Genomic DNA, 72,089 nt, shown 5'->3' on the forward strand with positions numbered 1-72,089 from the left:
CAAACAAGGATATTAAGCTCATCTAGCATATTCAACAACTCTGTCCGTTTGATGATGATAATCATGATGTTGAATCTCTGTTCTCTGAACAAGAAGAGCGCAATGATGAAATAGTCTTTGCATTAGAAAGCCTGGACACAGAAGTTTTAACTTTGGACTCAGACTCAAGTTCTGATGAAAGCCCATACTTTAGCCTCCATTTGGCCCAATAAGCCCAAATAAGACAAAAAAACCCATCAACAAACCATTCTTGTTCCTTTGGTTTCATTATCCATTCTTCTAGAGAAATACTCTCGGCCCATCTCAGTTGTTGGTTTCCTTGACACTGGTGCTCACAAGAGTATGATAAACCCAGCCATTTTACCTCCAGAAGAATGGCTTCCCCACTCAAAATATTTCAAGGTTGCAGATGGCAAAGTTTTTAAAACCAGCCTGATTTCTAGATGGCCCATTGGAATACAGTTTTTCCCCAATTACACAGTATGGACCAAAATCATTGGTTCAGATTTACCTGATAAAGATATTCTCATTGGGTTTGATATATACCAGAAGGCTTAACACTTGAGAATCCTGCTGACAGGCTTGAAATACAAAAGACACTTCAAACCTTTCACCACTATCCTCCAGATTTTCAAGAACAGAAAAAATCTCTCCTTCCTTTATGTGCAGACTCACATACTGACTTCCTCCATCCTCATCCTCTTTGGAAAACCAAGACTTCTTCATCCACCTGCCTTTCAAGTTAAATGAAGATGTTAATCCCATCAAAGCCTCACACCCAGGAATGACTCCCTCTGACCTAGCCTTGGCCCAAGAAGAATGTAAACAATTGCTTCAACAAGGCCTGATTGAGCCCACAAGCTCACCGTGGGCTTGCCAAGCCTTTTATGTTGAAAAAATATTAGAAAGGCTTTGAAACAAAAAGAGGCTAGTCATTGATTATAAACCCCTTAACCACTTCCTTCAAGACGATAAATTTCCATTGCCCAAAAGTGATGTCCTTTTTACCCAACTTCACAAAGCCCACATCTTTTCCAAGTTTGATTTAAAGGCTGAATTCTGGCAACTTGGCATCCACCCCTTAAACAAGCCCAAAACTGCCTTTTGCATCCCAACAGCCCAATACCAATGGATTGTAATGCCTTTTGGCCTCAAAACAACTCCTTCATTATTTCAAAAGGCCATGATCTATATTTTTGAGCCCATCCTACACTCCATGTAACACTCCTATATTTGGTAGTGTGTTCTACTGTTCCGGTGACCAGTGTCTATCCGGACATCTAGAATGCCTGGAACTACACTTAAATTTCAGTGAGGAGACATGAAATAATGAAATACAATAGAGGAAAATACAAGAAAAACAAAGAATAAATAAGAGCAATGAAATGTGACTAAGTTAAACAAGCTAAACCCGTAGCGATAGGTGACCGCACCAGGAAGTTGCGACAAGGACCGTTGACTAGCCATGGATTGCGGGGAACCCTGAGAAATATTTTTGGGACTTAAATAAACATCTATTGAGGTATAAATGACATTAGAAATGTCAAAGAAAAATTAATTAATTAGTACAAATAAAAACAAAAAATCATAAAACCGACAAAAATCGGTGTCACCGAAAAATCGGGAATACAAACTGAATAGGGGCATTTTGGTCAATTGACACCTAGAGTTGACTTTTAACCTAAATGTCCATGAAAAACAAGTGGTATTACATTTTGAAAATTTAATGAAAAACAAGAATTTTGACATATAATATAAATAGTGAAAGATTGAAGGTATAATTGTAATTTAAGGGACTTTGGAATAATTAATCTTTTAATCAACATTAGTGCTCCACTAAGTGTGATTTAGTGGACCTATATAAGCCAAAAGTGGATAGATTTGACTTCATCTTCCTCATACCTTCACATTGCCGAATCCAATTGTTCCCAAAACCTCCATTTTCATCCCAAGCAAAAGCTTCCATTCACCTATGATCAAGCCATGGAATCATCAAGTCTTCTTCATTAAAGTTGGAGTACACATCATGGGCAACATAAAGATAGCAAAAAGGAGAGAAAATTTCATGGATTTGTGAAGCACAAGTTGAGATAAGTGCCCATTTTCTTCCCTTGTTTAACTAAAGTTTGTGTTAGTGTTGAGATAAATTGATTTGTTGAAGAAATTGAAGGATTTGATGAGTTATGGGGATATTCCATTTTGGCAGCCATGATTTTTGAAGAATCTTGATGTATTTTCACTTGTATTTGATGGGTAATGAGGTTAATTAAAGTGCTTAAATGTATAAGAGCTTGATTACCATGTGTATGTGTGAATTGTACATTAAAAGTGAGGTTAGGAAGTCAATATGGGAGATTGAAGTATATGTGTAAATTGGGTAGCCTTGTGATGCATGGTAGAGTGTTTAAATTCATGAAATAGTTTGGTGAATTATGGTACCAAGGATGGCAGAATGTATATGTAAATATTGGTGAGAAATTAGATGTGTTAATGGGAGGTATTCATGTGTAGGTATTATTGAAATTGAACTTTAAAATTCTGAATTGTGATTGATATATTGTGAATTGTTATATTCTGCCCAAGTTGACCTAAATGTGATGTTTTAAGTGGTTATGGTTTAGTACCAATTCAAAATTTGGTAGAGAAGTGGACTTATAACAAGGTTAATGTGTATGTGGATTGGTGTTTGAGAGACATGTAAAAGGGCAGTATGTATTTTAGGCTATAAATGAACTTTTGTGACTTTAATTGGTATAAGGCCAATTGGAGGTGAAACTAGGCACAAAATGTGCCAACTTTCATGTTGGAAGCCTACCTAAATTCTATCCGGAAAGTGACATGAAGATTGACCGAATCCAAATTGATAACATTTCAAACCTGAAAATTGACCATTTGAACAGTAGTCAGCATTTTGACCATAACTCACTCAAAACAAGTCTAAATAACCTGAACTTTATATGGTTGGAAAGCTTAGACATAGGGCTACATCTTTTGTGGAGATCACAAAACCCAAAAATGACCATAACCAAGTCAAAATGATCGCCAAAATTGGGTTACAAAAACTGGCCGAATTGACTTTCACCTAAAAATGACCTAAACTTTGCAATATAAGTGCAACTTGACCAGCATTAGTAAAACGACCATAACTTGGTCCATAGAACTCCAAATGACATGAAATCAATCCCAAAATTTCAATAAAACATAGATCTACAATATTGATAATTTGACCAAAACCCAAAAATCAAGGGAACTATGTCAATTAACTTGATTAAGTTAGCACACTAAATCTGGAATTAGCACATTTGACCCTAAAATCCAGAAAATTCAAATAAGTATATCTCCCACCAGAAGTGTCTAAGGAAAGCTAAGAAAGAGACCTAAAACATTGTTTTAGATAACTTCCTCAAATTATAAATGTATAAGGTCAGAATTTAAGGTCAAATCCATTAACCTAATTGAGGATCATGCCAATATAGGACCTTTGAGTCCAAGTTAACAATTTATCTATAAAGAATTTTATAAGACTTGAAAAATGGTAAGCGAAATTTCTAGTTGTCCCTAAGACATAAGGCAACAATACTTATGAAGAATGCTAGACCTCAATGTGATTACAAACAGTCCAAATAAATTAGTAAATTTAGAACCGAAAATACCTAAAAAGGAAACTAAAACTTAGATTTGACCTAGTTATAGTTAATTGATCATAACTTGAGCTATACAACTCCAAATGGAGTGATTCAATAAGGAAATTAAAGAAAACACAATGAGAAACAATTTAATGAAGAGAAATCTATTAAATTTATACTGTACTTGGTCCAATAGACCGTAAATATTAGCCATGAAATCTGGAAACTGGCAATAAAATGCAATAAACTTTAAAATGAAATTGGTAACATATACCAACACTTAGAGACTATAAAATGTGACAAATTAGGAACATTAAAATTAATTCACCTAGTGTGTATTAATGGTCAATATTATAGGTTGACTAATAAAATGAATTAAAGGAAATAGTACCAAGAAAATTTAGATATTGGATATTATTGTTAGAAACAAGTTAACTGAGTACTAAAACACTTTAAATTGTGTGTTTCAATTGAAAAGGATATTGAGAAGCATAAGAAACATTAAGTCAAGGCCTAGAGGCGACTCAGATCAGGTCTGTGCACAATACTTTTTATATTCACTGCTTTTACTAGAAAATTTATTTGGAGAAATGAGTTGTAAGTTCATGACTTGGGAAAATTTATTTGAGAAAAGTTTATTGCCTATTTTAGAAATGGAAATTTCAAAATGAGATTTGTTTGATTGTTGCCTGAATTACAATTGAACATTATAGTTTTAAATTGTGTTTGTGCACAATAACTTTAAATTATCGTTTTCCCATTGAAAACTTGATTAGTATGCATTGTGTTAATTATAGGTTTCGATAACTACTGTGTTGCCACTTTGTGAATGGAAAATTGACTTTGGAAATTGATTATGTTTTGCATGAAGTATTTGAATAATATTATTGACCCCGTGTAGCTCAAAATGAGCATTGATTTTGATGATAACAAAACTCAAAAGGAATCTATCTAACCCAACTTTAAAGTGATGTGTAGATTATTTGTCTTATTCATAAAGAATTCTTGAAGTTGCATCTAAGGAGAAAGGATACTCAAAGGCATTTCAAGACAAATCCAAAATGAGAAAAGAATAAGACTATGAAAGCCAAGACTCAAAGAAAAGGTACGAAAGTCATAGAGTTAGAGATTGAGTCTTAGGTCTTATGTGAAAAGAATATATGAGAATTTAGTCAAATGGAGCTCAAAAATGAAATTTTATTTTCTGATTACTTCTTCTCATCATGACCTTGGACACTACTATTGGAACATTTTTAATAAGGTCTAAATCATTTTATTCAATATTGCAAGTTGAGACATGCAGCTGTTGACTTAGTTTGCTAACTGGTTTGCTAAAATTTTTAGTTTGCTAATGTGTTTGCTAAAAAAATTAGTTTACTAACCCGTTTACTGACTGCTACCAAAATTTCATTAGTTTGCTAAATGATCAAAGTTGCTCAACTTCGCACAAAAGGACAAAATAATGGCCATTTTGTCTTGGGCAGTGTGTATAACGTTCCAAAAAGGTTTCAAACGGTCTAAAATGATTTGGGACTATAAATACACCTTCTTTACTTCATTTACACTTGATGAAAGCTTACATTTGAACTCCAACTTTGATTTTTCATTTATTGCTTTCATTCAAGAGCTTTAAAGTCTTTGAGCTACATTGGCAAATTAACTCATCTCTTCTTTATAGTTTGATTTGTATTGAGTAAGAGTGAGTGTTACAACATTGAATTGCATTTAAGAGAGGTTGTACAAGCACCTATTGAAGCTTGAGAGAGTAAGTGCTTGAGATAGCACTTGTGAAGGTTTCAAGCTACCTTGGTAAAAGCTTGGTGTTGAAAAGTTGTAAAGGGCTTTTGGTCTCTTGCCTTCAAAAGAGCAAATAGTGGAGAGAAGACTCAAAGAGGGTTCTTTGAGAGAGTGGATGTAGGCTAGTTAAGCCGAACCACTATAAAAATCATTGTGTTTGATCTCTCTAACCTTGACCTCCTTACTTTTGTGCAATTTAAATTTTTCCTTTTATACATGATATTGAATGTTGGTTGAATAGATTGAATTGATAAACTTGAAGACATATTGAGTGAGTTGAGAAATTAGTTGTATTTTGTATGATGCATGTTTTGTTAGATATTGCTATAAATAGTGATTGAGGCTTGAATTGCAACTTAGGAACACATTGTTGAAACACATATTACTTTCATTATATGTAGAGAAGCATCTAGTTGAACAAAGTCACAATTTTTCATTAGGCTACAAGCAAGGGCCAAAAAATTATTGAAGTCTAATTCACCCCCCTCTTGGACTATTTTGGGACAACAAATTGGTATCAGAGCTTGTCTCTCTTGCTTAGGGTGTTACAACCTTAGAGTGATCCATAATGGCTGGTTCATCTAGCAATACTGCCGGTATACCCGCACCACTAGCTGAAGGCTACTCAATTACTAGACCACCACTCGTCAATGGCACTAATTATTCATTTTGGAAAGTAAGAATGAGAAATTTCATACAATCTGTAGATATTGATGCATGGAGAATTATTAAAAATGGCTCATATGTTCCTCAAAAGAATGGTCCAAGAACTACAAAAGTTCCAAAACATGAAGATGAATATGATGACAATGATTGGAAGAAAATTTCTATAAATGCTAAAGCTATTAATATTTTGCGTTGCTCACTTGACCTTAATGAATATAATCGTATTTCAGGATGTCAATCTACTAAGGAAATTTGGGATAAGCTTGAAGTCACTTATGAAGGAACTGATGTCGTCAAAGAGTCCAAAGCAAAACTTCTTATTCGAGATTATGTGCTATTTGAAATGAAGCCAGGAGAATCAATTGCGAATATGAGTACAAGGTTTACCGATCTTGTAAATCTTCTCAAAGCACTTGGTAAAAAATTTGAGGAAGCTGAACTTGTGAAGAAAATTCTTAGATCACTTCCAAAATCTTGGGAAGCAAAGACAACAGTTATCCAAGATACCAAGGATTTCAAAACATTCACTTATGATGAACTCATTGGATCTCTCATTGCACATGAGATGGTATATAAGAAAGATGAAGTTAAGAATGAGCATAAGAAGAAGAAAAACATTGCTCTTAAGTCAAACAAAGATGAAGATAAGAAGAAAGGAGTTGCATTCAAAGCTGACTCTAGTGACAACTCAAGTGCTTCAAGTGATGATGATGATGAAATGGTTATGCTTGCAAGAAAATTTAAAAGAGCTTTCAAAAAGGGAGGAAGCAAATACAAGAAATTCTTGAAAAAGTATACTCCCAAGGATAAACATTTCAGAGATTCAAATGAAGAAGTTGTATGTTATGAGTGTCACAAACCTGGACATATCAAGCCCAAATGTCCATTACTCAAAAAGAAGAAAGGAAAAGAAGATAGAAGCAAGAAAGCTATGAAAGTAGTTTGGAGTAACAATGAAGAATCTTCAAATGATGAATCAAGTGACAAGGAGACTGCTCTTCTTTGTATGATGGCACTTGAAGAGAAAGTTGAGAGTTCACAAAAGGAAGAAGAAAGTGACAATGAGGTAAACTCTTATGAATCTCCTAATGTAGAAGAACTTGAGCTTGTATTTGCTAAAGTATATGATGAGTATAGAAATTACAAGAGAAAGTGCATTAAAATGAATTTAGAAATTGAATCATTGAGATCACAAAATATTGCCATGTCCAATGTGTATAAAGAAAATGAATTTTACAAAGGACAAATTGCTTTGTTTAAAGAACTAGATTTAGAGTTGAAAATCTCAAAAGAAACTTGTGAAATGCTCATTGAGAAAAATAAAGTTCTTGAAGCTAAAGTAGAATCCTTGACAAATGATTTGGCTAAATTTACAAAAGGAAAAGAAACTCTAGATGTACTTCTTGGAAACCAAAGAATTTCAAATGAAAAGTATGGAATTGGTTTTGATGGTTTCATGAACTATGACAAATATAAGAATCATTTACATCTTTCTTGCCTAATGTTAAATGTTATTATTGCAACAAAAGAGGTCATATGATTAGTTCTTATGCACTTAGGAAAGGTCGTCTTAAGGTAAAGAAGGTATGGGTGCCAAAGGAAACCTTACCTAAGGTCACTAACCCCCAAGGACCCAAAGTTGCTTGGGTACCTAAAGTTTAATGATTAAATTTCAGGTATGTTTCAAAGGGATGAAGGAAAGTGAAAAATGGTATATAGATAGTGGTTGTTCAAAGCACATGACTGGTTGTTCAAAGCACATGACTGGTGAAAAGGACAAGTTTTCAAAAATCACAATGAAAGATGGAGGATATGTAAAATTTGGAGATAAAGGAAAAGGAAAAATAATTGGAAATGGCACAATTGGAACCAAACCTTGTATTGAAGATGTGTCGCTTGTTGAAGGATTGAAATACAACTTGCTAAGTGTAAGCCAACTTTATGATAAAGGTTTTGAGGTAAAGTTCACTTCTTCTCTATGTACAATCAATAACTTAGATAATGACATATTGTTCATTGCCAATAGATCCAATAATGTTTACTTGCTTGACATGAATAATTTTGAAACTAATCATGGTACATGTCTAGTATCTTTTGATAATTCTAGTTATTTGTGGCATAGAAGACTAGGTCATGCAAGCATGCATACACTCTCAAAATTGTCTAAGAAAGAACTTGTTAATGGTCTTCCTAAGATTAATTATGAAAATGAATTTCAATGTAGAGCATGTGCACTAGGAAAGCATACTAGAGCATCTTTTAAATCTAAAAATATTGTGTCTACCACTAGGCCATTAGAATTGCTTCATCTTGATTTATTTGGACCCGTATCTCCTACTAGTCTTGGTGGGAAGTCATATGTTTTAGTTATTGTTGATGACTATTCAATATATACCTGGACATTTTTCCTTGCTCACAAAGATGAAACTTTTGAAAAATTCACCTTTTTTAGTAAAATGGTTCAAAATGAAAAAGGCTTTTGCATCTCATCTATAAGAAGTGACCATGGAACTGAATTTGAAAATCATTTATTTGAGAAATATTGTGATAAATATGGAATCAACCATAATTTTTCAACTCCTAGAACACCACAACAAAATAGGGTAGTAGAAAGGAAAAATAGGACTTTGCAAGAAATGACTAGAACTATGTTGAGTGAAAATAATTTGCCAAAGTACTTTTGGGCTGAAGCTGTTAATACATCTTGCTATGAGTTGAATAGAGTTTTGATTAGACCAATTTTGAAAAAAACCCCCTATGAGCTGTGGAAAGGAAGAAAACCAAATATCTCATATTTCAAAGCATTTGGTTGTAAGTGCTATATTTTAAATAACAAGAAAGATAACTTGAAGAAATTTGGTGCTAAATCCGATGAAGGAATCTTTCTTGGGTATTCAACAAAGAGTAAAGCCTATAGAGTGTTCAATAGAAGCACTTTAGTTATTGAGGAAACTATTCATGTTTTGTTTGATGAGACTAACCCTTCTATCAGAAGGAAAAATGTTTGTGATGATAATAATGAGCAGGTTTTTGGAAAAGAAAATATAATATCAAGTCAAGAAATGGAACAAATTGATGACAAAGATGAAAAAACTCAAGGAGAAACCACAATAGATGTCCATAATGCCAATGAAGATCAAATCAATGAAGAAATGCCAAATTTGGAAGAATTACAAGTAATTGAGCCCCAACATGAAGATTTACCTAAAGAATGGAGATTCCATAGAAATCATCCCCAAGAAGACATTATTGATGATCCATCTCAGAGGATGATGACTAGAGCTCAATTGAGAAGATATTTTGGTAATGTTGCCTTTGTTTCACAAATTGAACCTAAATGTTTTGAAGATGCTCAAAATAATGAAAGTTGGATTCTTGCCATGCAAGAAGAACTAAATCAATTTAAGAGAAATAAAGTTTGGAATTTAGTGCCTAAACCAAAAGATCATTCAATTATTGGTACAAAATGGGCTTTTAGAAACAAAATGGATGAAAAAGGCAATGTTGTTAGGAACAAAGCTAGACTAGTGGCTCAAGGCTACAACCAAGAGGAAGGGATTAATTTTGATGAAACCTTTGCTCCGGTTGCTAGAATTGAAGCTATTAGAATGTTGTGTGCCTTTGCATGTTACAAGGATTTTATACTTTATCCAATGGATGGCAAGAGTGCATTTTTAAATGGTTATATTGATGAGTTGTAAGTTCATGACTTGGGAAAATTTATTTGAGAAAAGTTTATTGCCTATTTTAGAAATGGAAATTTCAAAATGAGATTTGTTTGATTGTTGCCTGAATTACAATTGAACATTATAGTTTTAAATTGTGTTTGTGCACAATAACTTTAAATTATCGTTTTCCCATTGAAAACTTGATTAGTATGCATTGTGTTAATTATGGGTTTCGATAACTACTGTGTTGCCACTTTGTGAATGGAAAATTGACTTTGGAAATTGATTATGTTTTGCATGAAATATTTGAATAATATTGTTGACCCGTGTAGCTCAAAATGAGCATTGATTTTGATGATAACAAAACTCAAAAGGAATCTATCTAACCCAACTTTAAAGTGATGTGTAGATTATTTGTCTTATTCATAAAGAATTCTTGAAGTTGCATCTAAGGAGAAAGGATACTCAAAGGCATTTCAAGACAAATCCAAAATGAGAAAAGAACAAGACTATGAAAGCCAAGACTCAAAGAAAAGGTACGAAAGTCATAGAGTTAGAGATTGAGTCTTAAGTCTTATGTGAAAAGAATAGATAAGAATTTAGTCAAATGCAGATCAAAAATGAAATTTTATTTTCTGATTACTTCTTCTCATCATGACCTTGGACACTACTATTGGAACATTTTTAACAAGGTCTAAATCATTTTATTCAATATTGCAAGTTGAGACATGCAGCTGTTAACTTAGTTTGCTAACTGGTTTGCTAAAATTTTTAGTTTGCTAATGTGTTTGCTAAAAAAATTAGTTTACTAACCCGTTTACTGACTGCTACCAAAATTTCATTAGTTTGCTAAATGATCAGAGCTGCTCAACTTCGCACAAAAGGACAAAATAACGGCCATTTTGTCTTGGGCAGTGTGTATAATGTTCCAAAAAGGTTTCAAACGGTCTAAAATGATTTGGGACTATAAATACACCTTCTTTACTTCATTTACACTTGATGAAAGCTTACATTTGAACTCCAACTTTGATTTTTCATTTATTGCTTTCATTTAAGAGCTTTAAAGTCTTTGAGCTACATTGGCAAATTAACTCATCTCTTCTTTATAGTTTGATTTGTATTGAGTAAGAGTGAGTGTTACAACATTGAATTGCATTTAAGAGAGGTTGTACAAGCACCTATTGAAGCTTGAGAGAGTAAGTACTTGAGATAGCACTTGTGAAGGTTTCAAGCTACCTTGGTAAAAGCTTGGTGTTGAAAAGTTGTAAAGGGCTTTTGGTCTCTTACCTTCAAAAGAGCAAATAGTGGAGAGAAGACTCAAAGAGGGTTCTTTGAGAGAGTGGATGTAGGCTAGTTAAGCAGAACCACTGTAAAAATCATTGTGTTTGATCTCTCTAACCTTGACTTCCTTACTTTTGTGCAATTTAAATTTTTCCTTTTATACATGATATTGAATGTTGGTTGAATAGATTGAATTGATAAACTTGAGGACATATTGAGTGAGTTGAGAAATTAGTTGTATATTGTATGATGCATGTTTTGTTAGATATTGCTATAAATAGTGATTGAGGCTTGAATTGCAACTTAGGAACACATTGTTGAAACACATATTACTTTCATTATATGTAGAGAAGCACCTAGTTGAACAAAGCCACAATTTTTCATTAGGCTACAAGCAAGGGCCGAAAAATTATTAAAGTCCAATTTACCCCCCTCTTGGACTATTTTGGGACAGCAAATATGATTTAAAATTGTTTTTTATTCACACTTGGCATGGCAGTCCCTTACTCTGTTCCTCCTCCACTTGTGGGGTTGAGTTTGATATTTGATTATTTTCCTCCCTCTCTGGCTTACCGGTCTGAGGTGAGTTTGGATGAGTACTCATTAGCTAGCTAGCCACCTCCCTCATTGATTTCGATTAGTGGGGTGAGTTTTTCTTGTCGTGGTGTGCAACACGGCATGTTTGGAAAAATTTATGTCATGACCTAAGTTGTATTATTGATTAGCAATACTATGTTATTCAATTGTTTGATCAAATTTGTGTTATATGAGCTTTGAAATTTGTGAATTATTTGAATTATAAATTATCAATAAAAGTTTTATATACCACATTTTAAATTGCTATTGTGCACCACTGAGTAAATTTTACTCAACGGTAGCTTTTTCATTGCTATCGCAGGTAGACAGACAGATAAAGCAGTAGAGTAGGCTGCTTGTGACTTCGCTTTGGGATTTTGCCGGGTATATTGAGTATACCACTTCTTTGTAAATATTATTGTAATGTATGTGAACTGTATATATATATTGTACTTGGTCTTAAACAGTTGTAAAATAAAGTTATAAATTATTTTGGCATGTTAAAATATTGTATTACAATTCTCTTATTTCAGCTTTTGAAATACTCATTTATTTACACTTTATCTTTGGAATTGCTGAAAATGATATTGGATTGAGAGTGAACTGTGTTGAGGACACTGATTTGAGTTAAGCCATATTGGAGTTTGGGATTGAACAAATATATTGAAAGTGCTTTTTACAGGTTTTTGAAAAACTGTTTTGCTCCAAATACAGATGACACTTTGCCGAAATTTTTATAAAAATAATTGATACTTCAGATTTTTTATTTAATTTCACTTCAGTTAAAAAAAAAAATTAACACCTGTCAAAAGTGCTCACCACTGTAAAAAGAAATAAGAAAATGTTTAAAATCCCTTGTAGTGTATTTAATGGGTTATCAGTAGATGAAGTTTGGTAATTTATTAGGTATACTACGAGATCATGTTATGTCTTACGGAGGGGTAAGGTGTGACACTCCACCCTAATTTACATTGATGACATTCTTCTCTTTTCAAAAGTCATCCACAGCCAAACAATTGTTGGCCCAATTTCATTTCATTGTCCAAGCCCATGGAATAATGCTCTCTGAAAAAAAGAGTTATTTAGCCCGCACTAAAATTGAGTTTTTGGGTATGCATTTCAAAAATGGGAAATACTAGCCTGGTCCACACATAGCTGTTGAGCTCCTCAAGTTTTCTAACAAGAATCTGACTCACAAACAGTTACAACAGTTTTTGGGTATAGTCAATTATATCCGTCAGTTCTTGCCACATGTCTCAATCCACACTAGTCAATTTTCAAAGATGTTGAAAAAGAATGCCTCACCATGGGGACTAGAACAAACAACAGCTATCAAAGCACTTAAAGCAAAGGTATAAAACCCTCCACCTCTCCATATCCCTAGTAATGGAGACAGAATCCTGCAGACAGATGCCAGTGACATTCATTGGGATGCCATTCTAATTGAATCACATGATGGTCTCAAAGACATATGTGTTTATGCTAGTGGACAATTCAAACCTGCTGAACAACACTGCCACTCAGTCTATAAAGAAATCCTTGCAGTAAAAAATGGGATCAAAAAATTCGAGCTCCATCTTATTGGCCACCATTTCACTGTCATGATGGACAACTCTTCATTCCAAAGAATATTAGACTTCAAGAATAAGGTGCTTCCTAAACCACAACTTTTATGCCTTAAAGACTGGTTTTCTAAGTATAAATTCAAGGTTCAGCACATTAAAGGAAAAAACAATCTCATCCCTAACCTCCTCTCAAGACCAAGCTAAGTCCATCTTATTAACTCTATCTCTGCCCTTCCACTTATTTTCATGGCCAGTTCATTAAACACATCTAGCTCTCTTACTCCTCCTCCAGATAGCTTTCCACCTGAAAGTTCACCCTCCATGACTCCTGCAGAACTTCAAACTTATGCCAGGAACCACCTATTTCATTTTCAGAATGCAAGAAATGTTCTCAGAAACATCATTCCCCCTATTTCTTATTTCCTGTCAGATTATCCCTTTCTCACCTGCATTAGCCTTCATCCTGAAACGAACATGCTCCTTGAAGAACTCTGGTTTCTCTGGTGCTTAACCACCTTGTACTCTGTAGCCATTGAATTTTCCACCTTGGGTCTTTATTACTATGTCCAAAACCACACAACTAAGACGTTACTCTTAAGATTCCTAGAATGGTTTTAGCCTTTATCAACTTGGGCTTACACACTCAGAAGACTCATAGACTCCCATGGTATTGAAGACAGACCTCCAGCCCAACAAAACACAGTCCGGTCCATTTTCATTGTCCATCGACCTTTTTTCAAAAGATCTGATGGCCTGCTTTGGTCACAGAACCATAATTATGAATGGAGGACTTTTGAAGGAAGTATTATTGATGAGGACCGCTTGGGACCTCTGAGACACCAATTGGCACACCATTTATGTGAAATCAATAATTATATACCAGCCTTGGATACTTCAGTCACATGCACCTCCCTAGGCAATAGCCCCACTGACTGGTCTAATCCTGTCTTTCAAGACTCACAAGACCCAATGGATATTGAGGCCCTTGAAGCTATAGCAAGTGTTGTCCCCTCCTCATCTGAAGAAAGAGAGCCCTGGTATCATTGCTTTTATGGTGATATTTACTCTAACAGCTCAGACTATAGGAACTATAATCTGTCCAGATCTCCATAAGTGCCCGTAAACCTGTGAACTTTATCACTGTTGGCTTGTCCCTACCTTAAGTGTGTCAGTGTATATTATTTAAAGTGTGTTGCTTTATTCAAAGTTTGTAATCAGCTTTCTTTTTGAAAGCTTGTCTGTATAATTATTCTTGTTTGTCGTGTTCTTAAGGTCTCTCCTCTATATAAGAGAGCCTCCTCCAGTTGTAACTCAAGAACTATCTTAGAGAAATAAAACTTGGTGTTTCTCTTTATGGCTTTCTAAAACCCTCTTTTTTCTCTTCTGAAACTCCAAGAATATATGTTATTTCTTGTAACTCAGTTGCACGTATGCTCTACACTCACCTCATATGAGGATCTTATGTACCAAAAATGCATCTATTTTGATCCAGTAAGCTACGGTCCTTATACTGTATGCTGTATATGAGTACAAAAGGGCCCCCAGCCAGAGAGTACCAAAGGTGGGAAGAGGCATTGGGCATGAGTATAAACATACAATATATAGTATAAGGCTCCCGGACCATCATTGGCATCAGAGCCTGATTTACGTTAAATAGTATATACTTCTAGGAATAGTAAGAAGAGAACCTCCATACACCATGAGTTGCCATACACCTACTCCTTCTCCAGAAACTATTCTACAAACACCTACTCCTTCAGATATAGTTAATCTTTCTTCTTCTCTATCTTTATCCTCACCTCTTCGCAGAACCCTTTCTTCCAAAATAGATAATCTTATTGAAATATCTACTCTTCCAGAAGATGCTCAAATAGGAGAATCTCTCCTGCCTCTTATCAGCCCCTATAATATTTACAGAAGATCTAACACCCTCACTAAAGGTATTAGGTCTATCCTAAACTCCAGAAGATCTCTGCCCAAAGAATATGTCCAATCATCTCGCATGGACCAGTGTAGTCTACATGCCACATCTTCATAATAGTATGTAACTTTGGAGATCCCCCCTCCACTTGTGACTAAATGGAAGAATGAAGGATTCTCTCACCTTCACTTTGAAGCAGTAAGGTTGATTCTAACAATACATGGAAGAAGAGGACTCCCAATCACTACTCGAGTCTCTCTTTTAGATACTCGCTTCTTACAGTATGAGTATGCTGTCATAGGCACTTGTCTCACAATACTTCATGCTGGAAGTGTGGTTCTTACCTTTTTTTTCCCAACTACAATATGTCTTTGAGAGATCCAAACCTTTGTACTGCCTTAAAAGTACATGTTCAGATCACTGGTGCAGAACAAGTAACTTCCTCTATGATGGCTACTCTCCATCACCAGATCATCTACAGACTGTAAGATCATGCAATTGATCTCGCTCAGGCCTTAGTCTCTTCAGACACCTTGCTCATCCTTGTTGATACTGAGCAAACTCCTACAATAGTCCAGATTTCATGGCAGATTCCCAGATCAAAACTGGAACAGCTCATTCCAAAAGCTTGGTTTACAAACTATGAGAATATCCACACTACTTCTCAACCTATTCAGCTTACAGAGTCGTCTTTTCGAAAACAACCTGATGGGACTTTCTAGACCACATTTTAGCCAGCCAGACACTCTACAAGTTCTCTTCCTATTTTTCAGTCAATGATAATCACTCCACTCCCTAAAGAAGAAAAATGGTGTCCTATCAGAGCAGTCACTGTAGATAGTCATTATGTCTATCCCATGAGGATCAATTACCACTACCCCTGGGATCTCCCAGGATCAGGATTATGTGATAACAATTGTGACTGTGATGAAGATTATTGGGAGAATGAATATGGACATCCACTATCTAACAAAAACTAGAGAAAATTAACCAAGACAAAGAAGATATCCTGCGATCTTCATCTTGCCATTCATCTCATCACAAAGATGACCCGGATGACAAACCCTGGGTAGGAATCCATGAGAAGACAATACAGAAGAAGCCTTTACCCATTTATGAGCTGGCCTTACAAATTCTAAGGAAAGAAGGTTATCCTCCTCCTTCTCCACTAAAGTTTTCACCTTCTATACCGCCTCCTGCTTTAGCAATGGTTTCTTCTTGCATAATGATCTCACCATCCTCTTATGAAACAGACTTTCCACCTCTCTCTCAACAGACAGACAAAACCTCTGATGTCTTCCTTAGACCCTTTGTTCAACCTACTAAGATTACTCCTGAAGGACACCCCAGTCCTTTAACTCAAGCTGAAGAAGTTCTTAATTGGCACACAAAAAATGCCACTGCCAAAACCAGACACTCCAAAGGCATGATTCTAAGATTGATCGAGTTCTGTCTTACTCACATACCGTTGAAAAGAAGGTTGATTCTTTCTCAATGTACGTTGAAAACATATACAAGGATCTCCAGTCAAAGATCTATCATCTTGATAAGGATCTCCGTACTATGATCCAACAGAGAAGATTCGGACCTAACTTCAATCAAAAGGAAGCAGAGCTCACAGATTGTCTTATCGGTCGCAGCCTCGTCTTTCATTGAAGAAGGAAAAAGGAGAGGAGGGTTTGGTTGTAAATGCATTTTCACTTTTCTATCTATTAATTAATAATTAATAATATAATAAATTGATTATTCAAAAATAATAATATGACTAGAATATTAATAAAATTTTATTAATACTTTAATTCATAAAATTCTTATTTTTAAAAAAAAAGTCATTGCATTTAATCCTTTTTAATTGAATTTATATATGTCACAGATTATACAGTATATATATGTCAATAATTAATTTACGTGATTATTTATTATTTATAATATATGAAATTCGCATTATATAAAATGCTTCAATCTCGCAAGTTATAAGTGACATTAATATTTTTTTTTCTAAATCATGATTTAATAAAAATATATTACTCTATTCAGTTAGCAATGCATAATAATTAAGTATTTATTTTATAATATAAAGAATTAAAGTATGAGTTATGATACATCCTCAGGTTAATAATTTAATAATTAAATATATAAAAAAAATTAAGATCAATTGAAATTTAACAATTATATTTTCTTTAAAAATGTTCCAATATAATAAAAAAATTAAAAACAAGTAGAATTAATTCGACAAAGTTTAGAAAGCAATGCTCACCAGCCACTATAAAGGCTACAAGATAAAGGAACTCATGTTTCTCATTTTCATTTTGGATCCTTGAAAGGATTAATGTCCCACAATAATGGCTTCATGGGACACAATGACCTTTATACCCACGTACATGATTATGAATTTCTCTGCATAATTTCCATTATATACATATTATTTTTTTTAGTAATGAAATTGAAGAAGGGGGCCTTGAACTTGATATGTGATACAATATAAAATAATCACATAACATATATTCCTCTTATTTAGAAATATATCTTAAAGAATATTTTTTAATATATACCGCAAAATATGCTTTCTTCACTTTCTCTTTTTAAAGTATAACTCTTTCTAACTTAAGTATCGGAAGGACCTAATTAGGGACCTCTAACCATTTTTTCTTAATTTTGTAAGTTCTTTTAGTTGAAATAATGAAAATAAGACCAATATTAGTAAAGCAACACAATCATGAATATGTCTTCAATCACTAAACCAATCGGACTCAATTATTTATATATTTAAATCCCCTTTTTGTCCAATTTAAAAGCCACCGCAATTAAAGCTTCATATAATGAAATGTCAATTGCAATAGATTTCCCAAAAAATGGTCCAAAATGGGAGTGATGAGTAAGAAAGAAACCCTAACCCTACCCTACCTTACCTTATTCTGAATCTGGTCCCACTTCTCTTCACACATTGCTTTCCTTCATAGGCTTGTTATTTAGAAGTGCACTATCCAAACTCACAACTCGTATCTTCATAAATAATATCAATCTACATCACTTGTACTACACAATCATTTTATGATATTTTCTTAATTTAATTAATTTTTTTCTTGTTTTTCTTATTTTTAATATATCCTTATAAAAAGTTACAATAATCTTTTTTCAATTTCTAATAAAGAGAATGGAAGAAATTTACTTCTCATTAGCTACCATTTGCTTAATACCATTTTGTTGAACTTTTTTACATGCCTTCATCTCTATAAAATGGATTCTACCATGGGATAAATTCATTATATAATTTTCCTATTTTGCCCCTACCATGAAAATTAAGACCAAGAAAATTATGGCTATTTGTGGAGACATGAAATGAACATGTGGCAACCAAAGGTAAGAGTGTGTTATTCCAATTTTGATTTATCTAAAAATTGAAATTTTCATACAATTCTGATATATAAATTCTTTGATTTTTTTATGATATATTAAATTTTAATATACCTAAAAATCATATATATATATAAAATTCTCGATCAATGGTTTATTTTTTACAATTTTTCGATTTAATTCAGAATTTCAATAACATACACCCTTAACCAGGAAAAATTAACCCATCATAATAAATAATTATAATTAAACATAAAACGGCAAGCAAAAGGAACAAAGGGCAATATCACAGAGGCTTCCCATGCAAGATCACATCATGGCGTAAAAAAAGGCCGCTCCTCCCCTTCTCCCTTTCCTCTCTTTCCACGGATTTAAAAGAAGGAAATAAGGGGAAAGGGAAGGAAACCGACAAAGACAAGAGTTACAGGAACAAGGCTTGTTTACAGGCTGTAAAGCAAGAGTAAATTGAAGAATAGGTCCCCACCTATCCCATAATACAGAAACAGCCATAAAATTCCAAGAAACAATGATTACTACTTATTTTCTTAATTTTAACGCTCCAAACGCTCCCTAACCTGTTGTTGAAAATCAGACAAGCTCCATTTTATAAGGCACTCTCAAAGTTTAAGGCAACATAGAACTCAACCATAGAGAATGATCACCAAAGGTTAAAATCCAATCACAAACCCACAAAACTACAAATGCTCTGCACAGATTTATATTATCATAAATCTCAAAGCTTAAAACAGAAATTCTATTAACTTAAAATGACCTGAAAATCCACAAAATCTACTACCTTCAGAGGAAGGTTACACATCATACCAGAACCAACATCCGCTGGTAAACATAGAAAGCAAACCAGCTCCATTAGTTTCTGCGTCTTGTTCACTGACTTAAACAAGTCAAATAAAAAAGCTAAACAGAATTGCAGACAAATCCCTTTTTGCTTACAACATGCAATCAGTTCTTGCTGGCAACCTTCGGAAGAAATTGAGCGGCACTGAAGGAAGCTTGTGGCGAAACCTGGGATGTCTCAACACATAAAATCCAGTCAGAAGTGCAACAACTTGGAAAGGAGTAACATAAAGAACAATGGCTGCCACCAAACAGAAAATCACAAACAGTGCTGTGGCCCTTGGATCTCGCCAGCTCAGCAAAGACTGCAGTCTCTCCCCTTGAGTGGCTAAATCTCCCACCACAGTCTGAATCCTTCCAGCAATACTTCTCAACCGATCATATCTCATCCTCACAATATCAGAAGGCCGAGAAGTTGGGAATGTATCAAACTCTTCATCCAGTTCATCAGGATGTGCAGACTCTGCATGTGATAGACGAGTGTCCATGTGAGGAGGTTGCTTTGGCCTCCATCTATAATACCAAACACCAATCAGGAAGAGATAAAGGAAGATTGTGGGTAAGATAAGCTCCGGATAAAGTACTAGTATTATAAACAATATGTGAATAAGCACCGTAGTGATGGGGTTCTTCCAATTACATATCTGATCAAACCATTTGCCCACTGCGATTATCCCACTAAAAACCCCCATGATTCTGAAAAAGTTAGCTTTGCTTCTTCTCATGCTCCACATGTGAGACCCCACATCTAGCATGTATTCAACAACCTCCTTCCTTAAGGGTGGCTCTGCACGGCTCAGCCTCATGGACACAATCTGCGTTGCCTGGTGCCTCAAACTATCAAGTTGGCTAACTGTAAGTGGATGAAGATAGTGCATCTTTGGCAGCAAAGGTTGCGAGTACATATGCATCATATTGAGCAAGGACGAGCAAGTGAAACGAACTGCCAAATGAATTTCTCCCATCTTCTTTAGACCATTAGGATGCAGCACAAGGAGAGGATAAGAGTGCGTGTAAACCCGATCAGTTTCAAGTGTGGAAAGACGGATTCGTACCTTACCAATCCTGGAATCTTTGGCCGTTCCAGACTTGTCCCCTCCAGGTAAATGGCCGTTATCAAAAACCCCAATAGTTATGACAGTACAGGGATCAAAAACTTCCCAAGTATATTGCTCATTCCATTTGGGCATGAAACTGTCAATAATTGTTCGAGTTCGAACCCACTTCTGGCCATACTTCGCCACACAGTAAGCATCAGTTGTTCCCCGACTATCCTTTGGCTTCATGGGCATCAATCCCTGAGCATTAAGAATACCTAGTTCGAGAACCCCTATACTCTGCTTCCACAGCTGTTTGGCTGTAGGTCGAAGATCACTACTATAGTGTGTTGATTCATCCAGAACATGATAACCACCCTCCAGACAGATTCTCATATGAATTCTGCTGGCAAACTTAACTTCTTTCTTCTTTTCCCCTTCTATAACAACATGTTTCTCCAGATTAAACCACCTGGTATTAACAGGCCTGTGGTCAAGCCGCCTGTCCACAAACTGCAAAGGAATTGCACATCTCCCCAATACTTCATCCTTGTTAGGTGCAACTCTATCTTCCACACTCAAGATCAAAGGCTCCTCAAACGGTTCTGCCGCCACAAACATAAGGTCCTCATTCCACATGGGATTGATACTCCTGCCGGGCGAAATTCTTGTTCTCAAGGCTTGATTTCCCAGAATAACCTTCACAAAAACTTCTGGATACCGACCTTTATCAGTTGGTTGCAAGTCTTGAGCTTCAATTACATTGACCCTCAAATACCAGAGTTTCGGGGAGAGATATACCTTTGAACGAATATTGGCAAGACTATCTATTCCACTTACAGCCGCTGCATCAGAATGCCATGCTTCTGGAAAAGCTTCATCTGCTTGTGTACCCATCCACACAGCTAACATCAATTCCCCCTTTATTTTATCTCCTTTTTTATCCTCCAATCTATACCACTGGGGTGCTAATGGACTATCTGGCGGTACACGTTTTGGTATCTCATTCAAATCAAACCAAACACGACCAATGAAATCATCCTTAACAACATCTTTATCCTTGACAGTTACCTCAAGCACCGAGGACTGAATACGTTCCTTTGAGAATGCAAACACCTGGTTCCACTCAGGGTTGGTCTTCTTCTCAAAATGCCGGGTGGTACCCCTGTAGTTTCCCAGCTTAACTTCCACATAAGGGTCACAACTACCCGTAACATCTTTCGCCGGCAAGTCCCTGGCCTTCACAACCCGGACATAGAGGTACTGCATCTGCTCAACGAGATCATAGGTGCTGGTGAGCTTGTCACCAGTGATCTTTCCCCCTCCCAAATGGGGATTGGTCTCCTTCAATACAAATTCCTCTGGTGGTGGCCTCTGCATCTTGTAGGGTCAATTGAGAGAAGGGCAAATCTCCAAAAAAATACAATTTTCTTTTTCAAGCTGAACTTAAACAGTATAGTTTTTTGATGATCCACGAACTAAACAAAGTTTGGATTCAAAAGGATTTGAAAAGCCCTGAAAGTAAGGAATTAGAACTTCAAATTAGCCGTTGCAAAATGCCACGCTAGGTAACCTAAACTTGGGGGAACTGAAATATAGGAAAGTGATCCAAACATTCAAAGAAGCAAAACAAACCTCAACGGATAACTAAGAGTCTAAGAGAGAGAGAGAGAGAGAGAGAGAGAGAGAGAGAGAGAAGGGTTTGAAAAAAGATAACAAGAAGTCGAAACTGACGCTGATAAAAGCAAAAGTAAAAACATATCCTTAGATTTCTTAAAAGAGAGGACTTGAACCAAACCTGCTAGCATCAAAGAGAAATCTTCAAATCCTCAGATCTGAATGCTTCAACCCTGCAAAACAGAGAGTGAAAAATCCTAGTCACAAAAGCCCAATAACAACATTTTAGCAAAATGAAAAGAAAAATATAGATCCGATAACAGATAAAAGTGTAACAAGAGTAAAGTGAACTAATTCTTTGTTTGTTTGCAGAGAAAATGCAGTAACGTCTGAAGAGAACATAACTTCACTTCAACCCAACTTTTTTTTTTTTAATTCTTTTACCAACTTTCTCACCAAATAAACAAATAATAACACAAAATCCCCAGCGTAGAGATTTTTTAAAGCTTTCTCCTATTCCTATTTTCCCTCGATTTTCTCGAGAACCAAACAGAAAACTGAAGCTTAAAAATCACGACAAAAGGCACCAACATTACAACTTGGAAAGGAAAAACAACACACGATCATATAAAAAAAAAAGTTAAGAAAACAACATAGAACAAAGACCATAATGTAAAGCTATGGATAAGCTTTAAAAAACGAGGAACACATATACCTCTAGAAGATAAAAGAAGAAGAAGAAGAAGAAGTAGTAGTAGTACAGTGAAGATCCAAAAATGGGTTTTGTAAAAACCCTAGCTCCATTTGCATCAAACAAAACACATACGCAAAGGCAGACGCAGTCACACTCTCTTTCTTCACTTCTAAGAGGAAGATAGAAAGAAAAAGATAAGGCAGAGGAGAATTCTGGAGAGAGAGAGAGATGGGATGTTTGTGCTTTTGCTTTTTCTATGTATTTTCATTTTCACTTTATGGTCTAAAATTAGGATCTCTGGAATCTGCGGGAATTACACACAGAACATACTCTCTCTCTCTCTCTCTCTTTCTCTCTCTCTCTCTCTCTCTTTCTTTTTTTTTTTAATTTTTTAAATTTTGCTGTGTTGGTTTGTTTGTCACTGTGCTGGTTGAGTGGGGACCAGACCAGAGAGATAGAAGCGTGCGACCGACTACGGGAGTGAGTGGCACGTGCAGGGAGCGTTTGCAAATATATTCAGAAACCGGCGTTGGATGTGTTGAAAGGTACAACACGTGGCATTGGATTCCAGCTGAAAATGATATTTCACTGTCGTATTGTGCGCTTTCATTCGAGATAATGGAGTTTAGATACACACGTTGACTGCTCCGGTCCAGCCCCATTTTTTATTACAATTGACGGTTTTATTCCGCATCGAAGCGGTTCAGGTTGGTTTTAACTCCAAGCTATTAAATTTTAATAAATTATAAGTGTCTGTAACTTTAGACGATTAATAATTTAATTTTTATATTTTCAAAATTAAATACATTAATTTTTTTTTATTTTCTATTCTACTAATTATATAGTTGTTGTAGTTAATAATTAATTTTTTACATTTTAATATCCTTAACATTCTTCACACAAAATTTTATTGAAAATGTCAATATGACTGATTTTTAATGATTTTTCTAAATTCCTTTTTTCATCATGATAATAGAGAAAATATAATTTCAGTAATATATTAAATATAATTTTTTATTAAAATGTGTTTTGTGCATCATATTTTAAAATATTACAAATGATTGTGTTAATATATATATATAGACTCATTAAATATATGTAATGTGATAAAATAAATTAAAAAATTATGATGGTTAAAACAAATTTGTATATTTTTTACTAATTTATAGTTATATTTATGAATAAAAAGCATATTAATCAGATTAATAAATATCATAATACTATAGTTTTTTTTATTTAAAAATATATACTGAATAAAATAGACAGTTTCTTTGTTTTAGATAATGAATTTTACATTTCTCTACAGATAATGACAAGCTTTAAAGTTTGTGGAATTGATAAAACTTTATTCTTTTTGTTAAAGAATTTCAAAATTTAGTATTAATTAATAGTTGAAATTTATATTTGAAATGTTGAAAAATGACACATCTAATTATTAGTTTTATTATTTAATGATTAATAATTGAAACTTATAAACTAAACTAACTTCATCTGCAAGCCAACTTTTTTACTCACTCTCTTAGCTGTTTTATCTCTCTAAACAGTACACAACCCAGTGCTTTGTAACTGAATTTTTCTTTAGTGCTTTAATTATAATCATTAATTATGATAGATTTATAGAAAATTTACTATAATTAATAATTAATAATTATAATAAAATTATTATATATATATTGATTTTATTGTATAATTTTTCTTTATAATGAGGAGTAGTGTTTAAAGGTGAACACTATTCGGTTTAAACTGAATAAATTAAACTAAACCATCTTAATTTAGTAATTCAATTTGATTTTTAAGATAATTCGATTCAGTTTAGTTTTATATTTTAAAAATTCGGTTATTTCAGTTTAATTTGTTTTTGGAGAGGAAAAAATCAGTTGAACCGATCCGAATCAAATTACGTTATTAATTTTTAAAATAATTTATTTTTTAGAAAATTTATAAATTATATGTAATTTTATATATATTAATTATTTAATTTCATTGATTAATAGTTATTAAGTTTAAACTAAAATCAAAATTAGACTAAATAACTTAAAAATCAAGTTTAAATTAAAAAATTATCAAAACTTAAAAATTAATTAGTTCAAATCAAACTAAACAAAAATAAAATGGTTCAATTTAATTTAATTTTTTATTCATTTCAATTCAATTCGATTTAATTCAATTCGATTTAAATCGAATGCTTAGCCTAATGGTGTTGACTGCTTTGGCAGGCAATAGCTCTCTCTCTCTCTCTATATATATATTGCATAGCACTACAATAGGAACTTTTCTTAAAAGTTTTTCTCAGTAACTGAATTGATTTTATATTTTATTTAGACTATTATTTTTTTTTAATTTATTAATTACAAAATTGAAGTAAAAGTATATACATAAATATATATATATATATTCGATTCTTACATATATTATATATTAAATTACTAATTATTATCTATTTTAATAATAAAATAAATAATATGTTATATACTCTTATTAGTTATTTTACACATCAACAATAATAATTAGATATAATTCTATTAAATATTTAGAATACATCATTTACAATCAGCTATAAGTTATATTGAATAGTAAAATCAAATAAACACTAAGGACATGTTTGGCATTGTTGTTGAAACTGCTGTTGAAAAAATCACTTTTTTAAATATACTAGTTAGAGAGTGTTAAAAAATAATTAAAAATTAAATTTGATTAATTTTAATTATAAGAATACTAAAATAATAAAACAGCTTTTTATAAATTGTTTTTCTCAACAGTATATAAAATTGTACTTTTATTCAAAAAAACAATTTTAAGCTCTGAAACTCAATGCCAAACAGGGTCTAAATTTCTTTATTTCTTCATAGTTTTTGGTTTGGTCTCTTTAAATCTTGAGTTTAATCTATTCAGTCTATGGGTTCTTTTTGTTGGTTTTAAACTCTTAAAGGAGGGTATTTCACTTTTTAATGTCTATTTGATGGATGGTGGGGAAGTTCATCCAATAATGAAAACTTTCAAATTTGGATTTTATGGATCAAGTTGTAGTTGTTATTTTAGGACACCACTCCTGACATTCTATGTAAAATAAAGAAAAAACAGACATGAAGAACGTAAATTGATTTTTTCTGAGAAATATTTTTCATATTTTTTAATGTTTTGAGACTTTCAGAAAAATAAGTTAATAAAAAATATTTTTTAATTAAATAAAAAGTTAAATAATTAAATAATTAAAGAAAAAATTAAATCAATTTAAAAAAAATAATAAGTTATTTTGTATTTTTTAGATTTTAAAATTTTTACTAAAATGTAAAAATATTTATACATACATGATATAAACGCAAAACATTAGTTTAACATTATAATTAAATAACGAAAAATATTTTTATGGAAGATATATTCTATATACAAGTTATTTTTCATGAAATAATCAGAGTATATGTTACGTTTGGTATAGCGTAATATAATACAATATAATCAATTATATAATACAATTAAAATTGTAATGTAATATAATATAATTGTCAATACATTTTTTTGTTTTGTTATAAAATAAAAATATAAATAATGTAATGTAGTGATACTTTTTATTTTAATATTTAATTTATTTATAATATTAATAATAAGTGGTAATAATTACAGTGATTCATAGTTGAGTGATAGTGGTGGCGGCGTCAACGAAAGTTATATGCTGTTGGTGGTGAAGGCAAAGTGAGGTAGTGGTAGTGATAGTGGCCAGGTGATAGTAGAAGTGACAATAGCTCAACGGTAATAATGGTAGTCAAGTGATGGTGATAGTGATGGTGGTAACAGTATGGTGATAGTGATGGTGATGGTGGTGGTGGTGGTGATTATAGTGGTAGTGATAGTGGTGGCAGAGTAAAAGTAAAAATGGTAATAGCAGTGATAGTAGAGTAGTGGTGGTGGTGATAATATTAATAATAAATAAAAAAATTAAAACATGTAATTGTGATTACATTCACTTTTATATGTAATCACTGTGTTACTTTAAGTATAATTAATTACATTGTGTAATTATTATTCTATTATATTAAATTTTTTTTATTTTACTGAGCAACGTAATTAAATATACAATTTAATTATGATTGCATTACAACTTTGATTATATGTAATTATATATATATAAATTATTTAATTTCATTGATTAATGATTATTACGTTCAAACTAATGTCAAAATTAAATCAAATAACTTGAAAATAAAATCTAAATTAAAAAATCTATCAAAACTAAAAAACTAATCGATTCAAATCAAACCAAATTAAAATAGAGCGGTTCAATTTTTTACTTATTTCGATTTGATTCAATTTATAAAATATAATAATTCAATTAATTCGATTTTGATCAATTCAATTCGATTTAAATCGAATGCTCTGCCACAGTGGTGTTGACTACTTTGATAGGCAATAGCTTTATATATATATATATATATATATATATATATATATATATATATATATATATATATATATATATATATATATATATATATATTATTCAACTAATAGATGTGTAAACTATTTATCAACTATAGTTTGCATAGCACTACTATAGGAACTTTTCTTAAAAGCTTTTCTCAGTAATTGAATTAATTTTATATTTTATTCAGACTATATTATTCTCTTTAAAATTTATTAATTATAAAATTTTAGTGTCCTCAAAGTTCAAATTATTATTTTATATTAATAAATAACGTATTATTATAAGAAATAATAGATAAATATTAAGATATTATATAATAATTAAATTAGTTATATCAATGAGTTTTAACTCAATAATATTAGAGTGATTTCCATGATTATGAGGTGTTGAATTCAAATTTAAGCAGTTTAATCTAATTATAGCAAAAAAAAAAAAGGTTACAATATTCACTTATATGAAAAAAAGTATCTATATAAAAATATACATATTTGATTCTTATATATATTATATAATAAATTAATAATTATTATGTATTTTAATAATAAAATAAATAATATATTATGCATTCTTAGTACTTATTTTGCATATCAACTTTAACAATCAGATATAATTGTATCAAATGTTTAGAATACATAGATTACAATCAACTATTAATTATATTAAACAGCTAAATCAAATAAACACTAAATTTCTATACTTTTTCATAGTTTTTTGTTTGGTCTCTTTAAATCTAGAGTTTTATCTATTCAGTTTATGGGTTTTTTTGTTGGTTTTAAACTCTCAAAGGAGGGTATTTCCCTTTTTAATGTCTATTTGATGGACAGTGGGGAAGTTCATCCAATGATGAAAACTTTCAAATTTGGATTTTATGGATCAAGTTGTAATGGTTATTTTAGGACACCACTCTGTTTGAAAGGTATTAAAAAAATAAAATAAAATAAAATAAAATAAAATAAAAAAACAAAGATGAAGAAGGTAAATTGATTTTTCTGAGAAATGTTTTTTATATTTTTTAATATTTTGAGATATTTAAAAAAAGAATTAATGAAAAATATTTTTTTAATTAAGAAAAAAATTAAGTCAATTTAAAAAAAATAATAAATCATTTTTTATTTTATAGATGTTAAAAATCATATTAAAATGTAAAAACATTTATGCATACATGATAAATATATAACATTAATTTAACATTACAATTAAATAATAAAAAATATTTCATAGAAAATATACTCTACATACAAGTTATTTTTCATGAAATAAATATAGTTATATATTATGTTTGGTGTAGCGTAATATAATGCAATGTAATTAATTATATAATATAATTAAAATTGTAATGTAATATAATATAATGTAATTATTATTACATTCACCTGTTTAGTTGAAATAAAAATAAAAATAGTATAATATAATGATAATTTTTATTTTAATATTTAATTTATTTATAATATTAATAATAAGTAATAATAGTTGTAGCAATTTGTAGTTGAGTGATAGTGATAGGGCGATAACAGTAGTAAGATGATGGTAATGATAGTGACCAGATGATTATAGAAGTGATAATAGCTAAACAATAATAATAATAGTCAAGTGATGGTGGTAACAATATAGTAATAGTGATGGTAATGGTGATTGTAATAGCAGTAATGATAATTATGGTGGTAATGATAGTAGTGACAGAATAAAAGTAGTAGTAACGGTAATAATGATAAATGAGTATAAATAGTGATAATAATATTGATAATAACTAAAAAAATAAAATAAGTAATTATGATTATATGTACTTTTATATATAATCATTAGGTTACTTTAAGTGTAATCAATTATATTACATAATTATCATTTTATTATATTAAATTTTTTTATATTAATTAAACATGTAATGTAATAATGATTACATTACGATTTTAATTACATATTAATTGTTATTATAAACTAATAATTAATTTTTATGTATTTAAATTAATCTAATTATTTGAATATCAAAAACAAAAATATCACCAACACTAAAACTCAAACCTTGAAATTTACATAAAGAAAAAAAATATATAAAACATAAAAAAAGAAAGAAAGAATAGGAGATGGATGGGATAAATAATTCAATTAAAATTGGTATAATATTAAAATTATATCTAAATTGATCAAATTTTGTGTTTAAACTTTAATTAAAAATCAAACAAATAAAATAATTATTTTGTTCTCTATATTTTTCTTTTTCATTTTCTAAAACTAAAAAAAAAATAAGGGAAGTGACCTTACCCTTGCAAAGAGGGTAACTCTTCTTATTTAAATTTTTCCGATGTAAAGAGTGCACCTTTTCTTACTACATACATTGCTTTTTACTTAGATAACGTGTCGTCAGACAGCAGTACTTGATGATAATTTCAATGCTAATTCTATGACTACGTGGCTTCCAAAGAAGGTACGTTCCACGGCAAGACCATGTGACTGCCAATGTTGGGGATACGGATGAGAATTATAACACAATGCAAGGCTTTCTTTTATATAGAAAAAAATTTATATATAAAAATATTTAAAAAAAGTGATTATTTCATATATTTTTAAATATTTTTAATTTTAATGAGATAAAATCTAAAAAATAATATTTCCTTAAAAAGAAAATTATTTTCTTTAAAATATTTATTTACATAAATAAAGTATATATTTGGAGAATATTGAATATTATTTTTTATTATTTTGTATAAAAGCACCGAATAATTCCTTCTTATGCTAGGTGTCCATCATGCTGGATTCTTTAGATATTCCCTCGCTGGCTTTGGCTGGCTGGATACCATATTCCAGCTGCTGCTAGTACTACTACCTCCTTAATTATGCTGCTGCTTCCTCAAATTTTTATTAAAAATCTAGTTAATAGTTTTTTTAAATAAAAAAAAACAAATTAAATATATCTTATAATTTAAGCTTTATTAAATAATTTAACATAAATCTTAAAAATTAATTACATAAATAATGAATAATTCTCTTAATTAAAGATGTAAATTAAATTGATTGAACATTAGAATTGATTAAATAATAAATTATAAAATTTTTAGCTGATAATTTTTTTATTGGATTGTTATGCGTGAAATTTTATTAAATTAAAAAATTAAATTTAAGTTATGATATTTCTTGTTTGATTGTTTGATGGAAAGACATTTTTTTAATATTTTTATTAAAATTAGTGTAGTTAATAAGAATAAAATGATATTTTATTTTTATTGTTTATGATTTAATTTTATTAATAAATTTGATAATTTATATATTTGTTAAATTTTTTTTATCTATATTTAATTTATTATAAATTTAAAATATAAAATATATAGTTAAACTTATTTATTAAATACATAAACTCCATATATATTTATAAAGTGAATTCATTATGGATAATTCAAAATCATTAACCCTCCTTGATGACTGTATTTATACTAATTGTGAACGAAATTCTTCAATTGGAATACTTAGCATCAGTTGCAAACCTGGAAGATAATCATTCCTAATGCTTAAGGGCGAGCCTCTACCAATGGATTTCAAGTCTGTGTGGGTAGCAATCAAAGAGTGCCAATGACTCGACCTAATAAAGACCATGCGAATATGCAATGACATTTTGATTAATTAATTTGAGATTAAGGTTAATTTATTAAAATTAAAAAATTACAAAAATATATAGTTCTTTCTTTTTATATATAAGTAGGCCTACTTTTTTTTAGGGAAATTGTTACCTATTGTAGTGTTTGTATACCCAACCAACAAAAAATCAAGAATATGTATTTATTTGTGGGACCTATCATGATTGTAATTAATATGTCATTTATTAATTAGTACACTTTATTGGGTTTGGATTGAGAACAATGCGATTTATATATATTTTTTTTAATTTTAACATAATTAGAAAGATGATATAACACAAAATGAGTTAATAATTTTTATTTTATTTTATAAGATAATGGTATAGTTTATAAATTTTTTTTGTAAGTATAGATCTGTAAAATAGATAATAAATGAGTTAAACGTCTATTGAGTATTTTCAGAATGAATCCTCTGATGATTAAGTTATAATTGATATGAGAGAATAATATATCAGATTGATTAAAGAAAATAATATATTTTCACATATGATCTGATCTTTTTATATAGAATATAAATAATGATTAATTATGATAGTCAACTATATAATCATATATAATTATATGAATATCATTTGTTAGCGTAATTATAGAATTATATTTTTATTTATACTATATAATTATAGGTATTATTATATTTAATAATTTTATCAAAATTATTTACTTTAATGAATATTCTTTTCTTTTATTGAATAAGTCTTATAATTATTGAATCGACTAAACAAATCTCATAATTGAATTATTAAATATTATTAAATTTATAACTATTCGAAAATTTAAATTATGAGATTTATTATATATTTTAAAAGAATTATATCAAATGGAATGATATGATAAAATAAATATAAAAATTATTAAAATACCATTAACTAAATATGTGATATAAAGAAGAAATTTTAAAAATATATAAAAAAATATAATTAAAATTTTATAAATCGTACAATGATAAAAGTGGAATGCAAAGTTTCTATACCATCTTAACCTATTAAATTAATGGTTTAAAAAGTTATGATAAAATAAATTATTATTTTATAATTTAAAATTATTATTATTATTTAAATATAATTTTTATAAATACAATAAGAAATCGGACCGTACATTATGAAGCCATTCCAAACTATGAGTTAAACCGGATTAAAAGGAATGATGTATGAATTTATACGGTTGACCTCTCATTGGATACCGCAGCAATCATGATAATTTGAATATTAAACAATGGAGCTATTTTGAAAAACAATGATGATGCGAGCCACGTGGTGTTTTGGACCTTTACTAACTGCCTATGATAAAACTAAACAATATACTAAACAATATCATCCCCTAATGTCCATGATAATAATTGAGAATATGATAATTACAATTCCAAATGCTTAATTCTTGTTCTATTTAAATTCTATAATAATTTTATTTTTAAAAAATATATGTTTTAAATATTAAACAAAAATTCATGAAAAATAAACTCATAAATTAAAAATTCTACTCTTAATATACTTGTATCAAATTTGAACCTTATCGATAACTATTAAAATTTATCGTGAATGAGCGATACGTAATCCTTATTGTAAATCTTCAGTAGTCTGTAGATTCTTCGGTAAACATTTTGCAACCTAAAATAAATGAAAAAGTGCATCGTGAGATGGTCTTTCAACCTTTAATGATTCATTCATGGAAGCAACAAGATTGTATTGATGGGTAGCAAACAATGGGGGGGGCCTGCAACGATAGGGATTTGTGAGAAGTGGCTGTTAGGTGGGGTGGGTTCAACAAGCACTTGTTTGAGCTTATGGCTTATTAATAACTTGCTTTTATTTTGCTCCTCATCATCCCTTTTCTTTGTCAATATAATTCAATTTCTGTTGGGCAATCCTTTTCATGCTTCCATTTGACCTCTAATCTTCACTTTCACAAGCAATTGACCTATAAACCTCTTTGTTTTTCTTTTACATGACTGCGATGTTAGCTTGTTTATGTCATCCTTTGAGATTCGTAGTTTCTGTTGGAGAAAAAATATTTTATATTAAGAATACATAGAGAGGGATAGACTCATGTCTAGATCTTTTATTTCATATTATAGTTTTTTTTTTTTGTTATTTCGATGGATTTTTAATTTTTTTTAATTGAAATGTTTGCATTTATTGCTCATTTTATACATATTTTTTAATTTGAAACGATTAAACTAAAATTAGAAAAATTTTATTCAAAATTTAAATTACATCTTCAAATTCTAATAGATAAATTATAATTTAGTGTCTAAAATTTTGATAAAATTTATAACTTAATTCATCGGTCTAACTTTTCATTCAACTAATTATTAATTATAACAAAAATATTAAAATGTTTTTGACTCTATATATTTTTTATGAGATAGAAACAAGAACTTGTTAGTTTTTTTTCCTAAATTTAATTGTCACATACTGCAACCGAGTTAGAACTCAGCTCCATTATTATAATCTGTAAACCCAACTCAATTTAATCTTAATTTTTTGGATGAAATAATTTTTTGTTTTTATTATAAGAAATCAAAATTTAACCGTTTAAAATCTAAAAAAAATAGATATTGAAAAATTTAAGAAAAATTTTAGGAAATATTTTATAAAAAAAAAGAATTATTTTGAGAAAAATAATATATTAATTATACTGTTTGAATAAAAAGTTAGGTTTTACTAAATTTTGAAATTTAAATTGCTTGGTTTTGAATATATAAAAAGTAAGTTATAGATTTTGTTGAATTAAATTGTAATTTATTAAATTTTAATTTAAATGTTAAATATTTTTTTTTAATTTGAAAATATTTAATTTAATTATTTAAAATTAAAAAATTCAAATAAAATAGCATAACGTTTGGATGTTTCATTATCAAACAAAAGTCACTAGTCATCAATTATCATTCGAATCGGACCCTCTGGATATATATGGATTGGAAGGAATCCGACTCAAAGATGACAAGTCCACGTGTTAAGCACACGAGGCAGCTCCATTATTGACCCGAAACAATAGACAAAAATGCATGTTGATTTTTTTTTTTAATTTTTAATTTTTATTTACATTTTCAAATTTTTATTTTATTTTAAGAATTTAAAATTTAGTTTTAAAAATGAATTTCAATGTTAATCAAACGTTGGAGATAAAACGGCGGCGTATGGGAAAGGGGATGGATATCAGTGGGCCGTGCACGTATATCGTAGAATTGTAGCTTTGGGTTAGCCTTAGCCTTCATAGCATTGTTTGGGCTCCGGAGATGGATTGGGCTTTGCTTTGCACTTCTCGCCTAATGTGTCAAAATCATTTAATTTTCTTTCCTTTTTGGAAGTAATTTCTGACTCTTGAAAAGTACTTGTAAACCTTTTTTAATAAAAAAATTAACAGCTTTTCGATCACCTTTAAACACTTTAATAAAATAATTAATTATTTAAAATTTTAAATATTTATAAATTCAAATTAATTCTATAAATATTAATCTAATTTTTATAAATTAAATTAAATTAAATACTTTCTTCATAAAAAAATTTAATAGCCACTTTATTTTGTAATTTTAATCATACAACATGTTTTTATTTGATTTATGATAAATTTTGAAAAATTGAAATAATATTTTATCATTAAAATTATAAAACAAAAATAAAGTAAAATAAAACGAATATAAAACATATTGCACTTGCCCAAATTATATTTATTAGTTTTTTTCTCATTATACTCATCATGCATACTAATAATTTAATTTTTAATTTTGTATGCATAATTTTTATTTAATATAATACTTTTAATAATATTAATTATATATATATAATTACAAGTTATGGCAGTTATCGAAGACCCCAATAGTTATGATAGTACAGAGATCAAAAACTTCCCAAGTACATATTGCTCATTCCATTTGGGCACGAAACTGTCAATAATTGCTCGAGTTCGAACCCACTTCTGGCCATACTTCGCCACGCAGTAAGCATCAGTTGTTCCCCGACAATCCTTAGTCTTCATGGGCATCAATCCTCGAGCACTGAGAATACCTAGTTTGAGAACACTCGGCTTCCACAGCTGTTTGGCTGTAGGTCGAAGATCACTACTATAGTGTATTGATTCATCCAGAACGTGATAACCACCCTCCAGACAGATTCTCATGTGAATTCTGCTCGCAAACTTAATTTCTTTCTTCTTTTCGCCTTCTACAACATGTTTCTCCAGATAAAACCACCTGCTATTAACAGGTCTGTGGTCAAGCCGCCTGTCCACATACTGCAAAGGAATTACACATTTCCCCAATACTTCATCCTTGTTCGGTGCAACTCTATCTTCCACACTCAAGATCAAAGGCTCCTCCGCCACAAACATAAGGTCCTCATTCCACATAGGATTGATACTCCCGCTGGGCGAAATTCTTGTTCTCAAGGCTTGATTTCCCAGGATAACCTTCACAAAAACTTCTGGATACCGACCTTTATCAGTGGTTGTAGGTCTTAAGCTTCAATTACATTGACCCTCAAATACCAGAGTTTCGAGGAGAGATATACCTTTGACCAAATATTGGCAAGACTATCTATTCCACTTCCAGCCAGCTGCATCAGAATGCCATGCTTCTGGAAAAGCTTTATCTGCTTGTGTGCCCATCCATAACGCTAACAGCAATTCCCCCTTAATTTTATCTCCTTTTTTATCCTCCAATCTATACCACTGGGGTGCTAATGGACTATCTGGCGGTACAAGTTTTGGTATTTCATTCAAATCAAACCAAACACGACCAATGAAATCGTCCTTAGCAACATCTTTATCCTTGACAGTTACCTCAAGCACCGAGGACTGAATACGATCCTTTGAGAATGCAAACACCTGGTTCCACTCAGGGTTGGTCTTCTTCTCAAAATGCCGAGTGGCAACCTTGTAGTTCCCCAGCTTAACTTCCACATAAGGGTCACAACTACCTGTAACATCTTTCCCCGGTAAGTCCTTGGCCTTGACAACCCGGACATAGAGGTACAGCATCTGCTCAACGAGATCATAGGTGCTGGTCAGCTTGCCACCAGTGATCTTTCCCTCTCCCAAATGGGGGTTGGTCTCCTTCAATAAAAATTCCTCTGGTGGTGGCCTCTGCATCTTGTATGGCCAATTGAGAGAGAAGGGCAAATCTCCCCAAAAAAAAAAAAAAAAAAATCTTTTTCAAGCTGAACTTAAATGGTATAGGAAAGCCCTGAAAGTAAGGAATTAGAACTTCAAATTAGCCGTTGCAAAATGCCACGCTAGGTAAACTAAACTTGCGGGAACTGAAATATAGGAAAGTAATCCAAACATTCAAAGAAGCAAAACAAACCTTAACCGATAACTAAGAGTCTAAGAGAGAGAAGAAAAGGGTCTGAAAAGAGAGAAACAAGAAGTCGAAACTGATGCTGATAAAAGCCAAAGTAAAAACATATCTTTAAATCTGTTAAAAGAGAGGACTTGAACCAAACCTGATAGCACGAAAGAGAAATCTTCAAATCCTCAGATCTGAATCTTCAACCCTGCAAAAGAGAGAGTGAAAAATCCCAGTCACAAAATCCCAATAACAACGTTTTAGCAAAATAAAAAGAAAAAAAAAAGATCCAATAACAGATAAGAGTGAGTAAAGTGAACTAATTCTTTGTTTGTTTGCAGAGAAAATGCAGTAACTTCTTAAGAAAACATAGCTTTACTTCTACCCAACTTTTTTTTTTTTTAAAATTCTTTTACCAACTTTCTCACCAAATAAACAAATAATAACACAGAATCCCCAGCGTAGAGATTTTTTAAAGCTTTCTCCTATTTTCCCTCGATTCTCTCGAGAACCAAACAGAAAACTGAAGTTTAAAAATCACGACAAAAGGCAGCAACATTACAACTTGGACAGGAAAAACAACACACGATCATATAAAAAAAAGTCAAGAAAACAACATAGAACAAAGACTATAAATGTAAAACCATGGATAAGCTTTAAAAAGCGAGAAACACATATATACCTCTAGAAGATAAAAGAAGAAGAATAAGTACAGTGAAGACCAAAAATGGCTTTTGTAAAAACCCTAGCTCCATTTGCATCAAACAAAACACATACGCAGACGCAGACGCTGTCACACTCTCTTTCTTAACTTCTAAGAGAAAGAGAGAGAAAAAGATCAGGAAGAGGAGAGTTCTGGAGAGAGAGAGAGAGAGAGAGAGAGACCTGATGGTCTAAAATTAGGATCTCAAGAATGTGCCAGAATCACACACAGAACCTTCTCTCTCTCTCTTTATTATTCTTTTTAAAATTTATTGATTATGAAATTTAATTTTAAAAATGAATTTCAATGTTTTTCAAACGTTGTAAATAAAATGGCGGCGCATTGAGAAAGGAATGGGTATCAGTGGGCCGTGGATGGATAGCGTAGAATTGTAGATTTGGGTTAGCCTTAGCCTTCACAGCATTATTTGGGCTCCGCAGATGGATTGGGCTTTGCTTTGCACTTCTCCCCTAATGTCTCAAGATCATTTAATTTTCTTTCTTTTTTTAAAGTAATTTCTGACTCTTGAAAAGCTTATATATATGTATTACAAATTTAAAAAACATATTTATATAAAATTTTTAATTCATATAATAAATATTAAGTTAAACTTGTAAATAGTATTAATCGAATTTGTGATAAGCATAGGTTTTTTCTTTTTTTAATAAGGGATTAAAGAAGTGAAATTCGAACATAAGTATATCAATCGAGTAATATGTCTTCACCTAAATTAGACTAGCAAATAAACATATTTGAAAGATGATTATCTTAATTTAAATTGACTAAATAAAAATAATTTATTTATAATAATTTTTAAATTTAAAAATTAAGTTTATAAATTAAAAATAATAAGTTAGAAATCTATTTTTTTTTTATTTTGATACTTATAAGTTAATTTAATTAATTATTTTATTATATTATCATCACTTAAATTTTTAGATTTCATTATAAATATTATTTAATATCTTTTCTAATCATTTTAATAATAAATGTATTTATAAATTATTTAAAAACAAATAAGCTGTTGACTAATCATTTTTAAATACTTTAATAAAATATATAATTATTTAAAATTTTAAATATTTATAAGCTAAAATTAACTTATAAACACTAAACTGATTTTCATAAATTAAGTCTAATACTTTCTTAATAAGAATTAATTAGAAGTAACAAAAGAGAATTGTTTTTAACTTATTTGAAAGTATAAACAAAATCTCATATGACTATTTTTTCATATGTTTACAATATAGTCAAAACTTTTTTTTTAATTTAATTTATAGATAAAATAAAATATAAAATAATTTTAAGAGATTGATGAAAAACGATAGAAACAAATTTCAATAATTTCCCAAATGCAATGAATTCTAAGGAAGGTTTATTTGTAAATGTCAGTTACAATTTTGTATTTATATTTGCCCTTTAATGGAGAAAAAATTTCTCATTTTTGTTATTTAATAAAAAATTATTAAATAAAATAAGAACATGTTTATGTATCTTCTTTTTGTATAAGACGCATTAGCATATGATTAATGGGAGATTTAGTAGTTACTTTACTTTTATTTTGTAATTTTAATCATAGAATATATTTTTATTTGATTATGATAAATTTTGTTAAAATAAAATCATATTTATCGTTAAAATTATATAAGCACACGTTTTTTTACACTCATTATGCATACTCATAATTTAATTTTGTATGTATAATCTTTATATCTTCTATATATTAATATGTTCATTTTAAGAAACTGAACTAGATGTGAGACCCCACATCCAGCATGTATTCAACAACCTCCTTCCTTAAGGGTGGCTCTGCGCGGCTCAGCCTCATGGACACAATCTGCGTGGCCTGGTGACTCAAACTACCAAGTTGGCTAACCGGAAGTGGATGAAGATAGTGCATCTTTGGCAGCAAAGGTTGCGAGTACATATGCATCATACTGAGAAAGGACGAGCATGTGAAACGGACTCTCAAATGAAGTTCTCCCATCTTCTTGACACCATTAGGATGCAGGACAAGGAGAGGATAAGAGTGCGTGTAAACCCGATTAGTTTCTAGTGTGGAAAGACGGATTCGTACCTTACCAATCCTGGAATCTTTGGCCGCTCCAGACTTGTCCCCTCCATGTAAATGGCAGTTATCAAAGACCCCAATAGTTATGACAGTACAGGGATCAAAAACTTCCCAAGTGTATTGCTCATTCCATTTGGGCATCAAACTGTCAATAATTGTTCGAGTTCGAACCCACTTCTGGCCATACTTCGCCACACAGTAAGCATCAGTTGTTCCCCGACTATTCTTTGTCTTCATGGGCATCAATCCCTGAGCATTGAGAATACCTAGTTCGAGAACCCCTATACTCGGCTTCCACAGCTCTTTGGCTGTAGGTCGAAGATCACTACTATAGTCTGTTGATTCATCCAGAACATGATAACCACCCTCCAGACAGATTCTCATATGAATTCTGCTGGCAAACTTAATTTCTTTCTTCTTTTCCCCTTCTACAACAACATGTTTCTCCAGATTAAACCACCTGCTATTAACAGGTCTGTGGTCAAGCCGCCTGTCCACATACTGCAAAGGAATTGCACATTTCCCCAATACTTCATCATTGTTCGGTGCAACTCTATCTTCCACACTCAAGATCAAAGGCTCCTCAAACGGTTCTGCCGCCACAAACATAAGGTCCTCATTCCACATTGGATTGATACTCCTGCTGGGCGAAATTCTTGATCTCAAGGCTTGATTTCCCAGGATAACCTTCACAAAAACTTCTGGATACCGACCTTTATCAGTTGGTTGCAGGTCTTGAGCTTCAATTACATTGACCCTCAAATACCAGAGTTTCGGGGAGAGATATACCTTTGACCGAATATTGGCAAGACTATCTATTCCACTTACAGCCTCTGCATCAGAATGCCATGCTTCTGGAAAAGCTTCATCTGCTTGTGTACCCATCCAAACTGCTAACAACAATTCCCCCTTAATTTTATCTCCTTTTTTATCCTCCAATCTATACCACTGGGGTGCTAATGAACTATCTGGCGGTACAAGTTTTGGTATCTCATTCAAATCAAACCAAACACGACCAATGAAATCATCCTTAGCAAGGTCTTTATCCTTGACAGTTACCTCAAGCACCGAGGACTGAATATGATCCTTTGAGAATGCAAACACCTGGTTCCACTCAGGGTTGGTCTTCTTCTCAAAATGCCGAGTGGTACCCTTGTAGTTTCCCAGCTTAACTTCCACATAAGGGTCACAACTACCTGTAACATCTTTCCCCGGTAAGTCCTTGGCCTTGACAACCCGGACATAGAGGTACTGCAGCTGCTCAACGAAATCATAGGTGCTGATCAGCTTCTCACCAGTGATCTTTCCCCCTCCCAAATGAGGGTTGGTCTCCTTCAATACAAATCCCTCTGGTGGTGGCCTCCGCATCTTGTAGGGTCAATTGAGAGAGAAGGGCAAATCTCCCAAAAAAAAAAAAAAATTCTTTTTCAAGCTGAACATAAACAGTATAGTGTTTTGATGATCCACGAACTAAACAAAGTTTGGATTCAAATGGATTTGAAAAGCCCTGAAAGTAAGGAATTAGAACTTCAAATTAGCCGTTGCAAAATGCCACGCTAGGTAAACTAAACTTGGGGGAACTGAAATATAGGAAAGTAATCTAAACATTCAAAGAAGCAAAACAGACCTTAACGGATAACTAAGAGAGAGAGAGAGAGAGAGAGAAAAAAGTTTCTGAAAAGAGATAACAAGAAGTCGAAACTGACGCTGATAAAAGCAAAAGTTCAAAAATATACTTAAATCTCTTAAAAGAGAGGACTTGAATCAAACCTGATAGCATGAAAGAGAAATCTTCAAATCCTCAGATCTGATCAAAAGAGAGAGTGAATAATCCTAGTCACTAAAGCCCAAAAACAACATTTTAGCAAAATAAAAAGAAAAACATAGATCCGATAACAGATAAGAGAAAGTAAAGTGAACTAATTCTTTGTTTGTTTGCAGAGAAAATGCAGTAACGTCTTAAGAAAACATAACTTTACTTCTACCCAACTTAATTTTTTTTTTTAAATTCTTTTACCAACTTTCTCACCAAATACACAAATAATAACACAGAAGCCCCAGCGTAGAGATTTTTTAAAGCTTTCTCCTATTTTCCCTCGATTTTCTCCAGAACCTAACAGAAAACTGAAGTTTAAAAATCACGACAAAAGGCAGCAACACTACAACTTGGAAAGAAAAAACAACACACGAAAAAGAAAAAAGTTAAGAAAACAACATAGAACAAAGACTATAAATGTAAAGCCATGGATATGCTTTAAAAAGCGAGATACTCATATATACCTCTAGAAGAAGAAGAAGAAGAAGAAGAAGAAGAAGTACAGTGAAGATCCAAAAATGGGTTTTGTAGAAACCCTGGCTCCATTTGCATCAAACAAAACACATACGCAAACGCAGACGCAAACGCAGTCACAGTCACACTCTCTTTCTTAACTTCTAAGAGAAGGAGAGAAAGAAAAAGGTTAGCAAAAGGAGAATTCTGGAGAGGGAGATATTTTATAAGTTAAATCAAACGCTCAAATTTTCTACATTATTATCTTGACACAAATTAATTAAAGTTAATAAAGAAAGGATTGTTTTTAACTTATTTGAAAGCTTAAATAAAAGCTCATACGACTATTTTTTTTTCATATGTTTACAATATAGTCAAAACTATTTTTTAATTAAATTTATAGATAAAATAAAATATAAAATAATTCCAGGGGATTGATGAAAAACGATAGAAACAAATTTCAAAAATTCCCCAAATGTAATGAATTCTAGGGAAGGTTTATTTGTAAATCTTAGTTAATATTTTGTATTTATATTTGCCCTTTAATAGAGATTAAATTTCTCATTTTTGTTATTTAATAAGAAATTGTTAAATAAAATAAGAATATGTTTATGTATCTTCTTTTCATATAGGATGCATTGGCATATGATTAATGGGAGATTTTATAGTTACTTTATTTTTATTTTGTAATTTTAATCATAAAGTATATTTTTATTTGATTATGATAAATTTTGATAAAATTATATCATATTTTAACATTAAAATTATAAAAAAAAATAAAAAAAATATAAAACATATTGCACTTACCAATTTATGTATATTAGTTTTTTTCTCACTTGTGTTGCATGTTATTTATATTTATTATGCATACTCATTATTTAAATGTATAATCTTTATATAATATAATATTTTAAAAAAATTAATTTTATAAATATATATATTGTTATTGGTGGTGTTTAGTTAAATACAATCACTAGTTATATAATTGCCCATATTTTTTTAATCCCTAGAAGGTAATAAAAATATGGAATCTTATAAGTTCTATTAATAGAAGCTTCTATTATTAATATATTTTCTATATATTAATATGTTCATTTTAAGAAACTAAAAAAAATAATTAATTAGTATTAGCTAGGAGGTATTTTATATGTAATCTTATATTATTAGTCCTTATGGTGTGATTATTCTTTGATTATTCAGTTCCTATTTACTTAAGAAAAATTGGAATAATTTTATAAAAAAAAATATTTTTGTATTTACATATATTAATTTTTCAAATGAAAAATTTGAAAATTAATTTTTTGTTTTTTTTAAATTTAATTTTGATTTGGAAAAATAATTTAAATTATATTCAACTATTAAACTTTATAAAAAAACCATATTTTCTAACTATTTTTCTAAATAAAAATAATTTTTATTCAATTTAAAAATTTATTTGTAATGATAAAAAAGTAATCACATTACTATAAAATTTAGTTTTTGGCAATAATTAGATTACAGATTTTTCATTATTATCATGACCCGATTTCATGGGTCGGATCGGTATTAGGTCTTGGGCCGGCTTAAAGCCCTTAAAGACCTAAGCCTTATTATTCACTAACTCACAACTAGACCCAAAGTCAAGGCTCGACACATAAAAATAAAATAATATAAAATATTATTTCTCAAATTTGGGGAGTTCAATTCAACCCAAACATAGTACAACAATATGAAGAGCCTAGTTCAATCATAATATCCAACACATTCAATTCATTAAATACTATTTCTCATATCCAAATAATACATTATTTATTAGTATCATTGCGGGGTTTTAAGAATAAAATAAAAAAATACATAATTAAATATATAATTAAATATAATAAAACTACTAACATCACTACAACTTGTGAAGAAAAATGCAGGTTAGACTTTGTAAGAAATAATGCTCCTCCTATTACCTAGGAAAAATATATTGAACAAGTGTGAGCGTTCAACTTAGTGAGTTTAGATCTTCATTACAAATGCAATTTCTATAACTAACTATAACTAGTGCAACTCTATCATGAAATGCATATCCAACACATATAACAAATAATCCACTCAATATTTGCACAAGAAGATAATTTGAAACTATTCTTGCACCCAATATATCACATCAATACATAAATATGAGAGCTAATATCCTATACAGCTCTCTCAATCCAAATCTTGCTAATAAGCTTAACTAAAGCTGGACTTTCACTTAAATCTAAGTGCGGAGGCCAGTGAGATCAACTCAAGGTCGTGCCTCACCCAGACTTTCGATATCCATAAGGACTGGATTCCAGTAAGACTAGCTCAAGTAGCAACTACCCTTCCAATTCATATTCATATACACCATATACAAATAATACACCCAACTCTAAATTATTCTTAGGGCGACAATCACAAATAAAATGACAATAATTAAATATGCAATAACCAAAATACCCTTAATATATTAACTATTTATGTGCATAATTAAATATTTATAAAATGCATGAGCATGCCATATTATAATTAATATTTAAATTACAAAAATAATCAATATCTAACTCACAGACTGATCGACTCGACTGCAGCTAGTCCAGCTAGAAGAAAGAAAAATAGTTGACACTGAACACCTATACAGGCACACTGACATTTATCAATTTATTGACAAAATAATTAATTAAATTTAAACTATAGAAGAAAAAATTATTCCTAGGTTCTTGCCAAAATGGTAGAATCTCTTCTATAACTGGACCTTATCCCTTGCAAGAAAACTTATCAAAATACATCACTCAAGGCTTCAGGCCCACAATAGGAAACATTACACCCATCTGGGGCCTACAAGAAACCTAATCTAAGTTGAATTCTCCATATTTAGTTCATGTGCCTATATTTCACTACTTTCCAATTAATTATTAAATACTTTTCAAAAATTCCAAAAATATTCTTGGGGCCCTTCACATCATCTTAAAGTCCATACAGTTTATTTTAATTATTTTTAATATGCCAGAAATATTATACAAATTAATTAGCTAGCTTAATCATAGGTAAAAATCACATAACTTGAGTTTGGGCTTTGTGAATTCTATTATCTGGAACGCATCTGAAACGTCTAAAAATACTAGAAATGACTGTAAACAAGACTACCTTACGAGATGGCCTGTCGGGTGTCCAAACTGGGTCGAAAACTTGGTTTTGAGTGTCAGTGAATTATCGTCGATCTGATTGCACCTAAACAAAGCCTATAAATTGTTAATAATTATCATATAATTATTTTTAATTTGTAGGAATCGAAAAGGCTGAAAAATCTTACCGAACGATATGAACTGTCTGATGATCCCCTTTTTCAAACAGTGTCTAATTGGAGAGGGGTTAGTTCCATCTTGAAGGTTTTGCTGCACTGAGTTCAACGATGCCCTTGGATCACAGATCCGGCGGTTAGATTTGCCCAAATCTTATTGGAAAACTGCTTGATACCCATCTCATTCCTACCTTGATTCATGATTCTAGCTACCACCGATGTTGTTACTAGTTGGGAAATGGAGCTAGAACTGTAAGGAACTCAGCTTTGAAGGTCTCATGGTTAAATGCTGTAGGACATGGCCGGCGGCAGTCGGAGAAGATTCGACCTTCCTTTTGCATGTCAACCTGAAGCCAAGAGCTACCCATCCTTTTTTGCTTCTACCATCGTCGAATTGCAAGCTTCTGGGGCTAACGGCGTCCACTGGTCTTGCTGGAGTGCTCCACCATTAATGGGCCTTGAAGGTTGGCCGGCGTTCACGGAGAAATGGGAGGAAAAAAAGCTCGGCGTGAGGGATGGGAGGAGAAGTTTCATGTAACCTAATTGGTTACTTTCAAAATGAATTTATTTATTTTTAAATAAAATAATGTTAACTTATATAATATCTCAATTAACTAAAATTTAAAATAACAAAATCTACATTTTATACCTTCTAATAAATTTGAAACATAACCACAACTTATAATAATATAATTATTAAAATTTCATTCTTTACTTGATGATCATTAGACATGTAATAATAATAATAATAATAATAATAATAATAATAATAATAATAATAATAATAATAATAATAATACAAAGTATAAAATCTAATAGTAAAATAATCTTTACACAATATAATTAGTTCTATCCAATATTTAAACCAAGATTTAATATTTAAGTTAAGAATGGAAAAAAAAATGATATTTATAAATGAGATATTTAAATTATAACACCAATGAAATAATATTAGAAAAATAGTAAAATTATTTAAAAAAATTTAAGTCGTTATACTTTTCTCCCCTTAAGAAAATTCGTCATTGAATTTTATTATTATTATTTTTTAATCTTTTTTTCAGTATTCTCTAACACCCACTATGCTTCCGTTGCTTCCTGATGTGATTTCTCGTAACTCTAATCAACTTGGTGCCTACTTTTCTTTAATGTGCACTGCCGTGAGTTTTTGTGACTTCATTTTTTTATTTCTCTGTCTCTTTAATATTTGTTGTCTACCGACGTAACTTCTTTTTCTTGCCAATCTCCATGCTTTGTCCCACACATCCCTTAGTGTGTCCTTCTCATAACATTTCTTCTTCTTCCTATCCTCGTAACCAACTCTTCCAAGGCTTTCTCCTATCCTTCAAGTCGTAATTGTTTTCTCTTTCCTATTTCTGCTACTGATCATATCTTATCCTCCTATTATGCATTTCATTTTTAACATCTGTCTCGAGTCTTGAACTTGTAGTACTAGTAATGCTTTTGTGCATCTTGTCTGTCCTTAATCTTGTCCTCTCTCACCCTTGAGCCTCTTCTTTCGAAGATATCCATGCCAGCAACATTAACTTTAACCTATTTTTGTTACTAGCTCTATTGCTTCTAGAATTCCAGCTCTATGATTGACTCCTATTAGCACATCCTTCATATCATGGAACACTACATTACTAACCTGCATTCACATTATGCAACACCTGTAATTTATCATGAAAGATTCTTTCTGTACTTCCTTTTCCAACTTAACCATCAAATCACTATCATTCCTTACCTTTTGTAGGAAATTGGTCATCATGGTTAGTTAGGGCCCCTTGAACCTATAAGTTACACTTGAACTAATAAGGAAGTGGTGAACATGTTTTCTGCCATAATCCTTAACAAGATGCTTCATGTGTTCATTCTCCTTGATATGGCCGCATCTACTACCTATAACTTTCCCAACTTTAGCCTTAAATTTACCCATCAACAAATGTTCCATCTTTCGAATCTTATCGGTAGATAACATTTCCTCCAGTTTATAGCTACCCATATGACTCAACATAAGAAAAGCCTTTCTATAATTTGAGTTCACCCAAAACCTACAGCTGTAGATTAAGCCTAACTCATGTCACTACCATGTTCATTTCTTAATCCTTGACATAGATATGCACTTACCATTATTTCCACCTTCGGAGATTACGTACGAACTGGTGCCTGCCAAAATCCAAAATAACTAGGTTAACTCAAAATAATCTCCCTTCCTAATATAGTTTTTTGGAGCTGAAAGCATGATCTAATCTTAAAGACAAGGAGAAAGCTTTTTCTACAGTCAACAATATCTATTGTCCAATGAGCAATGTTTATCTCATTTCTCTTGGTCTTCCTCTTCCAAATTTTCAACTCTTTGCAATTATTATGCTTTTCTTATAGGATATTAACTGTACTAACCCTCTGTTTTACCACTGTCTCACTTGTCATAACATCTTCTAATTTTACTATTTCCACATATACCCCATTATATTTCATACCTATCCTCACTTGTTCTAGGCCCCTCCCTTTTGCTATATTCTGGAAGATACCTATTCTTCTAGACCAACTCTAATCATATCATTGCCGTTACTTTAACCCTTGTACTTCATGATGATTATGACTACTACTTATAGCTATTTCTTTCTATTCTGCCTCCTACTTTTATTCCGTCATTGATGAACCTGCACAGGCAACTCTATTGGTCACGCTAAAAAAATCTGCCTGCTTCATCATTTTTGCAGTCTAACCTAAAGCCTTTGTACTATTACACATCATTCTTTCCCCTTATTAAGTCTGTTTGTACTATTAGGTTAACCTTTATTCAACTACTTACTAACTCTGCTCTTTAGCTTGATAGGACAGTTCAGGATACCATTGTGCGCCCTCTAGCTACTACTCTCTAATCTTGACTTTCAGTTTATTTTGTTTAGCTTACCCAAAACAACACCTTATCTACTCTATATTTGACCCTGTGCTTCCTCATCTTGCCCTATTTTGGGCCTTTCAATTATTCTTTAATCTATCTCTCTTATCACACCCATAATAGAACTTTGATTGTACTATTCCTTAACTCTATCCTCATTACCTAATCAGATAGCTATGCTAGATAATTATACCTTATAGTGTCTCTATTAGGTCATTTGCATCTCTATACTACTTAAAATTGGTCCTCTAACCACTCCGATCAACGTTTCCACTGGCCTTCGGATGATCTTTCCTGCTACATCTAAACCAATTGTACTAACTCTCATTTTTTTGCATTTTTTCTATCTACTAGTATTATATGATTTGTCTTCATTGAATCATTGCCCTTTTTCCTTTTCTCTGCTTATAGTATACTCTTGTCTTGAGCATAAGAAGCTGAGAAGGAAGTTAGGGAACAACAGTCATGCATTCACTGCGTGATCTCTGTTCCTATCTGTTGTACTATATACTACCCTTTATTATCTCGAAGAAAGGATCTGAGAGATTCTCTTTTTCCTATTTCCACTCAATTAGCTAAAGCTTAAGGTACTAGGTACCTAAACCGATCATAAACTAACAAGCTTGACATACATCAAGATCTTATCATTTATGATTCTTATGGTGGGACTTATGCCCTCTTTAGGGTACCTGAACTAATAACTCTCTATTACAACATACAGTCCTATCTGAGACGTTATTCCATAAGTCACCAACACTAGTAGTAACCTTCTGTCTCTCCTGAAAAGGTAAGGCCATACCCTGTAGCACAACTAACTGCAAAAAAGGTATAACATCTGCCACATTACCATAACCATGTTAGGCTATATTCTCTTTTATCATACTACAAACTCCTTAAAACGTCATTTCACAGGCTATGAACATTATTCCTAGACTCTAGTCTCCTTTAGGCAGCAAGGTTGTACTTTGTACCTTGTTGTCACACAAAGAATATACTATTCTCACTAAACTTTAGGTAAAATGTTCATCATAATGCCAAAATTATCCAAGATCCCATACTAAAGACCAATTGATCTCATTTAGTAGGTGCCATCCTAACACTGTAACTATACTAAACCTCTAATCCCATGACAATTCGTGATATATCTGTAGCCCACGTAGGGTACCCGAGTCACTGACTCTAGTTACCACCCAATTGTGATCTTTGATATTCTAGCTCAAGAGTTTTAAACCCCTTAACTAGGAGTTTCAAACTCCTCTATAGAAACATAATTTTGTAATGGTGCCACTGTACCAAAACAAAAGTTGTCTACTATCCTCATCATGGAACACCATAGGGATGTACGCAGCTATACACAATAATCTCCTGTCAATCTTATAATCTGCAGCTTACAGAATAGACAAGGAGAGCATTACATAGATTACTGTGGTACGTTCTAATAGACTATCATCTCCAACCTCATGCACTTCTATATAACCCATGTGGAAAATCGTGTCCTGATAAGACACTCTACTAGAACCATAAACTTGTCCTGACTGGTCAATCCACTAACAACTGCCAGCAGTGGTATCCTTACCCCTATTTAGGGTAACTATTACTATAACTTACCTTTATGTATTTATGCCTTGCACTAGATAGGCATGCCTCTTGGCCCCATTCTAATATAAACACAGCACTCCTTGGAGTACGTATCCCTATGATAAATCTCAATACGTCTGTTAGCTCAAATTTACATCACCATATACTCTACAAAAATCATGACACTAAACCAAATCACTCTTATACTACTCGATGAATATCGTGAAATTTAGAAACAAAGAATTACTAAAGAAGATGAAACAGAATTTAGGTACACTTTCCTATTAATCTAGAGCCTAAGCTCTGATACCATAGTTGTCATGACCTGATTCCACAAGCTGGATTGGCACAAGGTATTAGGCCAACTTAAAGCTCCTGAAGACCGTAGTAAGCCTTATTGTTCACTAACCCATAACCAGACCCAAAGTCAAGGCTCAACACACAAAAATAAAATAATATAAAATATTATTTCTCAAATTTGGGGAGTTTAACTCAACCCAAACATAGTACAACAATATAAAGAGCCTAGTTCAATTATAATATCCAACACATTTCATTCATTAAACACCATTTCTCATATCCAAATAATACATTATTTATTAGTGTCACAATGGAGTTTTAAGAATAAAATAAAATAAATAAATAATTAAATATAATAAAACTGCTAACATCACCACAACTTGCAAAGGAAAATATAGGTTAGACTCTGGAGGAAAAAATGCTCCTCCTATAACCTGGGAAAAATATTTTAAATAAGAGAGAGCGTTCGACTCAGTGAATTTAGATCTTTATTACAAATGAAATTTCTATAACTACCTATAACTAGTGTAAATCTACCATGAAATGCACATCCAATACATATAACAAACAATTCACTCAACATTCGTACGAAAAGATAATTTGGAGCTAATCATGCACTAGTGTATCACATCAATGCATAAATATGAGAGCTGATCTCCTATACAACTCTCTCAATCCAAATCCCACTAGCGAGCTTAACTTAAGCCGGACTTTTGCTTAAATCCAAGTGCGAAGACCAGTGAAATTAACTCAAAGTCGCGCTTCACCCTGACTTTCCATATCCATAAGGACCGGGTTCCAACGAACTAGCTCAAGTCGCAATTACCCATTCAATCTATATTCATATATACCATATACAAATAACACACCAAACTCCAAATTATCCTCAGGGCGGCAATCACAAACAAAATAACTAGACCTAATTTGCTGCAAGAAAACTTGTCAAAATGCAACACTCAGGGCCTTAGGCCCATAACAACAAACACTACACCTATCCGGGGCCTACAAGAAACCTAATCTAGGTCAAACTCTCCATATCTAGTTCATGTCTCTATATTTCACTATTGTCCAATTAATGATCAAATACTTTTCAAAAATTTCAAAAATATTCTTGGGGGTTCTTTACATCATTTTAAAGTCCATACAATTTATTTCAATTATTTTTAACATGCCAGAAATATTTTACAAATTAATTAGCTAGCTTAATCTTAGATAAAAATCACATAACTTGAGTTCGAGATTACTTTTGTGAATTCTATTATCTAGAACGCGTCTAGAATATCTAAAAACACTAGAAATGATTGTAAACACAACTACCTTCCGAGCCGGTTTATAGGGCGTATAGACCGAGCCGAAAACTCAGTCTTGAGTGTTAGTGAGCTATTGCCTATTTAATTGCACCTAAACAAAGCCTATAAATTATTAATAATTATTATATAATTATTTTTAATTTATGGGAATAGAAAAAGATCAAAAATTTCATTGAACAATCTATGTCGTCTAATGATCGCCTTTTTCAAATAGTGTCCAATCGAAACTGAGTTGGTTCCATCTCAAAAGTTTCGCCGCACTGAGTTCAGTGATGCTCTTAGATCACCGATTCGACAGTCAGATTTGCCAGAATCTCACTAGAAAGCTGCTTGATACCCATCTCCTTCCTACCTCAAATTGTGTGATTCTAGCTACTATCGAAGATGCTACTAGTCGAGAAATGAAGCTGGTACTATGGGGAACTCAGCTCCAAAGGTCTCAAGGTTAAAGGCTGCCGACCGTGACCATGGCAGTTGGAGAAGATTTGACCTTTCTTTTGCAATTCGACCCGAGGCCAAGAGCTACCCATACTCTCTTGCTTCTGCCATTGTCAAATTGCTGGTTTCTGGGGGCTGACGACATTCACTAGTCTTGCTGGAGTGCTCCACCATTGATGGGGCTTGAAGGTTGGTCCGTGTTCATGAAGAAATGGGAGGAAGAAGGGTTCAGGGGAAAAGGGATGTGAGGGACGAGAGGGGAAGTTTCATGTAACCTAATTGGTTGCTTTGAATGCAAATTTAATTTTTTTTAATAAACTAATGTCAACTTATATAATATCTCAATTAATTAAAATTTAAAATAACAAAATCTATATTTTATACCTTTTAATAAATTTGAAATATAACCACAACTTATAATAATATAATTATTAAAATTTCATTTCTTACTTTATGATCATTAGTCATGTAATAATAATAATAATAATAATAATAATAATAATAAATTTGAAACATAACCACAACTTATAATAATATAATTATTAAAATTTCATTCCTTACTTTATGATCATTAGTCATGTAATAATAATAATAATAATAATAATAATAATAATAATAATAATAATAATAATAATAATAATAATACAAAGTATAAAATCTAATAGTAAAATAATGTTTGCCCCATATAATTAGTTCTATCCAATAATTAAACCAAGATTTAAAATTTATGTTAAGAATGGAAAAAATTGATATTTATAAATGAGATATTTAAATTATAATTATATCACCAATAAAATTATTAGAATAATAGTAAAATTATTTTAAAAAAATTCAGGTCGTTATAATTATATTTTAATATCTAGTAATTTGATTTAAATAATACTTTATTTATTTCTAGCATTTTAATTCAAATTATTTTCATAAAATATTTTAAATTCTCAAACTTTATTTATTTAATTTTTTTTATTTTGTTAGTATAAAAACTAAAAATACACATTTTGAAGCTACCGAAAGTATTAATTCTTAAATATAAATTTCAGAAATTTTTAATGATTAACCAAATATTTTTAAAAAAAGATAGCAACTATTATAAGCTAAACTTTCTATAAAAATATTATTAAATTAAATATTTGTATTTAAATTTAAGAGTTTATTATATACTTCAAGACTATGTATATATTTTAATATAAATATTTAATTTAATATTCATTGATTTCATTTTTATATAAAATACATTTATATTAGATACATCATATTAAAATAATTAAATAAAAAAATTTTCCATAATTACTATAAGAAATATTAGATTTATTAGCAAAATTTTTTACTGACAAACACAAAATATACTACTAAAAGTTTATAACTGTAATATATAAATTATTTTATATTACTATATTATCATAAAAATTTTATTATTATCAGCAACAATTATTATTATAAAAAATTTTAATGGTAATAATAATTTTTATTATATTTTCTTTTATATGTATTCATTTATTGTTATATATTAATTTTATAAACAATAACATTAACGTTGTTGTAAATTTTTACCGCTAATATTTGTTATAGTGAATCAACGGTGATTTTTCACTAGAGCGGCATAACTAACTTAAAACGTTTCAAAATGGAATTTCCCTTTGTTCAACGATAGTACCCAATCAAATTCCACCACGTGGTCAATCCCATGCAGCTACCCCCACCTAATAATTCCTCCTCAGTCCTCACTCCCCTCCTCTCTCTCTCTCTCTCTCTCTCTCTCTCTCTCTCAAAAACGCCACTCATTGTTCCCCAAAGATCTGCAAAAACAGAAAGCTCTCATTTTTTTTCTCTCAAAAAACGCTTTCCCTTTCTCTGAGTCATGACGGACTCTACTGAGCCACCATCCACGTCGGCCGCCGAACCCAATCCAAACCCGCACCTCAATCCCAATTCCCTTATCCACCCTCGCCGTGAGCCTTTCGAGCATGGTCTCCTCCCAATCCCCAAGCTCATCTTCCCTGACCCGACTCAAACGCTCATCCAACTTAGGCAGAAACTCGTTTCCCATCCCCGTGTTGATTATGCCACCCTTGCTGACACCGTTCAGATCTCCGTCGACCATGCTAGGCTCGTTCTCGACACTCTCGCCTCTGTTCTCCACTCCGAGGCTGACCCGCTTGTCAAGGCCGAACCCGGAGAGATTGATTCCGTTGGGGCGGATTTGCATGATCTGATATTATTTTTGTATATACAATCGTATAAGAAGTTGTTGCCCAGGACACATAAGGACTCTGCTGCCGTGGCCGATGTCTGGCCCTCCACCTCAGCTTTCGATGGGTACTTGTCGGCCTTATCACCGCTTCAGGTATTTTTTTTTTTGGCTTTTAATTTTCGTCTTCTGTTGGCTAATTTGTGAAAATTTCGCCATTTTGGGTGTTAATTATGTGACTTGGTGTCTTAATTGATATTTTTTGATTTGGACTTGTACCAAATTGAATCAGGGTTTGTTCATATTAGGCTTGTTTTTTTTTTTTGGGAATGAGATAACAATTCAATGTGTTTTTGTTGCCACTTAATTGTGATCGTTTGTTTGCATAATATATTTTTTTTCATGGGTTGATTAGCTTAATTATCAGTATCATATAATGTTGATGACAATTGTGTCTGTTCTGTCCTCCTTAGTGATAACATTGAGACATTTTCTGATGGGGTATAGTAATATTGGTTTGGTTTATTATCTGTACGATGGATTACAAATGCTGTTAAAATGAATTGATTACTTTATTTTTAGAAGCAATTCGCAGCAATTTGTGTAAAACGGTGGTGGAAATAGTGGGTTGCATAATTGTTGGTACTTGGTTGATTGCCAGAGTTGTTGAAACTAACATAAGAAATGCAGTGTAATTTGTGATATTTTGGAAAGAATCAGTGCATTGCATAACACCTATTGGCAACTGATAAAAGGTGCATATAGATTAAATTATTCTGGTGATTTAAGCAAGTTATCATTTTTTCGCTCAGGGGAATAGGATAATGAGTTTTGTTTTAGAAATATAATTTAGAGGAGTCGCAGTTTGCTATCTTGTGTTTAACTTGATTATAATGAAATTTCATATCTTGTGAGTGGACCTTCCTAGTGTCCATATTTCTGTTACATTGTATAGGTTTTAATATATTTGCAATGGCTTGACGTACTAATATGTAATCGTTCATTCATTTGTTTTCCCTTATTTGTTTTATTCACAGATAAATTTCTATAAGGCCAACCATAAAAAATAGCATTTTGTTTTTGTTTTGTTTGCTGTGTTAAGATGCACATCATTCTTCAATGAATTTTCAAGATTGGGTTAACATTTCATGGTTTATTGTAATAGTCATTGTCATAAATTTTTATTTGAGCAATTAAGTTACATAGAATGTTACTTAAACTTAGTGGTTCACTACTTTGCAGCTTGTGCGCAGCAACAGCCGCCGGTTCATGCCATCACAGGCTGATGAAGAGGCTCATCAGTTATCCTATCTACAAAAGCACATGGCTAACATTCTCTCTCTTTTGGCGGAGCCTGTGGAAGGAGAAGGCGAAGAGTCTCTGGTTTGTGAATTAATTTCTTTCTGTGGTTTTGGTTAAATTTACTCTTCTTAGTAATGTAAATAAACTACAACTGGAGATAACAGTAGTGCTTCTTCTATTTATTTGTATTTCTGGGTTGCTCTGTATTTTCTGTATTATTATTTTTGTAAGTTTTTCCTCAAACTTTTGATGATTGGAGCAATGGAGAAATTTTTTAAAGAATGTGTTTGGTATCAAGCTGCAGTTACTTTTCAAATACTCTTACTGTGCATATTTTTATGGATGATTTTGGTAAAACCTTTGCTTAGAGTGTATGCTAGTGGAAAGAGGAAGTTGCTTGCAGAAGCTCCTTTTCTCCAACATTCTTTTTCACTTAGTCCTGACTCCTGGAACAGAGAAGTGGTATGCTTCTGCAAATAATTAAAATGGAGATCTGCAATAAAGTTCCTAATTTTTGGTATATATATTGTATTTAACTGATTAAGGCTTAGTTGAGTTGGGTTTTGAACAACTTTCCTTTTAGTTGGTTAGAAATTTCAAAACGCTGAGTGGACTTCACAAAGTCTGTGGTTCCAAATGTAGACCTTGCTTTATTCTGTTTATATAAAATAATCAAAACCTCTTTGGAAAAGGTTTGCATTGGATAGTGGGGCACATTTTTGGTGCCAAGCATGTGAAAATGTTTGCTTAGAAAGTAACTGATGTTTTCATTTTGGATTTTCAAACTGAATTATTGTTCAAGAACTCCTGGTAGTCGAAATTTTTTTGGGCAACTTCATTTGTTTGATCAAATTATCAAATGTAATATTTCATTTGCCAATTCCTTTCTCTTTGAAGATTGTGGCTTTGCATACATTTGGAGCTATTTCACGTTTGGTTTTCATAATTATAAAGATATGATATGCTAAAATCCTCCATGCCCTCTTCATTCTTGTGCAGAGTGCATTTGCATTTTACTGGTTTTCCAATTTCTTGGATATGCCAACTTTCTTTCAATGCAAACCTGTGTCTTAAATACTGTGTTTCCTAACATAAATATGTTTTGAGAAATTTTCTAATGGCTTTCGGCTTTTGAAGCTTTATGTCAAAATTTTAGTTCTTGTGTTTCTTGTTGCTTCTGAAATTTATTTTATGCTTATTGATATCTTCTTCAGCTTGTTCTTAACTTGTAAGGTTAACCATACTGTCTTAGGTTTTGACCATGGAAGGTTTTGAGCACCTTGGGTTTCTGATTCAATTTGGTGAGAAGGGATCTGAAGGAGTTTCATTAAGTCAAGCTGCTCCATTTTTTGCCAATTCAGATCCCGACATGCCTGCTGTTCCTGTTCCTGCTGCACAAGTTCATGATTGGATTTCACAGAATATAGCCTCTGCTTTGGAGCATATCACTGAAAGAATTTCTGCAAAAGAAAATGGGCCATCCAGTGTCTCTGATCAGGATGTTACCATGGCTGATGCCTGTACAAGTTCAATCAAGACCTCACCAAGTGCTAGGGGATCAAGTTTTATTGAGGGGATCTCTAAATCTTCATATGTAAAGCAAGCATCGGATCTTAAAGGTTCTTCTGTAAAGGTTAGTTTTGAAATACATTTTTTTCTTTGCCCTTGGTTACTAAACTAATGAAATAAATATTGTGCTTAAGATGAGTTATATATCATTAATGCAAAGCTTGTGATTCCTAAAATGCTACTTTTAGATATTAGAATTTATATATGGCTGATTCTATTTTTAATAATTTGGGCTGTTAAATATGTGGAATCAGGAGCCATGATTGGCTAATTTGGCTAAAGTTTTAAATCTTAAAAAACAATTGAAAGCTAAAAAACTGAATCTAAATCCACCATGAGATATAATTGTCACATAGAAATAAGATGTTTATCAAAGTATTTTTCTTAAATCCCCAAAGTTCATAGAATGTTCTGCATGTACTTTCAAGTTGGAAAATCCTGAGCGGCTATGCTTTTTGGGCTATACTTTCACTTCAGAAGATTGTGATCTGAAAGTTTGTGCGAATCTGTGCAGTGTTTGAAATCTGTCATGTTAATGTTCGAAGTTTGAACTTGGAATTGGGCATCAATTGTAACAAATATAAAAATGTGATATTAATTGCACTGTCTTGAGTTCTTTTGATTGGTCGCTTTGGTGCATATTTTTCCATGTTTAAGTTGGACTTGGTAAGTTGGTATATGTATTCTGTCTGTGCATAGTGAAATGAAGCAACTTTTATCTGTATACTTTACGGGCTGTACTTGAAATGCTTGGCAAATTTGTTATAAGTATGGTTTTTAAAAAGGTGAAGCTGGAGAGAAGCTTACTGTTTTTCTTGCAATAAGTTGAAGTCACTGATAATGTAATTGGAAAGAAATAATTCTGTTCAAGAGTCTATGTGATGTCAGCTCAATTTTAACTTGCCAGAGTCTGTCAATGCATTCTAGGGCTTTGTTTCGCATCTTGAGGAAAGCTCCAGGACTGTCTTATGTAGCTGTAAGGTATTTTAAATTAGGGATTGGTTCACTTGTAAAGGATGCCAGGATGGTTTGTTATTGCTATTAGTATTAAAGGGCAGCAGAAATCTGGGTTTTAGCTCTTCATGTCTTGCACTATGAGGTAGGCATTCAACCATTAGGGTAGCAGTCCAATGGCACTTGGATGGGTTGTTTTTATTCTACTGTTATTAGACTAGTTGTGTCCAAATCTGCTAGAGTACACGTTGGCACTTGTTTGCAAGTGATTGCACGGTACTCTTGATACTATTCGGGCCTCCTTTAATAAAGTGCTAATTTCTTTTCAATGGTGGTCTCTGAACCTCTGGTATTTGAAGGTGCTACTCTCTTATAAGTGCAGGTTATGTTGTAACTTCCTGATGTCACATTAGTTAATCATTTCTGAAGGATTTTATTTTAGTCAAACGGCTAGTGCTGTCCAAACAGTTAGTAGTCATCAAATTAGAAAGAGTGTTATGAGTGCTCTTTAGTTTATATCAGGTTCATCACATTAGATTCTGTTTTCGTTTATGCCCATTGTAATCCATCACCAGTCTTGGTTTTATGCTTTAGTTATGCTGAGAAAATTTTAGGGTGTGACAGGCACAGAATTTTTTTTTCTATGTTAGAATTTGGTTGCTAAATATGTAGATACAACCAGCTGTCCTCTTTTCTCTTTAGTTGAGGAGGATGTGGAAGCTGGAGTCTATGGTGCAAATTTGCAGCAATGTCATTCAATTGTCAAGTTCATTTTGATAATATACCTGGTTGATGCCAACAAGGTTAATGGTCTAATGATTCTAGCCTGTGTCTTTAACCCTGATTTTGAGCACTGTTCACTAATGGTAACTTGTTTTGGGCTGCTTGGTCCTGAACTTCTTTTTTGAATTTGTGAAATATGAAAATCAAATCAGAATCTATTCTTGTTCTATGTCGCAATTTTGAAGCAATCTGAAGTTGTTTCAAGAATAACCCCTTGTTGATGCCACCAAAAGTTGTCAATGGCCTAATCATTCTAGCCTTAGTGACCATGATTTCAAGACTTCTTGCTAAAACAACAACTTTATCTTGCTTGATGCTGAACCTTTTTTTCGAATTGTGAATTATAATCGATCCAATTCAATAATTACTCAACCTACTGTGGATGCTGGACGCCAGTTTCAATACTTGCTGCATAGTTTTTCAATAAAAAACTCTATATAACTTATACGTCTCCTCCTTTTCTTCCCAACCCAACCAAAAGAGAGAGAGAGAGAGAGAGAGAGATAGAGAGAGAGCAACTACCATAATTTGAATTCTTGATGACTTGACTTTTATTCAAGACATCCTGTAATGCAGTTGGGGATGGTGTGACACAGAAATGTGTAACATAGAAAGTTGTGTTTGTGCTAATAAAGATTGATGCAAATTGCTCAACATAGAAGCATGGGGAATTTGAAAATGCTTGGTAGGTTAACCCTTGGGTCTGTAAACATTTCAAATCTTATGTTCAAACATAGGTTGCATATAAATTTTGGTGGATTTTATTTTTAAGGATGTGGTAATTACTACTAGCTAAAGAACTTTGGGTGTGAACATGTGTCCAGATTGGAGCCAGGCCAGGCAGTGCCAACTGTCTCATCCAAAGGAAATAGCAACTCAATTTTTTTTAATTATTTACTTAACATTTTATTTTCTTGGTTGATTTATCCATTTTCTTAAAAAAAGGATTTTTCTATCCAAGTGCTGATATCTTATTTTATTAGCTTTGATGTTTCTTTCTACATTGTTGTGCTTTTCCAGCTACTTTGACAGTGGCTTATGGTTGCAGGTTTTGAATTGCCATGATTCTGTCATTTACATCTTGGCACCCTTGAGATATGCCACCGTCTATGGATGCTCTGACACTACAATAGTTCTTGGAGCTGTAGGCAAGGTAATAACAAAAGCGTTGGTTTTTGTGACTGTTGGGTGTTTGGATCACTTATTGATATCTCATCCATTTAATCCTCTTTTTGAATGATATATAGCATGCAGATATGTCATATGCTGGACAACTTTTTTTGTTTTAGCAAGTAGAAATTTAACAGATTGTTGTTTGTCTCTAATTTTTTGGGAGAGAGGACAACGGGGACTGGGGACCAAGAATGAGATATGTTAACTGAGTTATAATTAAGGAGAAAAATTTTTGTGCCCATCCGTTCCTCCCCTCCCACCACAAAACAAAGTGCCACCCCAAACCCCCTTTTCCTATCAAACAGCATTGTTTCACTGTAGATGAAATTGCTTTCAAGCATTTGGAAAGAAATATGGTCAATTGATAAGTGAGGAATTAATGGCACAACTGTCTTACCAACTGATTTTTTGGCTTTGTTGCTCCATTTTTCTTATGTCTCCGGGCATCTTTGCACTGTTCATTGAAGGATGTAGCACTCTGCATTTTTCTTAGAGTCTTTTAGCTTAACTTGATTCCTTTATGTATTTGATGCAATTAGATTTGCTTTTTAAGCACATTAATCAAAGATATCAGAGGTCTGGTCCTGCAAGGAACTGCTGGTGAAGTGCCTGGAATATGCTGCATGCTCTTGTTTGACAACTATTTTCAGTGAAAGTTGTTTATTATTTTCTCATCCGCTGTGTAATTGTCTTCTTTTTCTTAATCAGATTATGAAATTATTATCAATTTGACTCTATTTTTATCAGCAAGTGTGTGGGCAGTTTATTAGGTAACACTTTGCCAGTTCACATGTGGTGTTTTTATGCAACTTTTGTTTTTTTGAGTTTAGTTCTCCTATAGCCAGTTCTAGGCACGGTTTCAAATAACAGCGTTACGTAATATAACGGCCGTTATTTACAAGTTTCGGAAGGGCCCGATATGCGATACAGTTATTTACAGGCAAATTTTTAGTTCCAGGTGTAACAGCTGTTACACCAATTTTGAACTCTGCTGCAATCACATTCCCATGAAAATAGTGTTTTTGGATTCTCTTTTCTTTGTTTGCATATTCTTCTCTGCATCAGCTATATATCTTCCATATTCTCTCATTTTCACTCAACTTTCTCTTTTCTTCTACAAAATCTCTCCCTTATTGTCTACTAATCTAAGTGATTGTTTGGCATTACGTTTGGAGGTCCAAAACTGCTTTTTTGAATAAAAGCACCATTTTAGATGCTGTTGAAAAAAGCAGTTTGAAAAAAACTGTTTTGTTATTTTAGTGTTCTTGTGGCTAAAATTTATTAAATTTAATTTTTAATTATTTTTTAATACTCTCTAACTAGTATATCTAAAAAAGTGATTTTCTCAATAGCGGTTTGTTACATATTATAGGAAGAGGAAGAAGAATAGTAATAAGTAGTGAGAGTTGGATAGCTGAGATTTTTGGAGGGAAAAGATACTTTAGTAATTGACTTTTCTGCTGTTTGTTAGAGGCAGTTACACTACTTTGTGTACAAGCAGTTACACTTCTCTTGTATAAAAGGGAAGTCTTTTCCTGTATTCATTCATTCAAGAATCAATAACAGAAATATTTTCTCTCTTCTTCAATATTTTTCTACTCTCTTCTCATCCAATCTCTATTGTCTTCTCACCCAATCTTCTAATATTCTGCTTTAATCTCTATTTCAGAGATTAATTCAGATCTGATCTTTAACAATTTGGTATCAGAGCTTGTAGCGTGAGGGAACCAGCCAATTTCAGATCTGAAGTGTCGCAAGATGACTAGATCTGGAACAGTTACTCAAGAATCTAGGGTTTCAGAGTTGGAGGAACAAGTTAGGGTTTTACAGGAGGATTTTAAGAAAAATAAGGAGGAATTGCGTGGGGAAATCAAGCAATCTGCAATAGAATTGAGGGAGGAAATCAAGCAATCTGCAATTGATACCAGGAAAATTATCCTGGAGGAGTTCCGATCCTTGTTTGGTGCAAATTTGACTAAGAAGGCCAAAGGAAACCAGCATGGAGGCAATGAGGAGGCTGGTACTTCTATGGCTACTCTTGGAGGAAGGGGAATACTTCCTGTGCCAAGGGAGAACATTACTACAGGTCGTAGAGGGGCTAATAGTGCTGGATCTACAACTGAAGTTGAAGGTATGTCCAGATTTTTGCCCAAAGTTAAGTTGATTACTTTTGATGGTAAATAACCTCGGGTTTGGCTTAGGAAATGTATTAAATACTTTGAAGTGTATGATATTCCTAAGGATCAAAAGGTGGGAATAGCAAGTTTATTTTTGGTGGATAGGGCTGATTCGTGGTACCATAACTGGATTAAGGGAATGGAGGACATTCTTGGGAAGATTTTGAAAAGGAGTTGTGTGGTAGATTTGGAGATGAAGGATTGGGGGATATAATTGAAGAATTTATGAGAATGAGACAAGAAGGTACTCTTGAGGAGTATCAGGACAAATTTGAAGACATTAGAATTAGATTGGAAAGGGAAATGCCTCATTTAGGAGAAACCTATTTTCTGTCGACTTTGTAAGTGGATTGAGGATGATATTCGACCTATGGTCAAAATGTTCAAACCAACAACTCTTTACTTAAGCTATTGAAACACAAGATTGCAAGAGCGACTTTTGAATAATACCAGAAAACCTAATGCCTATTCCAGACCTTACCAAAGCAATTACAGACCTAATAACTCTCTATCTTCATTACCTACTACTCACAGAACTGTTCAAAATTCTCAACAATATCCTTATGCCCCTAAACCACCTAATGCAGACCAAAATTTCCATTTGAAACAGCCTAATTTCACCAATCAAAATCAAAACTTTACCTACCACTAGTCAATCTTCTCACAACCAACCAGCTATTAAACCCAATTTTACCAATGCTTCTAACTCCATCCAAACCTTGCTTTAAATGTGGAAAAATATTTGCCATCAATGCAAGCAAAAAACATTAATGTCCTTGCAAATGTCTGAAAAAGAAGGAGAAGTTTTTCAATTGCAAGGACTAGAGGAAGGAGAGGAGGAATGGCATGATGTAATGGAAGGGGATATACCTGATAGTGCAGAGGCAGCAACTCTGTCAGTCCATGCTATTGAGGGAATTCAAGGAGCTGAAACTATAAGGGTCATTGGAAGGCATCAAAATAGGGAGCTATTGATTCTTGTAGACAGTGGTAGTACTCACAGTTTTTTGGATGCCAAAGTAGCAAGTGAATTAAAGATCCCATTGGTGAAAGTCCCTGCAATATCTGTTACAGTAGCAGATGGCAGAAAAATTGCAAGCAATAGTGTGTGCCCTGCATTTAGCTGGAAGATTCAACAATACTCTTTCAATTTTGACTTGAGGTTGTTGGAAATGGGAAGTTTTGATATGATTTTGGGAGTTGACTGGATGAAAACATGTAATCTCATTCTGTTTGATTTTCAGAATTCAAAAATCAGTTTTAAGAAGGATGGGAAGTCAATTGGTGATTTGGGTTCTCACTCTAAGCTACTGAATTGTATGAGTTGTCAACAGCTTTTACACAAGCAGGGGAAGGATTTTCAAACTCCCTTGTTTTGCATACAAGTTTCTAAGTCACATTCTTCAGTAATTCCAAATACTGCAGCATTCTCAAGTAATTCTGTTGCATTTCAAGGTACTGCAGCACCCTCAAATCCTTATTCAGTTGAATTGCAGTCATTATTGGATGAGTATCATGGGATTTTTGAGGATCCAAAAGGTCTGCCACCTTTCAGAAGTCACAACCATTCAATTCCCTTGGTACCTTCAGCATTACCTGTCAATATCAGGCCTTATAGGTACCCACATTTTAATAGAGAAACTTGTGGATGAAATGTTACAAAATGAGGTCATTCAACCTAGCACCAGTCCATATTCTTCTCCAGTACTACTTGTCAAGAAGAAAGATGGCTCTTGGAGATTTTGCATTGACTACAGGAAGTTGAATGATCTTACTATTAAAGACAAGTTCCCAATTCCTATTATAGATGATCTTCTAGATGAGCTTCATGGTGCTTCAATTTTTTCTAAGATTGATTTAAAAGCTGGATACCATCAGATTAGGATGAATCCTTCTGATATTCACAAAACAGCTTTTAGAACACATCATGGGCATTATGAATTTACTGTCATGCCCTTTGGGCTAACAAATGCCCCTGCAACATTTCAAGCACTCATGAACCACATCTTCCAGCCTTATTTGAGGAAGTTTATATTAGTGTTTTTTGATGATATTTTGATCTATAGCTCATCTTGGGAACAACATTTACACCATTTGAAATTAGTCTTTCAAGTTTTGCAAAGAAAACAATTGTTTGCAAAACTAAGTACATGTTCATTTGGCAAGGCTGACAGTGAGGATTTAGGCCATCTTATATCAGGGGAAGGGGTAGCAACAGACCCTACCAAGATTAAAGCTGTTTTGTCTTGGCCAATACCAACTTAAAGAGTTGAGGAGTTTTTGGGATTAAGTATTACAGAAAATTTGTTCAATACTATGGTATTATCAAGAAACCACTCACTGACATGCTTAAGAAAGATGCTTTTCAGTGGGGTGAGACAGCTCAAAGAGCATTTGATCATCTCAGAATAGCCATGTCTCAAGCTCCATTTCTAGCACTTCCAGATTTCAATAAACCTTTCATTGTTGAAACTGATGCTAGTGGGACAGGTATGGGGGCAGTTTTACAACAGAATGGACATCCTATAGCCTTTATCTCTAAGGCTTTTGGTCCAAGAACTAAAGCACATGAGAGAGAGCTAGCCATTACCTTTGCTGTCTCTAAATGGAGACATTACCTAGAGCAAGGACCATTCTTTATTAAGACTGACCATGAGAGTATCAAACATTTATTGGAGCAAAGGTTGCACACTAATTTGCAATTGAAGGGTGTTTCAAAATTATTGGGGCTGCAATATAAAATTATATACAGAAAGGGGGTTGAAAACAAAGTTGCTGATGCCTTATCAAGGAAACCTGTTGTGGATGAACAACTTTATGCTTTACACTCTTCATTGCAGCCTACTTGGATGGCACAATTGATTCATAGCTATGAAGGGGATGTCAAAGCTGCTGAATTCATCTCTCATTTGTCAATAGATGAGCAAGGCCACCCTGGTTATTCCTATAAAAATGGATTGCTATTCCATAAGGATAGGTTGTATGTGGGCAGCAATGGTAATTTGAGAGAGCATTTGTTAGTTCTTTACCATAATTCTCATCTAGGTGGTCATTCTGGAATTAATGCTACTTTTGTGAGGTTGAGACATTTTGTATGTTGAAATCAGTGGTGGACTGGATTAAAAGCTGTGATACTTGTGCTCGGTGTAAAACAGAAACATGTGCCTCTCCAGGGCTTTTACAACCTTTACCTATTCCAACTCAGGCATGGCAGCATGTTACAATGGATTTTGTGGAGCAACTACCAAAATCTCAAGGCAAGGATACTATTCTGGTGGTGATTTGCAGATTTACAAAGTATGGGCACTTCATTCCATTACAACATCCTTTCACAGCCTCAACTGTTGCTAAATTGTTTTTAGATACTATTTTTAAGCTCCATGGCCTTCCTGTTTCTATTATCACTGATAGAGACAAGATTTTTACAAGTTTATTCTGGAAAGATTTGTTTAAAATGATGGGGACTAAGCTTGCTTATAGTACAGCCTATCACCCTCAATCAGATGGCCAATCTGAGAGATTAAATCAGAGTATGGAAGGGTATTTGAGGTGTCTTTGTTATCAAGCACCTCATTCATGTGTTAAATGGCTTCCTTTAGCTGAATGGTGGTATAACACTAGCTATCATAGTGCCTTGAAACTGTCTCCATTTGAAGCTTTATATGGTTACAAGCCAGCTCCATTGACTTTTTTGCCTATTGAGAATGCTTGACTGATTTTGTGCAAGATAGACAGCATATGTCTCAAATTATTAGAGATAACTTGCTAGCTAGAATGAAGCAATATGCTAATAAAAAGAGGTGTGAAAGAATTTTTGAAGTGGGGATTGGGTGTATCTTAAATTACAACCCTACAAGCGAGTTCTATAGCCTTAAGGAAAACTTCAGGTATTACGGCCTTTTCAGGTGTAAGCTAAAGTTGGTACTGTGGCTACAAACTACCCCTAATTCCACTGTACATCCTGTGTTCCATGTTTCGTTATTAAAGAAAAAGGTTGGCGACAATCGTGATTGTTCAGATCTACCTCTTTTCCATGATAGATAGTGACTCAAAGTTTTGCAGATTAGAATAATTACCAGGCATGATCAACAAGTTCTTCAAGGACTTATCAAGTGGATGAATTTACCTGAAGAAGAAGCCACCTGGGAGGATCAAACCTTTATTCTTTCTCAATTTCCTGAGTTTCAATCTTCTTGGGGACAAGAAGATACTGTTGGGGGGGGGGGGGGGGTATTGTTACATATTATAGGAAGAGGAAGAAGAATAGTAATAAGTAGTGAGAGTTGGATAGCTGAGATTTTTGGAGGGAAAAGATACTTTAGTAATTGACTTTTCTGCTGTTTGTTAGAGGCAGTTACACTACTTTGTGTACAAGCAGTTACACTTCTCTTGTATAAAAGGGAAGTCTTTTCCTGTATTCATTCATTCAAGAATCAATAACAGAAATATTTTCTCTCTTCTTCAATATTTTTCTACTCTCTTCTCATCCAATCTCTATTCTCTTCTCACCCAATCTTCTAATATTCTGCTTTAATCTCTATTTCAGAGATTAATTCAGATCTGATCTTTAACACGGTTTCAACAGCAATGCCAAACAGGTTCTAAGATTATCAATTCCACTCTGTTCTACAAAGCTACTTCTTGCAAAAGGGTGTTATTTGCTTTTTTTTTTTTTTGGCATATTTGTTAGAAAAAATTATTGTTGATGTTAGATTTGTTGTTAAGTTTATAGTCTGAAGGGTTAGTTTACCCGATGTATAGGTTTATTTGATGTTTTTGTGCTTATTATATAATTGTGTATTTTAATTTTATTTTTATCGATCAATATATAGTCATTTTATAAACTTTGCAAATTTTTCAAAAAAATTTGCGTAACGCTAGACTGTTACCGTTACGTTATGGCCTTTATAGGCTTGTTTCTATTATCCTCGACCGCGAATTGAAACCATGGTTCTAGGTTCTTAATTAAGATTGTAGATTCTGAATTAAGATTGTAGATTCTGAATATCTTCCTTGCACTTGCCAATAAATGCTTTGAGCTTTCTTTATGAATTCATCAATTCAATTGTGGTGCTGTTTTAAGGTGGATAATTTTCAATATCTAGTTAGTTTGAATGTCTATCCAACTTGAAACTTTGTGACTTTATTGTGTAATTTCCTATCTTATCTCATGTTCTGGATAAAAAATGGGTGGGGAAACTGAAACATCTCTTCTATGCTTTTGATGTTTTTTGTAGGCTGCAAGGATTGAACATTGTGAGCGAGTTCATGTGATTACCGCAGCAAAACGGGTCTGTATTGCTAATTGTCGTGAATGTGTGTTCTTTCTGGGAGTAAACCAGAAACCACTCATGGTTGGTGATAACCATAAGCTGCAGGTTAGTTTGTCACTCCCTGTTGACTGTTTTGTGTTACTGTGTCAACAGCCATTGCCACTGAATTATCCCAATTAATGATTATAATGAGAAAATTTCCTTGAGAATGTTGCATGTGTTTGTCTTTCATATCTGATTTGAACATAAAATTTTATTTCTAACAGAACCTCTATGTTGTTTCGTTGATTAATTTAATTACTTAGCTCTTTGGTTTCGGATATACTGGTCTGTAATCTTTGGTTTCGGATATACTGGTCTGTAAAATGCAGTGGCACTGTCTAGGTGGTTCATCGTCAGACTTAGTTTCAAACATATTGATCTTACTTGTATACACTGTTACGAAGATTGCTAAAATTCCAGTTCTTCATTTTGACCCAAGAACTAGGAGTAAGGTTTAGGGACTAGGCTCAGGTAAGACCTACCTGTACTGTTTCCCTTGTGCCAATATCTGTGAATTTGTAGGTTCCTTAAAAGAGAAAAAACTATTTTTTTAATGTAATTATGTTACAAGCAGTCATAGTTCAATGAGAATTAAAGAGGAACGGCCATTCTAGAACAATAATTTTTTCTGCTTCATTCTGATTTTGCTCTGCTCCCCACTTCACCTCACCCCAACCCAAAGGAGAGAGAGAGAGAGAGAGAGAGAGAGAGAGATTAACTCTTGCTCTTCTATAAAATCAAGTTTGAATCTGTATGAATCTTTTGCATGCATGTTCAATTTGCCCAATGCTTTTGCTTTTACATAGTTCCTTGAAGTGTCATCATCACTAAAGGTAGTGTGTCTCATTTTTAATTCTCAATTTAATGGCATGCTGGTTCATATTTTTTCTTGTTAGATTTTGTAGATGATTATAATTCTATGTTGATTGGCCAATTTGATGTAAACATGGCTTTGACTGTGGAAATATCATATTAAGTAATTGATTTTTATCAGGAAGTCCATATGCTCACAATTTTTCTGCTAGGCTTAAGAAACACCTACAATACAAATGTTCTTTCTATTGTGATTTTCTTGGAAAATTTTGAATATGAAAGGGAAATGCTGAACTCTTTGATTATAGTCATGAGAATATGCAGAATGTTGTTTACTTGTTTTTGTATTGTTTGTTTAAATTTATTAATGGACTGATTTTGCATATGATGAAGCAATTTACTTTTTTGTAATTGGATATCCTTTCTCCTTTTCAAGTACTAATGAAAAATAATATGTATAGAAATCCTTCTATGTTTCAATCAGGTGGCACCTTACAATACATATTACTCAGAGTTGGAGGAGCACATGGCTAAAGTGGGCATTGAGACAACTATTAACAGATGGGATGATCCCTTGGCCTTGGGAGTGATCGACCCGCACGATTCATTATCTCATCCTGCAGGTGTCTCTGATGTTCAAGCTGAGTCAGCTACGCGCCTGGACCCTGATCAATTCACAAATTTTCTGGTATTTTTTTTATCTACTTATGCTAATTTTCTGATAATTAAGAATTTTTGTATTCATTTTATTATGTTTTTTTGCTTGAACTGTCTCTATTCTTAACTTGAGCTCCTGCATGTATAATGAATATCATCTATATCTTTTGAACTGATTCTTGCTACTTTCTTTTTCTCCATCATAATTCTTTGTTATTATATGTTTCTTGGAGAGGGTAATTATTATCAGACTTGCTTTCTATCGCTTCTTGGACTTTTATTTCATGCATAACACATGTTCTTTATTTCTTGGTGTACAGATTCCAAACTGGTTTGGCAGTGGATCTCCTGGGTCAACAAAAGATAACCCTTTTCCATTACCAGAAGCTTACATGTCATCTCAGCAGAGAAATGTATGTACTGCTCATTTGTGTTGCCAATGGTGCTTTTCAATTTGTTTATTTATTTATTTATTGTTAAATTCATTTTTTATTGGGTTTACTTTTTTAACCAGCAAAAGAATTTGTGGGAGATAAAGCAATTATTGAGGGAAGCTCCTCTTGAAGAAAATCGGAAGCGTGAAATATCTTGCGCACTCCATCTACTATTCAAGGACTGGTTATATGGTAATTTTCATTATCTTAGGAGGAGATTCCTATTTTAAGCATGATTAGTTCTTAACCTTTTTGAATGACATCATCATATTAAGTTCTATGCCTATTTTGTGCTGTGTGCATCTTCAAGGTTTTTGATGATGGTGGCTTTATTCAGAAGTTCCTTTACTCTTTTTTCATTTGAATTAGTTTTGCATTTAGTTTCAGAGTTCAGTTTAAGGTGTTTAAACAAAAGCAGTAAATGAGGAGTAATTGAGGATTTACCCTGGGGCTGAGGTTGTTTTGAGTGCTGTCAGTAACTTGGATTATACATCTAAATTGCACTGGTTTGTGTGTTACATCCTACTAACCAAATCTGAACAAACATCCATCAGAACTTCGTGGATAAACTGTAACACAACCCCCTTCACTTTATTTTGTTACAGAATTTGATAAACTAGCTAACTAGTTGTTTGGTTTCATACAGCTTCAGGCAATATACGTCAGCTTTACTGCCTTCAAGGTGATTGATGTTGAATAATGAATGTATCGCATAACCAAAGTTGGTAACAGAAGGCAGCTTTCTGGTACTTTTTCTGTTGCAGCTCCAATTTTATCAGTAGTAGAGGCAGCTGAGAATCATCCCTTTGTACTTTGGAATCGAACACATTTGTCCGATGACAGTGGTGCACAGAATACATTGATTACGCTAATCTCATTGTAATATTTTTTTTGTCCAAGGAAAAATCTTGCTGTAATATTTATTTACTTAGGTTTGCAATCTTGTGAATTTTTCCCTTTTTTTTTAATTCATTCCTTTTTAGTCTCCATTCTAAAATTTAAATGCTGGATTTTTTTAGTTCACCTTTCAAGTTTTGTCTATCGGTTAGCTGTCGACATTGTCATTCTCTGGCATATATATATATATATAGTGGGGATGAATTAAAGTGGAATTTTCTTTTTGGTATCTCATAAGATTATGGAAATCTGGGTGTAATAGAGCATCTTTAGTAGGCTAATGAAGTGTAATGCAACGCAATGATAAATAAGCTCCTCTTGTAGTTCTTGTATAAGACTCATTGATCACTTGTTCAGGTGGCTAGTTTGTACGGTTTTAACATGTATCCTGAGCCATTTGGTTAGTTTGATTCATTGCAAAACTTGCAATGAATACTCGAGCCATTTTGCATTATAAAACCATACGAATAAAGCTGTTTTTGATAAATAAGTGTCTATAATTAAACAATCTGATTGCATAAAGAAATTTGATGTACTCAAATGAAGAGTAAAATCTGCATATGATTGCTTACAGATTGCCACAAACATCCCTCCCTCTCTCTCCTCTCTAGTTCGGATCTTACGAAGGTAGTTTTTGAGCACCTATGTATTTTCAACCATAACAAATGCACAAACGTGGGATTTAACTAGCTGGGGCCAGTTGAAACAGCTTCTCTGCCTGCTCTGGGAAGAAGGTGATGAATAAATATGCACCTATACACATTGATATAAGAAATGAGAAATCATTTAAATAGTTAAACTACTTCATCATGCAAGCTCTACCAACGTGTTGAAGGGCTTACAGATAAGTACTGTTCCAAGTACAGCTGATATCTTCCCTTGAATAGTGATCAAACCAGCTTTGCCAGCATTTTGTAACTCTGTGGAGCCTTCAGAATCAAATGTTCCTGCAGAAACAAAACCCTTTTGCTTCTCTTACTTTTCCTTCCTTCAAAACTTGTATATATATTAAAAAAAGAGGTTTGGAAAAAAGGAAAATTTAACCTGGTTTCACAGATTGAAGCCCTGATGTTATGCATGCTATGTTTTGGAAACCAGCTTGCTCTAATTTATTGGCTGCTGCTGTAGACCTAGATACATTGAAAGTAAACACATTCCTGTCAAGTGGTCTCAAAGCCAAGGTAAAAGGATTTTATATAAGATAATTTGGGTAAATAAGGAAATAAAACGAATACAATCCAAAAACCAAAACTCTACGATTGTAGATAGGATGTGCTAAGGTCATAATAGCAGGGAAGATCATCTGAGTCACTGATCAGACCCCACTTTACATGCTACAACCATGATAAAGACACTCAACAAACAACTCTACTCTTTTTCACCTTGTCTGTGGAATTCAAGCCATCTTGCTACATTGTGTAAACTTGAATTTCAAACATTTAATTTCTGCAAATCAAGCTCCCACGTGCATCAAATGTTTCTACTTTATCATTACTTTTTCAAGAAAATGCATCATAATCTGCACTTTGAACATTTTTTTAAGGGAGATCAACTTACATTCTAGCACATACTAATCTTGGGCTAAGAATTTCAACACTTCTAATCACATTCTGCTAGAACCGGCAATAAATTTAGATGCTACACAGAAAGAAACCAAGAACAAAAGTTCTACTTGAGTATATCATTACTGTTCTGAATTTCGTAGTCCCTCAAAATGGCATCCTAAATATGTGGAAATATTCAAGTACATGAAACTAATATTTCCATGGATTAGCCTCTTAAGTTACTCATTAATATTAGACTTTCTCAAGATATCAAATTGGAAAAACAGTCAGGTAAAATCAGAGGTAAATAAATAACTAACCTTAACCCTTCCTGGCATACAAGTAACAGTTTACTGTCAGGTGAAAACTGGCCCTTTACAGATTCTACAAATTCAGGATTGGGCTTCGTAAATGGCAATCCAAAGAACAAACCCGAAAAATTGTTGTGCACAGTCCTTTTTATGATAGTGCCTGCTCAAAATTACATTTAGGGGATGCATAAACAAGAACAATCATGGAAAAATGCAGATAAAAAGGAAGAGGAATTACCCAAATCATTGTCTTGGTTTTCAATGAAAAGAGGCACGTGATAACATGATTTTATATGAGCTCGTTCATATTGAGTTATGTCCCGCACATCCAGTACAACATATCCTTCAGCTGCTACGAGTTTCTTTGCTTCTTCTGCATTCACATAATTCACTTCAGCTCTAATTCCAAGCTTTCTCCAACAATTAGTTTTCCCTGGGATGTTTCTCGCATGATGAGTCCGGAACTTGCTGAAAGCACATCCAATGCCTTATTCCCATTTTCACAGCTATCTAATTTCACTTTTATTGATGTTGAATGCAAGATCTTTTTTCATGTAACTAGAGTTGTTACCAAAAATATTGGAATAACCTTATCAACAACATTTATGGACCAACAAAGGATTTGAAAGCCCATGCCTCGTTTGGTTCTTGAGGGAAAAATCAAATCCTATGTATTTCTGTGGTGGGGAACTTAAAATCTAGGAACTGAAAGTATAAAACCAATTTAACCATTTGGCAACAAGTTGAGTTTCAATGTTTCATATACGTTGATAACCAAAGAATAACAGTAATAAAGCTCAAAATTTTATCCAGTTTTCAACATCAGATTCTTAAAAAGGAACACAAGAAGACATAAAAAAAAAAAAAAAACAATATGGGATGATTAACTTGGGATTAAGGGGAAAAAAAAGAATTGATGAGAATGATTAACTTAGGATTAATGAGGAAAATGGAATTATTGTTTTTTATGTTATTCCAAAGGAACCACTAGAATTAGAATCCAATACATACATAGTTATTAAAGGCGCATCTCAGGCGCGCCTCAGCCTCCAGGCTCACCAGCTCCAGTCCTAGCGCCTCTACAAGAGAAAGGCGGGCAACATTCACCAGGCCCTCGCCTTATAC

The 72,089-nt window shown here is 32.5% G+C and overlaps 4 protein-coding genes and 1 pseudogene across 11 annotated transcripts in view; 1 reads left to right on the top strand and 4 right to left on the bottom strand.

The window, feature by feature from the left end:
- Positions 1-19,187: 19,187 nt before the first annotated feature.
- On the bottom strand, positions 19,188-36,899 carry LOC110636771 (FT-interacting protein 3). 3 transcript variants are annotated; one of them, XM_058147301.1, is made up of 3 exons: positions 36,667-36,899; positions 22,145-22,196; positions 19,188-21,861 (listed from the first exon to the last, which is right to left on the bottom strand). In XM_058147301.1, exon 3 carries the CDS (start codon positions 21,724-21,726, stop codon positions 19,402-19,404), a length of 2,325 nt encoding a protein of 774 aa, XP_058003284.1. In that variant the 5' UTR covers positions 21,727-21,861; positions 22,145-22,196; positions 36,667-36,899; the 3' UTR covers positions 19,188-19,401. The 3 variants fall into 3 exon arrangements, with proteins under 3 accessions (XP_058003284.1, XP_021642300.2, XP_021642299.2); XM_021786608.2 differs by lacking the exon at positions 36,667-36,899 and adding an exon at positions 22,725-23,008; XM_021786607.2 differs by lacking the exon at positions 36,667-36,899 and adding an exon at positions 22,679-23,008.
- On the bottom strand, positions 34,360-36,602 carry LOC110636774 (FT-interacting protein 3-like; annotated as a pseudogene).
- Positions 36,900-38,293: 1,394 nt separating the features above from the next.
- Positions 38,294-41,282, bottom strand: LOC110636772 (FT-interacting protein 3-like). 5 transcript variants are annotated; one of them, XM_021786612.2, is made up of 3 exons: positions 41,039-41,282; positions 40,529-40,565; positions 38,294-40,265 (listed from the first exon to the last, which is right to left on the bottom strand). In XM_021786612.2, the coding sequence occupies exon 3, from the start codon at positions 40,124-40,126 to the stop codon at positions 38,438-38,440; it is 1,689 nt and encodes a 562-aa protein (XP_021642304.2). In that variant the 5' UTR covers positions 40,127-40,265; positions 40,529-40,565; positions 41,039-41,282; the 3' UTR covers positions 38,294-38,437. The 5 variants fall into 5 exon arrangements, with proteins under 5 accessions (XP_021642304.2, XP_058003286.1, XP_021642305.2 ...); XM_058147303.1 differs by having other exon boundaries at positions 38,294-40,465; XM_021786613.2 differs by having other exon boundaries at positions 40,529-40,598.
- Positions 41,283-52,605: 11,323 nt separating this feature from the next.
- LOC110636780 (uncharacterized) lies at positions 52,606-69,201 on the top strand. 2 transcript variants are annotated; one of them, XM_021786619.2, is made up of 9 exons: positions 52,608-53,191; positions 54,278-54,418; positions 55,590-55,970; positions 58,692-58,796; positions 66,231-66,371; positions 67,606-67,809; positions 68,099-68,191; positions 68,293-68,404; positions 68,859-69,201. In XM_021786619.2, exons 1-9 carry the CDS (start codon positions 52,706-52,708, stop codon positions 68,900-68,902), a joined length of 1,707 nt encoding a protein of 568 aa, XP_021642311.2. In that variant the 5' UTR covers positions 52,608-52,705; the 3' UTR covers positions 68,903-69,201. The 2 variants fall into 2 exon arrangements, 1 of the variants encoding a protein (XP_021642311.2); XR_002491401.2 differs by lacking the exons at positions 68,293-68,404; positions 68,859-69,201 and having other exon boundaries at positions 52,606-53,191; positions 67,583-67,809.
- Positions 69,202-69,600: 399 nt separating this feature from the next.
- Positions 69,601-72,089, bottom strand: part of LOC110636781 (rhodanese-like domain-containing protein 9, chloroplastic) — a 3,378-nt gene continuing 889 nt past the window's right edge. Inside the window, exons 2-6 of the mRNA XM_021786620.2 lie at positions 71,203-71,432; positions 70,974-71,124; positions 70,154-70,239; positions 69,952-70,056; positions 69,601-69,862 (exon numbers count right to left, since the gene is read on the bottom strand). Of these exons, the coding sequence (XP_021642312.2) occupies positions 69,792-69,862; positions 69,952-70,056; positions 70,154-70,239; positions 70,974-71,124; positions 71,203-71,432 (643 nt within the window). The 3' untranslated portion in view covers positions 69,601-69,791. The remainder of the gene's footprint in view (positions 69,863-69,951; positions 70,057-70,153; positions 70,240-70,973; positions 71,125-71,202; positions 71,433-72,089) is intronic.

This window comes from Hevea brasiliensis, chromosome 5, assembly GCF_030052815.1.
Source record: "Hevea brasiliensis isolate MT/VB/25A 57/8 chromosome 5, ASM3005281v1, whole genome shotgun sequence".
Taxonomy (NCBI): domain Eukaryota; kingdom Viridiplantae; phylum Streptophyta; class Magnoliopsida; order Malpighiales; family Euphorbiaceae; genus Hevea; species Hevea brasiliensis.

Excerpts from the sequence above, each read along its gene's own strand:
- LOC110636771 (XM_058147301.1), bottom strand. The coding sequence starts at position 21,726 with ATGCAGAGGCCACCACCAGAGGAATTTGTATTGAAGGAGACCAATCCC.
- LOC110636772 (XM_021786615.2), bottom strand. The coding sequence starts at position 40,126 with ATGCGGAGGCCACCACCAGAGGGATTTGTATTGAAGGAGACCAACCCT.
- LOC110636780 (XM_021786619.2), top strand. The coding sequence starts at position 52,706 with ATGACGGACTCTACTGAGCCACCATCCACGTCGGCCGCCGAACCCAAT. Across the intron at positions 55,971-58,691 it reads TTAAAGGTTCTTCTGTAAAG|GTTTTGAATTGCCATGATTC; the intron begins GTTAGTTTTGAA and ends TTATGGTTGCAG. Across the intron at positions 58,797-66,230 it reads TTCTTGGAGCTGTAGGCAAG|GCTGCAAGGATTGAACATTG; the intron begins GTAATAACAAAA and ends TGTTTTTTGTAG.